The sequence below is a fragment of the Bradysia coprophila genome, unplaced genomic scaffold (genome assembly GCF_014529535.1).
Source record: "Bradysia coprophila strain Holo2 unplaced genomic scaffold, BU_Bcop_v1 contig_561, whole genome shotgun sequence".
Taxonomy (NCBI): Eukaryota; Metazoa; Arthropoda; class Insecta; order Diptera; family Sciaridae; genus Bradysia; species Bradysia coprophila.
The window spans coordinates 772,139-833,086 of NW_023503807.1; the positions used below are offsets into that span (position 1 = coordinate 772,139).

At 34.9% G+C, this 60,948-nt stretch overlaps 1 protein-coding gene across 2 annotated transcripts; it reads left to right on the forward strand.

The window, feature by feature from the left end:
* Positions 1 to 19,756: 19,756 nt before the first annotated feature.
* LOC119083173 (paired mesoderm homeobox protein 2B-like) lies at positions 19,757 to 59,936 on the forward strand. Of its 2 annotated transcripts, none has more exons than XM_037192834.1 (4): positions 19,757 to 20,601; positions 33,368 to 33,564; positions 57,102 to 57,342; positions 59,048 to 59,936. In XM_037192834.1, the coding sequence occupies exons 1-4, from the start codon at positions 20,271 to 20,273 to the stop codon at positions 59,287 to 59,289; spliced, it is 1,011 nt and encodes a 336-aa protein (XP_037048729.1). In that variant the 5' UTR covers positions 19,757 to 20,270; the 3' UTR covers positions 59,290 to 59,936. The 2 variants fall into 2 exon arrangements, with proteins under 2 accessions (XP_037048729.1, XP_037048728.1); XM_037192833.1 differs by having other exon boundaries at positions 19,758 to 20,610.
* Positions 59,937 to 60,948: the final 1,012 nt, after the last annotated feature.

Genomic DNA, 60,948 nt, shown 5'->3' on the forward strand with positions numbered 1-60,948 from the left:
AACCCTTAAAGGGTAAATGTGACGCAAATCCTTTCAGTACATTTTTTAACCATTTTCCTAACAATAGGTTCCTCAACATCTGTCACTTGTGACGCAAATTTCTTGTTGTTCCCTTTCAAAAAATTTTTGATTCAATTTTTTGTAGATAAGACTTTTACGTAAGGTGCACAATGTGTCACTCTCAGCGATATCCGTTATTTTATAAGTAAGTTAAAGGATTTGCGTCACATTTACCCTTTAAGGATTTTTGACTGATATCACCACTTTTGTAAGTATGTCATTTCGACAAAATCAAAAAACCTCATGGAAATTAAAAAAATCTAGAGAAATCAGTTGTCATCCCAAAATTTAGGAATCAACATTGGAACACCACCCTTATATCGCAAATAACCCAAATCCATCAAAAAATCCGATAGAAGTTAGGAAGTTCCAGAGGAATCATATGTCATCCTAAAATTGAAGAACCAACATAGTGAAAGTTTGATTCCAGGAATTTCCAACAAGAAACACTTCCCAAAACAACACTCACCTTTCACCACATGACCATCAATATCATGCACCAAAATATACAACACACACATACCTTTTATATGGCGTTTGTATGGAGACTTTGGGGAGCTCCAGCTCCCAAGATATGGGTTTTTTTCAACTTATGAAAATTTCATTCTCATTTTTGGGCCATTATCAGCCTATAACCAAAATTTCAGGAACATCTATAGAAACGTTTAGGAGTTGCTGGATCCACTTTTCCATAGGAACTAAGTAACTAACTAACGTAGGCGATTTGCATTATGAAGGGCATCTATTTCAAAAAAAAAACAACAGAAGATTCGATACTTTTAACGTAGCGAATTGGCAACGGACACATTAGAATATCTATGAGTAAGTGTAACATAGTAAGCGAATGAAGGAAAAATCATCTTGCCCAGCCGCGGATTTGAACACGGGACCTCTCGATTATTCCCTTGACTGAAAGTCAGGGTCTTATGAAAGAAAATACCCTTAAATGTCCGTAACGCTAAGTTCACTTTGATATTTTGAAAATGTTCTACATTGGCAAAAAACGTTAAATACAGAAAACGTCCGTACACTTGTGGACTCGATAACTCGAGTAATTCTTTACCGATTTGCAAAATTTTGGCTTTAATCGACGGAGAATGAAAATCATGAGGTTAAGTTCGTAGATGGGCAATATTGGGATAATGAGATGGGAGTAATTCTCAAGAGAATTTTATTCCTTGTTACCGCGATAACTTCCCTAATTCTTATCAGATTTTCAAATTTGTTGCGTTATTCGACGAAGATTGAAATTCTTGAGGTTGAGTTTGCAGATGGATAATGTTAGAACAACAAGATGGGAGAAATTCTGCACAGACGCTTTTCCTTGTGGACTCGATAGCTCGAGTAATTCTTTACCGATTTGCAAAATTTTGGTTTTAATCGACGGAGAATGAAAATCATGAGGTTAAGTTCGTAGATGGGCAATACTGGAGTAATTCTCAAGAGATTTTTCTACTTGTTACCGCGATAACTTCCATAATTCTTATCAGATTTTCAAAGATTTTGTCTTAATCGAAGAAGATTGAAAATCTTGAGGCTGAGTTTGCAGATGGATAATGTTCGAACAACGAGATGGGAGAAATTCTACACAGACGCTTTCTCTTGTTACCGCACGATGCACGATAACTTGAGTAATTTTTACCCGATTTTCAAATTTTTTGTTTTAATTGACAGAGAATGATATTGGAGTAGTGAGTTTGGAGTAATTGTAAACATAACTTGTTTACCACGACATTTTTGCAACGGATTTCCAGAAAAATTTCTTATTTGACGAGTAGTGAAATTCTGGATTTCTGGTCTAACAATTAAGAAGTACTTCCCAAAAGAGTTTTTGCTTGCTCGAGAAACCGATAGCTCGAGTAATTCTCAGAGGCTTCAAAAATCAATTTCGACCAGTAGCGTAATTCATGTGGTTAAACTCGAACATTGGAATTTAATTGGACTAGTAATCTGGGATATAAGACAATTTTTGCGTGAAATCCGTATTCTTAAAAGAATTTTTTTCGTTCCTAAAATGTTTGAACGAGTGTGAACTTTGTGGCCAGAGCGAAGCGAGGGCCGTAATTCACACGAGTTATATTTTTTCAAGAGGTAGGCAGGAAATACGCCAAATTATACTCAGACGCTTTTCCTTGTTATCGTGATAACTTAAGTAATTTTTACCCGATTTTAAGTTCGTAGATGGATAATATTGGAGTAGTGAGGTTGGAGTATAATTGTAAACACAACTTGTTACCGCGACATTTTTGCAACGGATTTCCAGAAAAAAAAATTATTCGACGAGTAAGTGAATCTGGATTTCTGGTCGAACAATCTAGAAGTCTAGAACAATCTTGCTTGCTTGATAACACGATAACTCGAGTAATTCTCAGAGGCTTCGAAAATCGCAGATTTGAAAATATTAAGTGTTTTCGACCAGTATCGTAATACATGTGGTTAAATTCGAACATTGGACTTCTTTGGACTGGTAATCTGCGATATACGACAATTTTTGCGTGAAATCGCGTTCTTAAAAGAAATTTTTCGTTCCTAAAGTGTTTGCACGAGTGTGAATTTTGCCAGAGCCGTAATTCACATGAGTTTTTTTTTTCAAGAGGTAAGCAAGAAATGCGCCACCTGTTCAGCGCTTTTAGTAGACTATATAGGAGACTCAACTTAGGAGTAAGACATCGCTCGCTGGACCTTCAACTCATAGCTCTTTTTGTTTCTTCAGGAAATTAAATAAATATGAGTAAAATGAAGCATGTGATGACTGCTGTTTTCTAAATAAAAGAGACATCACCTTTTCATGTGACTTTAGTTTTGTTATCTCAAAAACACCACCTCATTTAAAAATGGTTAGAAAACTAAGGCTGGAATTATAGAAAAAAAATAGCCAGTCAAGGGACCTGACCCACCCAAGAGGTGGGGCCTAGTCAGTCGAGAGCTCTAGCGCCAAAGCCACGGGTTCAGACAAAGTTATGTTGACTTCGAACACTTTTTTGTTGTTGAGCATGCCAGATTGAATGTGTGATGTGTGAATAGTCTATACATAGATATTACATTGGGCTTTGTGTATGGAAATTAAACAGAAGATTCGGTATTTTTAACGTTGTGAATCGGCAGCGGATACATTAGAATATCTATGAGAAAGCGAATGAAGGAAAATTCGAGATTTTGCTTATTTTCATACAAACATCAATATTTCGAAGTTCAATATCTCGGCCGATTTTGAAGCTGCAGTAACGTGTGAACTCATATGGATTCCTAGATTCCAGATATCCTAGTTCAGAGGCCATTGTAACCAAGGGGAAGAAGTCAAAAAGTTGCTCTAAATATGCTCCGCCGTCCTAGAAAAAATATTTTTTTTACCTTTTTTGGTTGTGGACTAGCGTCACTCATTCACTCAAGCTTACTAACGTGCGGGCATGATTGTACGTATCTGGCTGGTGTTCGTTATTTATGATGTTTATGTACACTGTGATGAGGGATTTTGGGAGCAACTGGATCATTTTTGTACGATGTATACGATGTGGTAGAAAAGGTATAAATGAAATACAACTGTTTACTGAAGTACTACATCAAAACATGTACGATTCTCTCTGTGTCTTTAAACTAAGTTGACATACAGTTTAGGTGATCAATGCATTTCGATTTGCTGGCATCGCCGAGAAACGATGTGTAAAAATGAATTTTTTCACAGAGGAACCGAGTTAGGCTTATTGATGAAACACAGCGCAAAGTAGGGTAACGACACTGGTTACGAGTTCCTTCGGGTTACGAGCCCTTAAAGAGAAAAACTAATGGTGCCACTCTGTGTATTGGGGAGAGACAAAACACGAGCTCGTAATCGAAACAAACAGCGTTTGCGAGAATCATAATAGTATTTTAACTAGCAAGAATTTTAAATTGGTATCTTGGCTCGAGGTGACGAAGACAAGAACCTTGTTTACGACACCGAGAATGAAGATTGATTATGACAAAGGAATTCAGGGAAAATGAAGCGAAAATATTCTGTAATGGTTCATTTTAACAGAGGGCAAACTGTCATGTATTGGTCAACTTTCGCATGGGGAAAGCAATAAAAAACTATTTCTCTACGTTTGGAACTATTTTGTAGATAAAACAGAAAATGCCAACTGGAGTTAAATATTTTGAAGTGCCTCCTCTTAACATAAATATTAACCTCACTGGCGCTGCGTTGTATTAATTTGAAATTTACGTGCATCGATTTAAATTTGACCTGACCTGTTTCAAATTTAACTTGACCTGACCTGACCTGACCTGTTTCAGCTTGACCTGAATTGACCTGATTCATTTTGCAAATTCTTTTTTGATTTTTGTTGTTTTCGACTTCTAAAATTTTTCGTCTCACGTTTTCACGCACGTTTTCCATAGGTTATAGTAAAAATTAGTAAAGATCAGGTCAAGATAAATTCAGGTCAGGTTTCCGATTTTTAGGTCAGATCAAAATCTATCAGTTCAGGTTCAGGTCAAATCAGGTTTCAGGTTGACCTGACCTGTTCCGAGACTTAAGTGCAATGCATCCTACATGTCGAAACAAAAAATTTCGCAGCAATACAATACGGTCTTGCGGCCAGAAAATGCGAAAACGGGGCCGCAGGTTCGAGTGAACACATCAAATATTTCGCACAAATATCTCCTATTTAAGAGTGATATCGCCAAGACTTCAGGTGATTGGGGAACAAGCGGTCTCCGATTTTAATGAGTGATAGCTCATTCGATTCGTCGTTTAATTCTAGCGAACACGTATCTGCCATTTTTTTGAAAAAAAATTTACTTTCTGCGAAAAAGATTCAAAAGTGAGGACATGTCAGAGGGTAACGAAAACAGTTTTTTGGCAATAACTCAAGAAACAATTATTTTAAATTATTGTAATGATGTACGAATGTCGGCCTTGGAAAGACCTACAGGTAGAGTATACGCACAGCTTGGTGCGAGTATATCCGCGAGAGTTATTACTAATAATATAGTGAATGTTCGGAGAGTCCGCCTTCTCTACAGCTTCTATGTTCCGCGGAACTGAGTATGGGGTGGTGTAGCTGGCCTCACCCACTATCGTCCCACATATAAATGAAACCAGAACTTTTGTGCTGCAAGCCTACCGAAGTCTTGTAAAAAAAGTTGGTGCCAAAATGCAGATTTTTTCCTTCTTTCTGTGGGCCCAACTGCTGGAACAGCGTCTGGAACGCTTCTACGGGAGTAATTTTATATCATCTACTATTCTGTTACCTTATACGCTTCGCTATGTCGCGAACATATATCGTTACAAAATATTCAGTGTTAGTAATATCAAGAGAAAAATTATTAAATTTTTCTCGGCGGATTTTACTCAAATAAAGTGTTAGCGTGTAGGGCATGATCTCAGGACTCCGGAACAATAATTAGTTTTTTATGTGGAACAATATTTGCTACGGGATGGGAGTTCGGAAAACCATTTGCTCTCAGTTGATCATATCGTTTTTCCAAACTTCCATCCCGTAGCAAATATTGGTCCGTTTGAAAAACTAATTACTGTTCCGGAGTCCTAAGATCATGCGCTATACGCTAACACTTTATTTGACTAAAATCCGCTTAGAAAAATTTAATAATTTTTCACTCGAATTACTAACACTGGATATGTTGTAACGATCTATGTTCGCGACATAGCGAAGCATATAAGGAAACAGAATGGTAGACTATATGAAATTATTCCCGTAGAAGCGTTCCAGACGCTGTTTCAGCAGTTGGGCGTACAGAAAGAAGGAAAAAATCTGCATTTTGGCACCAACTTTTTTTACAAGACTTCGGTAGGTTTGCAGCACAAAAGTACTGGGTTCATTTATATGTGGGACGATAGTGGGTGAGGCCAGCTACAACACCCCATACTCAGTTCCGCGGAACATCGAAGCTGCAGAGAAGGCGGACTCTCTGATCATTCACTATATTTTTAATAATAAATATCGCGGATCTACTCACACCAAGCCGTGCGTATACTCTCCCTGTAGGTCTTTCCAAGGCCGACATTCGTACAACATTACAATAATTTAAAATAATTTTTTCTTGAGTTATTGTCGAAAAACTGTTTTCGGTACCCTCTGACATGTGTTCACTTTTGAACACTTTTCACAGAAAGTAAATTTTTTTTTGAAAAAGTGAAAGATACGTGTTTCCTAGAATTAAAAGGCGAATCCAACGAGCTATCACTCATTAAAATCGGAGACCGCTTGTTCCCAAAGTTACAAAAATCACCTGAAGTTTTGGCGATATCACTCTTAAGTTCAATTTTAAACTTTTAAACAAAGTTTAACAAAGAATTAATGAAGAGGCTTTTAGTGCGCCATTGCATAAGAAGTAGACACGAATGTAGTTTCTACACCGTATTTTCTTATACACAATGACACCCTTACTTGCTACTTTCTTCGTAAACCGACTCGACCGTGCTTAATGTGTTTCTCCACATAAATGCTGAGATAAATTCATTTCAAAATGCCATTCAAAAAGAATGATTATGACGACCATTAAATTCACTTATTCTCTACCATAGTCATTGAGATTGTACATTTAACGATTATGTTGCGAAGTAATAGACCGGTATGTGCACTGCATGTACAAGCATATAATAAACAGACAAATTCGAAGAAAACTACTCTGTTTAAATGTACGGCAAATAAAAATTTATTTTTGTTGGAAAATTGAAAATTGGAAAATATATTTTTACGTTGCAAACAATAATTTAGTGCTGGTCCCACATTTGAGATTTCGGCTTTTATACGAATCGTATGGGCAATTGCTTATGACAATGCATAAAATCGCTTTTCAGCATCAGTTCCAACATCCATAAATTGTTCATTTACCGAAAATTGCATTGTGCATTCGAAAGTGCACACGTATTAGATAAATGGACAGGCTAGACATATTAAATGGCATGAAAATGTTGATGACTCCATTTTATATTTTTTGGTGAACAATTTATTAGATTAGATTAGATTAGATTAGATGGGAGGGTGTAAGCCCAGCACCTAAGCCTCAGATGGGCCTGTTGTGCTATTGTACAAGTCTCTTGATCATATGGACTGTGATTTTACATCATATCTCTCCCGACTTAGATTGTTCACAAATCGACCGTGTGTTAACGTCCCATACGTTGTGAATTCTCCAAGCCGTGGGTGGTATGCGAATACCACAACCATCACTAATTGACCTGTACATTTTCCCAAAGATGGCGCTATCAACATTGTCATGTTGTAGCTCTTTCTACTATTGACATTATGTCGATATGGTTTCTTTTATGGAGAAAGCGAATGTTGGGTTTTTTGATATTTCCGACTTTGTTACGGTTACGGCTATTAGTTTTAGGTAATAGCAAGTGTCTAATCACCATAGGCCATGAGTTGCCTCTTCGTATAAATCGCCATGCCACCATGTGACTGAACTCGTTCTGGCGTTGCAGGTTGTAGCGTTTGAATGATTCGTATTTCGTCATATCCCTTGACATCCATACAACGTATCAATCAATAGATCTGTTAAACCTCGCGGTCATTTTGGAGTACAAGATAGTTTCTGTATCTTGGGATTGTACCACAGCAAATTTGTAAAAATTTGCTATGTGGTTTTGGGGTGTCAAATGAGAACCCGAAGCGTTTGTACCTTACCTGCACTAAAATTGACTGCCAGATGCCATACGGCAATGTGTCATTTTCGTACATTAATCGAGCACGTAATTTAGCATTAGCTTCTGGTAGAGTCGATTGTTAATCCGTAAACCGACGCCACGAAGCACATGTTAAATAACAAAGGAAATAACACAATTGTTGATATCGCACAATGAGGCGAGAACGACTTTATTGATCAAAGAGAAAATGACCTACGAGAACAACACTTTGACTTCGTTAATAAAACCTTTAAAATAATTTCACCATTTAAACATTACAGCAAAATAAAAACACCAAAGCCGTAAAAGTTGGCACAGAAATTAGACAAAATCGAAAATGAATTCACACACAGCCACACAAAAGAAACACTTTTAGAGAGCAACGCATAAACACGTCCGTTCTCTGTGACTGCCGTTGTCCAACCCCCATGGTAAAAGCAAACTGAACGTCGTATATTATTTGATATTATTCAATATGTGAAACGGAGGGAAGCTGAACAAACGTTTACATCTACTACAACATGAAAATATTGAAGTCTTTTGTCTCAAATATGACAATACAAAATGAATCTATCGATGTACTATACCGTTGTCAGCAGATAGTTCAATAGTTCAATCAATTTACTAAAATTCAAAGTTGATGAAATACATAGAGTAATAGAGTATACAGCTCGGTAAAATAGTATGTGAGCTAACTGAGTCTAAGTTTTCAAACAATTTATTAGTTAACCGTTCGATTTAAAAGCTGTGAAATGGCAATTCTAACGAATATGGCGTGAATGTTTGTTTGTTTTTTCGTGTGTTCTTGGTGATATTGTAAATTACAAATTTGAGTTGATGGAAAAATATTTTGAGCATTTTATTATAAATCAAATTCAATGATTCTGTTGACGGGAAATGAAGAGTACTTTAACTCGTTCATAGTCGGAGGGCATCGTTTTTAATAAACTTTGTTTTAAGGCCCGTCATTGGGAAATGACAGGACAGTTTCCCGAAAATGTATGAAAAATTTTATCCCAAAAATTCACCGAAAAGATTCAAAGAAACTCACCCATGATGCTTTCCATTGTATTCGTGCATCGTCTTTTTATGTCCCCAAAGCATTTTTAAACACTAAAACACTTTTTACTCGATGCAAAAACAAAAAGTTTTTTTTTTGTTTTGTCGCGACAAAACACAGAAAATATTTCGACACAACTGTGACACTCCGCTATTATAAGGACTAGAATGAATGTTTGCTGTGTTCACTTCGGCGGTAAAATATTTTCATTCAAAAAAGTGTCCGACACTTCAACGATGGTAGACATTTATTAAAATTGTAACCTCTCCCACTTCTTTAGTAAGCTAACAAGACTTCTCTGAGTCTAATTATGCCACCTCTTCGAACAAAAATATCGACTAAGGTCGAATAATTCTCCGCTGAGCTTTAACAAACCTCCGCTGAGCTCTAATAATTCTCCGCTGAGCTTTGACAAACCTCTAATGAGTTCTAATAATTCTCCGCTAGGCTTCAGTAAGAGTCCGTCAGACCTTAGGATGTTTTAGTAAGGCAATGAAGCTAAGCGAACACTCATTAAGCATCAGCGGATACCTAATAATTGTTGCTATGATTTAATAAGACTCCACTTAGCTTTGGCAGATCTCCGCTGAGTGTCCGATTCGCTCCATTAAGCCTTCCTGCAACTTGCTTAGGCCTAACGGACACTTCCTGAAGCCTAGCGGAGAATTATTAGAGCTCAGCGGAGGTTTTTTAAAGCTCAGAGGAGGTTTGTTAAAGCTCAGCGGAGGTTTGTTAAAGCTCAGCGGAGGTCTGTTAAAGCTCAGCGGAGAATTATTCGACCTCAGCCGATATTTTTATTCAAAGAGGTGGCATAATTAGACTTCGCGAAGTCTTCTTAGCTTACTAAAGAGGGACGAACATTTATTTACGCAGTCTTACGAGAGGCTAAATTTTTAATAAATGCTCTCCCATCGTTGAGAGAATGTCCGCTGAGCTCTAGTAAAGCTTTAAAAAATGGTCGATGAACATTATTAAATGTATACGCTACCCTTTGTCAACTGTTTGATGATTGTTTTTAAACGTCCGACACTTTTTTGAATGAAAATATTTTACCGCCGAAGTGAACACAGCAAACATTGATTCTAGTACTTATAGTAGCGGAGTGTCACAGTTGTGTCTAAATATTTTCTGTGTTTTTGTCGCGACAAAACAAAAAAAAACTTTTTGTTTTTGCATCGAGTAAAATGTGTTTTAGTGTTCAAATATGCCTTGGCGACCTAAAGAGACTATGCCCGAATACAATGGAAAGCAGAAGAGGTGAGTTTCTTTGAATTTTTTCGGTGAATTTTTGTGATAGAATTTTCCATACATTTTCGGGAAACTATCCTGTCATTTCCCAATGACGGGCCTTAACATAAATGTAAATCTGAAGAACTAATAAACACTACGTCAAGTCAAGTAGTATCCAGGATCTTCCAATTTCAATAAATTTATTGTTTTTCCAGCTAGGAGGATAAATTGGAAAGCAGTCGTTCAATCGTCTTACAATTTTTGATTAAAAACATCTATTTTGGACGAAGAATATTCCTCCAAAAGATATGCATTGAGTCTATCTAACAGAGCAATTATAAAAATTACATTTGGAAAGTATATTTCGATGCACAACGCAAATATTTAATATCAATAAATCGTTCAATAAATTATGAAAATGTCGAATAAACAATTTCATTTCGCCATTTCCCCAGGACGTATCATATAATTGATTTATTTAATTTAATTTTTTTCCGGTTCAGAGCATGTGATTCGTCAAAATTATTTTTGCAAACAATTCGTATATTTTAATATTTATTTTATTTTATTGCACCAATTAACAAATTATTTTATTATATTGTTTGCTGGCCCATTTGTATGTAATATCGCAGTGAAATCGATACTCTATCCGAAAATTGCGATGGACCAGGAGATGATAGGTGGGAATCAGAAATATTGTATAAAACATAAATATTACACCAAAACACACACGGATGTTGAAATAATAAGTTTCAATTATTTAAAATTAAATTCGGTGAAATGGTTTTTCATGGTTTTTTCATAAAAATAATAAATTTAATCTTTTTGTTTAATTTTGAATTTTTGTTTACATTTGAAATTGGGCGAGCGTATAACTCAATGTGCAAACTTTAATAAATTATTTGTTTTGCACCCATGTGAGAATATCATCATTTTGTAATTGGAAATTTTATCAGCAATTCAAATAGTATTAGATTCAAGTAGTTGCATCCGATTCAATTGGTTTCGCATAGCACTTGGTTCGTAGTTCTCAACTTTTTATGCCTGATGTTTTATAGTACAAACTGTCTATTCTAAAGTTAGGCTACTTCTGGTCAGTTCGTGTGTATTAAATGAAACATACACAAGGTCCTCGTCCAGACCACACTGATCGTTTGGGTTAACTATTGGTCGTATACTGGTATTTATTAGACCCGTACGAAGTACTGGGGTCTTATGCGTTTACGCATACATCCGTAACACGTCGAATTGGACTCCCTGAGTAAGGGGAAACCTATTGTGGTTGTCTAGAGATGTCAAATCAGTGAAAAAAAAATTGTCCGTCTGTCCGTCTGTCCGTCTGCACGATAACTTGAGTAAAACGCATCCGATTTTGACAATTCTTTTTTTTCCGTTTGGTAATGTCAAAAGACAGGCTAAGTTCGAAGATGAGTGATTTTGGATCGACCCCTCCCGAGCTGTGGCCCAATAAGTGCTTTACGGTTTTTTGAAGATATCTCCGGACATTTAAACGTTAAACTTGTAAGTGATACGTCAAATAAAAGGTATTTACAATACCGATCGACAAAAAAAAAGTTTATGGAAATCGGATGACCGACTCGTGAGTTAGACCCCTTGGTGTGAAACAGGCACAGGGCGGCAAGCAGTTTTTGCTTGTAGTTCGGCCACATTTCAACATATTTCGTCTGTTTTAGCTTTATTAGATAGGTATTGACCGTACCAATCAGGGAAAAAAAAGTTTTTGAAATTTTGTTCTTCGGAGCGTGAGCTAGGTCTCTTGGAGTGAGCTCTTATCTGGCTACTCGGCCGTACAGTGAACGTAAAGTATTTTGTCAATATCTCGAGTAAATTTTGACCGAATTTCATGATTTTTTTTTTGTTTGAAAGGTATTAACGAATGTAAAGCGTCGGTAAAATTTCCGGTCTACTAACAAAATGGCTGCCGGTGGCCATATTGGATTTTAATAAAAGTGATATATCTTGGGAAAAATGATACTTAGAGTGTTTCTGTTAACATGGAAATAATTTGTTATGTGTGTGGGGTGTTTCAGGCATTCCATATATGGACATCTATATATACCTATATTCACCTATATTGAGCTATATACAGGCATATAGAGCTATATAATAGCATATTCCTCTGTGAAATGTTTATTTACAGTGAAATACAGGTAAATATAGCGGTATATAGCTGTTTAAATAGGAATTTATGAAAGTTGACTTCGTACGGGGTTGTCTATATTGCCTCCGGCAATTTATTTGTATATGCTAACAAGGCAAAGAAAGATAATGTAAGTGATTTTAAAGGGCGAATAGCTTTTCAGTAGAGAATGAAGTAAAAGAAATGAAGAGTTTCACAGTAAAGGCTTTTGATACGAATAGGTGTTTCGTACGGGTCGGCTTTAGCTATGTTTGGATTATAAATTTACCAGTACGTTAGCAGTTATTACCATATGCTTTGGTCAAGTCAGTGCTAAAATTTATGTCATTTTCAAAATCGCCCCCAAAAAAAATTAAATTAACTTTCAAAATCCACCAAATATACTTAGATTATACTTCTTTCAAACGGCTATTAAACGCAATTTCAAGTTCCTAATTCGATTTCCCTTACACCCCATTAAATCTGTACAGAAAATATACCAATTACCGGGTATAAAACGGTAACAATTATACAACAGTCAAGTTGTACCAAGTTTCACCGAATCCACTAAGTGTTATAATGTGATAAAAGTGAAGAGTTATCCCATTTAGCACATAATCCACTTTTCGAGCCTCAACAACTATATAATACATTTATATACACAGAGAACACAGCGCGTAAAATTATTTTTAATATTAGCATCTACACACATTTTGGGTGTTAAAATTTTGGTTGTTGTTACAAACAGCACGGCTAAAAGAAAAATCATTTCAGAAAATATGCGCAAGGGCAATTCAGTTTTCACTCAAGGCTAAGCATTTTTGCTGAGAATCTTTCCGAATGTGTGCGAGTTTTTGTTTTGATGAAAAATAACATAAACCACATGGCCGTAGTTATTTGAAAGTCATGCGACTAAGTATTCAATACGTTCAATGTGGATAAAATTCGGGATAAAATAAGTGTACAAAAGTTAGAGGCAATTGGAATTATTATATATATATTCAGAAATGAGAAAGTCGATGTATATATCACGTTGTTATGTGCCTATTTAATGACTCATAAAGGAAATGATTAATTTAATTATTGGTTTTTCAATTTTCCACACTCAATTTTGTAATAGAATTTTCGGAAACTTTGTCATTTCCTTTCGCAATTAGGTGTAACATAAAAATTATTCTTTCATACCTGATCCTTCTTCGCATTACGCTCAAGCTTGGATATATATATAATGTGTTACCAGTTAAATTGTTAAATTCAATTAGCTAAATTGAATTTAAGCAACTATGGTGTAAAGCATAATTTCTGACAACTAATCAATCATCCAGTAAAATGAATATTAATTTTCCTGAAAACATTTACTTCGAAATTTATTGTTTGTATGTGTCGTATAGAACATCTGAGCCATTTGAATAATTTAAAGTTTGAACGGAACAATATAGATAAAAGCCTTTTGGATACTGCAGCTCTTTTTTATTATCATTTTGTCTTTTCAAAAGGTGGGAAAATGTAGTTAATTTTGTCGCTACTTTTCTGCGAACATCGATTCGAGTTAAGCATTCCAAACTCACAATTGCTTTTGTTTTTCCACCAACAACCAGAAGTACTTTTTGATCCCTTATCGCCTGCGAAAACTTATATACTGCTAAGTGCGATTGATGATGAGAGTTTCATTGACACAAGTTTCTCATAGTAAACAAAACTGAAACGGCATTGCAATTCCCTGGAGGAATGGTTCTATTTTTCTTTAACCGAAAAACAACTATTTGAACCACCCCTTCGATGTACACATTTATTATATCCTTTTGAATCAGAAAATTGTTCTTTTTTCACTGTTCACCAGCAGATCCATTGTTTGCATTTTCACGATGAATATTGAACTTACCACTATGTGTTAGGGAGAATGCACGTGTGACGCAAAAACGCACCCTCTGCAGACGAGATAGGCGAATGTTTGTTTATTTGCTGAACAAGTGCAATGCGTTAATTCGGCATGTGGACATAAGTGTATGTCTCGTCGAGTGAAACCGTTTTATGTGCATCAGGTATATCGTGAATAGGCTACAAAATCAATTTCCGCATTCAAGGTAAATTTATTGGTTTAAATGCGTGTATGCAAGTGCGATGATTACGGTCGACGGTTTGAATTTAAAGTTAGGATGAGTTCCAACAATAGACACTTGATACCTTTACAATTAACTTATTGCGTTCAACGTTGTAAGATCAACACATTCTTGACTTCTTTACGGAATGATATGTTCTCTTGACATTCAGCAGTACATGATATTGCTTTGATCGTTGCTGGGGACAGTCTTAAAGTCTTTGTAATTTCGGTTGATTGGTATGTAATTGTAATTTATCTCGTTGGCGACTTTGTCCTTTTGCTAGTCCCCCACCAAACATAACAATTCATAAAACGCGTGAGATTTTTTTCTGACGAAACGACCCTATTATGATTTTCATTTAAACGGCAATGTAACATCGTGTGATAGTTTTGAAAATGATATTCAATATCAGAATTATTCACTTGTTCGCCTTTTTATTTCACTATACATCCAGAAATGTGTCCCATGGGATTAAACATTGTGCTAGGAGAACGTAATGTGCGACAGGTTTAATGCAGAAAATATGGTTTGTCAGTTGGGAGTCAATTAAATTGTTAAACTGGAAACTGTGGGAACGAACTTGTACGTTTGAATAGTGTCTACGTAATGTTCTATCTAATTGATTTTTCTTTTGTTAGACTGTACTGTCACAGAACCAAAAACCACGTCTATCGCAACTCCTTTTTACAAAATACGAATATTAATATTTTGGTTTTGAATCATAAAATTTTGTGTTTAGCAATGGAACTTTACAATATTTTTGGAGCCACACAACATCGAAGGGCCCCACATCTTATATTCTCTTAAAAAGCAAAAAATTTGGAGCATTTTAAACAAAAGATTTTCTTTATTTTACCGTTCGTTATTATAATTTGGAATTTGGACCAGAATCGGAAAAAATTGTAACGGTAATTCCATCAATTATATTGGTAAATCCATACAAAACAACATTCGAATGTTACCATCCTTTACAATTTTATAAAACCCCATCTCCAGACGTAGGGATGGGAGGCGTTCAAAATTATCGATAATATCAATCGAACGAAATTATCTATAATCGATTAATCGTATCGCTATCGATAATTTAATAATTATAGATAATTATCAAAATATCGAAATTCGATAATTATCAAAATGTCGATAATTTGATATTTATCCGAAAATTAATGATATTATATCAATATATCGGAATATATCGATAAATATCGGATTTTCGGACCGAAATATCGATATATCGAATTATCGATATCTTGATAATTATCAAAATATCAATAATTATCGATTATCGATATTTTTTTGATAATTTTCGATAAAAAAAGTCGATAATTATCGATTATCGATAATCGATAATTATCGATAATCATTATCATTATCGCCCATGCCTACTCCAGACGGAGAACTTTAAATGAATTTTCGTAAAAATTGTTGTTTGTGAAGATCAAATTGTCGAGTTTTGTGTCGTTTCTTCATTCTGCTCTCAATAAAAAAATCCTAATTGTTGTAGGTCCAGCATCACTTTAGCCTGAATAATTTTGACGACGAACGACTGCCTAAAATTATTTACACTCAACAAAAGTGACTTAGAAACTTTTTCACGTTTTAAACGCTCTTCCCCAAATCCAATACAAATTGAAACAAATACAGCAACGGCACCATATTTTACGTCTATCCTGTTACACGAGTCAATGTATGCGTGTCAGGTACAAAAAGTGTGAATGGCATAAAATCTCTAACAATATTTATATGCGGTATGCCGCGGCAGTGGATTTTGTGGGTTGGCAATGTGTGGTATCTGAGTAAAGGGAAAAACGGTAAACAATGTATCCAATGGCAGTACGAAATGGTGGTAATCAAAGTTTATGTACCACTCAAAATTTGAAACGTTTCAGAGAATAATATTCTTTCCTGGTGCCAATCCATTTTGTCAACTAACGTGCCATTTTGCAAAGCTTTTTCGTATTTAACCTTATCCGGTAAAACTTGTAACTTTAAATGAAAGTTTTTTTTCAGAAAGAAATCTGCAGGTGCTAGATTTATGACGAACGTCCTTTCTATACGTTAGCACGTTCCTAAGAAAGCAAAACTATTGCCCTACTTTAAGACAGTAATTATCATTATTGACTTCGAAAATAACAGCCAAAGATATTGTGATTACGAAAACATAATGTTGCCAAAAATTGCCCATTAACTTGTAGATGTAGAACCAAAATAAACAATTTTTTGTTTAAAACAAATTCCTCTAGACATTTCAATTCATAAGAAAACCAGTTTTTTTCCTCTCCTATGAGCGAATTTTTGTAGAATAAACCGCACATGGAAAACTGTTGATATTTACCTTAAATTTGGAATTTGTTACAGATAAATATGTGTTAGGAAAATTGAATTTAGTCGGAGAAGAGTTTAAACACGACATACGGGAATCTTCGAAACAACATCGTGCTTTCACTGTAATAGATTATGAGAAATGTTTGTTTGAACGATAGAGGAAAATATGAAGTGGAAAATTTGTATTCAAAATGAAATCACATATCGTAGCGGTATGTATACGTTTAACGATCACGTATCATCGAATAGGTAATTTAATCGAACATAATATGGTACATAGCGCAATGTTTTTCGTATATTTTGTTTGTTTATTGAAAAAAATGGGTTCCAAGAATTACACTCGCGGAATTTTGAAAACCAACACATTTTCTGTTTCGTGGTTTAGTGGTCTTTTCTGAATTTTACATGAGTTATTATATGGAGAGATCAGAAACTTAAGTAAAACACAGAAACAGAAAATGTGTCGGCTTTAAAAATTACGTGTGTGTATAATTAAACGGACGGAATACTCACTCTCAACTCTTGCGGGTCATTTAAACGTATGATTTAAATTTACCAATTAGTACAAATCTCTTACTTCGTTTGTTATAGAGCTTAACGGTATAGGTTTGATCTTATTATTGCCCATTTGCATTTCCGTTGTTGATAGGAAACCTTCGTAATTCGTAGGGAAGAATTGAATGGATGGAGAGGGTTACGTCAAAATTAGACTTGCACATATTAGTCGGGTCTCTTGTGTCAATCCGCTCGATCTACGTTTTTCGTCAGTTATCAAACATGATAGGAATGAAAAGTTGTGGATCAAATTTTCTTTTTTTCAAATCGACTTTTTAGCCCCGTACGAAGTACAAAGGGGCTTATAGGATTACGATTTATTTATTTATTTATCGTATGGCTTTAGACAACAAAAAATAAACTGATTTTACAGCAACAAGAGCAAACATGAAATAACTCAATTTTAGTTTTAGATTAACCGTAATCCAGAAATTAGTCAATTTTCTCCGCATTTCACAGTCCGGGATGTCCTCGCGGAGTTCAGCAACTGGATGCAGGTGAATATTTACCGTTCCAGGGTTGATCTAAATGCAATTCGATTACACGTGTAGCTCGATACGCCGAAAGTTCAGACTTCGTCTCGCAATCCGGGATGTCCGTAGGATTACGATGCCGTGTGTAATTGATGGAATTCGAAGCAGACGGTAAGAGCAAAGTGTTTGCCTATGTTCATAGATGACCAATCTGCAATAAAAATTTTGTCTGTCCGTCTGTCCGTCACGTCGATATCTTGAGTAAATCAAATCCGATTTAAACATTTTTTTTTTCCCTGAAAGATAGTCGAAATAGTGAGGCTAAGTTCGAAGATGGGCATATTCGGGTCGGCCCTTCGTGAGTTAGGGCCACCTAAGTGATTTAAGGTCTTTTGGTGATATTTATGGCAAAATAAACGATGGAAATGTAAATGACACGGCAAATGATAGGTATTGTCAATACCATTCCAGGAAAAAAAAGTTTTTTTAAATCGGGTGAGTGGACCGTGAGTTAGGGCCTTAGAAGTGAAATGCTACTAGGGCCCTATGTGTATTTTACATAGAACTCGAGTAAGTTTCATTCGTTTTTCGTAATTTTTGTTTGATTTGGAAGGTAATCGAAGGCCGAATAGAATGTTGTTGAAAAAAAATTAAATTTGGGTCCTTGGCCTAAGGCCGCTACTAGGGCCCTACGTGTATTTCACATATACCTCGAGTAAATTTCATCCGTTTTTCGTAACTTTTGTTTCATTTGGAAGGTAATCAAAGGCCGAATAGAATGTTGTTGAAAAAAAATTAAATTTGGGTCCTTGGCCTAAGGCCGCTACTAGGGCCCTATGTGTATTTCACATATAGCTCGAGCAAATTTTATCCGTTTTTCGTAATTTTTGTTTCATTTGGAAGGTAATCAAAGGCCGAATAGAATGTTGTTGAAAAAAAATTAAATTTGAGTCCCTGGACTAAGGCCACTACTAGGGCCCTATGTGTATTTTACATATAACTCGAGCAAATTTCATCCGTTTTTCGTAATTTTTGTTTCATTTGGAAGGTAATCAAAGGCCGAATAGAATGTTGTTGAAAAAAAAATAAATTTGGGTCCCTGGACTAAGGCCACTACTAGGGCCCTATGTGTATTTTACATATAACTCGAGCAAATTTCATCCGTTTTTCGTAATTTTTGTTTCATTTGGAAGGTAATCAAAGGCCGAATAGAATGTTGTTGTAAAAAAATTAAATTTGGGTCCTTGGACTAAGGCCACTACTAGGGCCCTATGTGTATTTTACATATAACTCGAGCAAATTTCATTCGTTTTTCGTAATTTTTGTTTCATTTGGAAGGTAATCAAAGGCCGAATAGAATGTAGTTGAAAAAAAATTTTAATTTGGGTCCTCGGACTGAGGCCGATACTAGGCCCTTCAAAAAAATAAAATTTTTAGGGCGATTTGAAATTTTTGTTTCATTTGAAAGGAACGTCGTACGGGGCTTCGTAATTGCATAATTCGGGGCTAAAAATCATGTTCAAAGAAATGAAGTAAAAGAGTTTTAAATCAATATATTGAAAATACTTGGATCAAATGAAGTAATAGATCCGAAAGTAAAAAAAGACCGTTTGTGAAAGAGGAATGTTTCAATAATGATACGATTTGCAGTTGCAGAGCTTTGACGGACGACCAAACATTATTTTATTGTTTGTATTACTTTTATAAAATCTTAATGTTTGTAGGATCACAGTACGTACTATACCTACTTTATGAAATGAACTGTGAAATATATGACCCAGTAAAATAAATTTAATTTTCTTTTAAGTAGATAATCTATTAAGATGTTTTCTTACGTCTCGCCGATCTAAAATCTCAAGTCATATAAATAAACATTTGTTACATTGTAGCTCAATATAACACACACCGATAGCGAATATGTTACACACAATAAAACTCAAGTTGTTCAAATATTCACCGTTGCAATTGCGACTAACGGATGTTATTTAAAACGATGACGTCACAACAGGACGAAAAAGGACAACGAACGTGGCACAACCATGTTTATTGGTTCGTCGTAGAGGGTTGTAACTCCGCCTGTTCTGTATCCCCTCTACGTTCACTACCACTTGTGTATACGATTTTCAATTGTCTTTTTTTTCTACGTTGGTTCCAACCTTACGACATTTTCGAAAAGGTTTTGAGTACTCGTTATTGAATTAAGCTTATCATTTGATTTTGGGGTAAGCAACCGGTCGGTATCTCTCATATTGAAACCAAAAACCATCGAGTTAGACAAGTGCTCATCCTTTTTTCTGTGGTGATTTTGTGTTGGATAAGTTGATTACATATGAAACTGAAAAAGATTCGCCTCGCGCCAATATCCATAGTGAGGATAGCCCCATAATTTAATATTTTTGTGAGATTTGATTCAATTACGAAACGTTTAAGAAGTTTAAGTGGTCTGTGAAAGTGTTGCGTTTGCACGCGACCGATTTTTTGTTCGGACAGAGGTTGTTTGTTGTTGTAATTTCGTATATATTTTTTTAACTCGGTATTTTCCTGCCGTACGTGTCCTATTTTGTTTAATTAAGTTACAAAGTGATTTTGAGATAGTTGTACTTGTACACTGTATGCAGACGAAATAATTTATTCGGACAAAAAGCTGTGTACTAATCCGAAGGAAGAGACAATTTGCAAAACGTATTACACAATGGATTATTCATATTTAAATCAAGCGGCAGCTAGCTTCGATTCAAGCTGCCTGCAAAGTAGCATGGATCCGACAGGATTAGGAAATATGCCATGCACTTACGGTGATTTAACGTCATGCAGTCAAATGTCCCAAGCGGCATATCGTTACACTGCAGCAGCTGCATCCATGGCCCGAACGTACAATCCTGTTGGCACTGGAGTTGGTCCAGGCGGATCCTCAATGAGTGGATTACATCATCCTGGTGGACCTGGTTCGCCGTGTTCCGTTATGGGTCCAAGAAGTCATCATCAAGATGTGCATCGGGCGTCAATGTTTTCATCATCAATGAGTATGCAACGTATGTTTTCCTAATATTTTAGTCTAGTAAATGAAAATTGCGTTTTTCGATACGTTATTGCTTTCGTAGAGGTCTGTGTATATTTGTCTCCTAAATCTAAGGAGCATTTACAATACCATTCTTGGCAAAATTTCGTTTTCACAATTTTATCAATTCGAATTTTACACAACTTTCAACTTGTGATATTTTGAAAACAGTTTTTCTATTGGTGTGTTCAAACCCTTAGCAATCAAGTGTCTATGTTTCGATCTCACGGTTAGACATTTAATGGGTATAAAGTGGTTATAATCCATTTCAAAATTAAATATAAATTCGTTTCATGTTCACCTAATGATGCACGATTTTATTACTGTTGCTTGTACTGTGTAAGAGGGTTAATATAAATACTAGCAACTAGACTCCATTAGTCGGACGGATCAGATCTTTCTCATCCTACACTTCTACGTGTGTAATTCATCCGAAGGCATTCCAAATTTCGATATTGGACGCCATTCACTTAATACGACGATAGAATGTGCCAAGTATTTTTCGAATAGAAGCAAATTGAAAGGGAAATGCTTCGGTATCAATTCATTAAATGAACGCAATTGTACAGAACAATGAAAATGAGTTGGTATGCAATCGAAGCCGGTGCCAAGATTTGAAATGTCTTTACATAAGTGCCAAGCTTAGCTATTTTTTACAGAGACAAGAGAACTAGCAACGAAAACCACGCCTAAATAGATTCAATATTTGTAATACCTAGATTCTAGAATGTCAGTTCTAAATTGTTCTAACTGTTTAAGGCTGTCAAATCGTCACAATTTTTAGTAGCAGGCTAACATATTACAGACCATATTTAAAAATAACTTCCGAGGCTGTATGTAACTGTTAAATTGTAACGCAGCAATAGAAAGCAGGCGTGAGCGACATATAACTCTAGAAATGCCAAGCCGTAAGAACGGTGAATTTATAACTTCCTTTTCTAGGTTAAATTTTCAGACAACTGTAGACAGCCTAGATAAACGCATATTGGTCTCTTTCTAGGGAATGCAACCAGTAAATGTTTTCATACAAAAAAAACAAGATTTTTCGTGATTGACCAGTTTCTTTTTGATGAAAAGATTTACCGGTTGCATACTACTCTCTCTAGTAGCCAAACTACATTTTATTAAGGGGGTAGAGATGTTTGTGAATATTTGCCTCGTTCACACTTTCTTATAGTCTGTTAGCTTTAAGCAGAGTTTCTCAAGCTTACTTTGTCCGCTAATTAGATTTTTTCAATGAGTTGAAATATGATTGAGAGAGAGAGAGAGAGGCAGAGTATTGGTAAATCTTATAATTTAAAATAGAACTTTTAAATATGTCACTAAGATCTATGAATCTTTATGTTAAAACAAATGAAGTACAAGATTTCGATTGGTTGATCAAATAAAGATTGTGCACTTAATTATCGACTATTGTCGAGTAATAATTGTTGATCCAAACTATTGCATCAAAGTCAATTTAACCATTTAAGATGTTCGGTTGAAATGTAATTGCACGAGATTATTAATAGATAAATTTGTCTTTTATACGGACAGGTTATCATCATACAAATTAATAGTTTATCACCGTCTATATCCAAACAGCATACGATTGGATAATACAACAACAATAACAACAAATTAAATAATAACCTGACATTGTAATTGCTTCAATTAGATTTGTCTAAATCCTGTTACCAATTTATGTCTGAATCCATAAACAATACGTTCTAGTACATTGCAATTATGAGCGCTTAGAGAAGCTAATGTGGTTTAGTTTGTGGGCCCGAAACGGTTCGGTATGCGGAAATTCATAATCTATTATGTAAGAGATGGTATGGTTTTCCACGTCATAACTCTGCAATTTCGATTGTGGTGGTTATGAATTTTGATGCTATATGGGTTGGTTGCCATAGAATGCAATTAGGTATATTTTAGAGAAGTACAGTTATATGGGAAGCAAGTGATTACAGTATTCAGTTCAGAGTTTATGCGAAAAATAAATGAATTGAGTTGTAGGTGATTTTGTATTGGTTTGTAATCTTCTAATTGGATTTCATGCATTGATTTGACTATATGGTTTATTAGATCTCCAAATTGTTGTGTTGCAATTTTCGAATAAGAAACATATAATAGATTTTGACGCCGACCATTGTAAGCTAACACATATGTGAAAAGCTGGGTAAGAAAATTTTAGATTAGAACTATTTACTAGGTTTGAGTCTATTTGGTGCGTGCTATTTTACAATAATTAAATCGGTTACTTCTGTATAGTTTAGATTATTTCTTAGTGTTCGTTACCAAGTACTTTACTTGGTTAGATCTTTAAATCGATTCATTTATTCACCATCCAATAAATAATTGTTATTTGGTCAATTAAATCAAACTTTAATACAGAGGGAACCGAGATATATTGTGGGATATAAGACTCAGTGGCAAAGCGATTCTTTATTATGTTAGAGGAAACAAATCAAAACCTTTCGTAGCCATTTTCCAAGGTTCTTCAAGAGATGTGCATAACGACTTGTGTTAAAACTTTGTCTCAGTAAAATTTCACTGGTCCTGCTTCAAAGCATAATTTATTCTTTTCTTATGTCCTTATAAGGGATTCTTTGAAAAACAGCCTACCGAAATCGGACGCATTTTCCAGTGGACTTTTTTATATGTGCCTAGAAAGGACTTCGACCCTAGAACCCAAAACCACTTTCAAAAAAATTCTTCGAAGTTTTTGTGACTGGTGAAAGGTGATCAAAAACCGAAAACTTGCACTTTTCTTACCAATATTTCTCCAGTTACACGAGCCGTACATGGTGGTGCGGGGTATCATTTGAAAGGTAATTTTATGTGCTTTTGGGCCAAATAGGGTCTTATGGGGTTTGGATGCATATGCGCTGAAATATGAGGAGTTGAAATGTTTAAGTGCCCATATTTCATCGCATATGCATCCGAACCCCATAAGACCCTATTTGGCCCAAAAGCACATAAAATTACCTTTCAAATGATACCCCACACCACCATGTACGGCTCGTGTAACTAGAGAAATATTGGTAAGAAAAGTGCAAGTTTTCTGTTGAAAACTTCAACTGCACATATTTCAGTGTGGATTAATTCTAAGACCCGATAAGACCCTATTCGGCTCAATAGTACATGTGATTACCTTTCTAATGACACCCCACAAGACCCTGTACGGCTCGTGTACCCGGAGAAATTTTGATAAAAAAAGTGCAAATTTTCGGCTTTCGATCACCTTTCACCAGCCATAAAAGCTTCGAAGAATTTTTTTGAGAGTGGTTTTGGCTTCTAGGGTCGAAGTCCTTTCTAGGTACCTATAAAAAGTTCCACTAGAAAACACGCCCGATTTCGGTAGGCTGTTTTTCAAAAGAATCCCTCTATATCCTTAAGGCGGAAAGCACACGAACAATTTGGAAGTGATGGGATCGACAATTATGTTGCGTTTTCCATTGTAACATTAAGACTAAGCCTAAGACTGAAAATATTTAAATATAATACTCGTCCACATAACCGTTATGCCAAAATCGATCCGATTTCAAATAAACATCCACATGTTCAGTTACGTTATCAATACCAAATTCACGATTTATGTATTCAACATTTTATCAAAGCAGAATGCACAAAAGCTGCACAAAAATGCATACATTTGAAAAGTATATCTAAGGGAAATAGGTATTTCTGTTGATACACAAGTTGTTTATGGAATCTTTATAGATATGGTAAACTGCACGTATATTTTTTAATAAAATATGCTGGAAATCTCAGGACATATACGAAGAAAACAGCATATGAAATATAAATTCTGAGCTTCCACATTCAACACAAGTGGAATTTTATTCGTTCTTTTTTTTGGTATTTTGAAAGAAATGGAAAGGATCAACAGGAACGTGCAGACAGACCGTTTTATAGAAATTTCTGTAAATTTTTTTTTTTGGCAAATGTTCATAGTCAACGTATACATTATCATACAGAAATGAAAATGTTTTGTAATAAAAAAAGAATCTATGAAAGAAATTAATGGCAATTTTTCGTAGAAACAATTTTTCTTTGTTTCAAATTCACAAAATATGTACAAAATTTAGCCGGTTTGAAAAATGAACAACCATAAACTAAAGTGAAGTAGTAAAAAAGGTCATAAAAATGTAAGACGACTATGTGTATTTTTGCATATTTTATATAATTTGTATGTAAAAGATGTTTATATATGATGGTGTATGGCTTTCTCGGGATGATTGTGACTGCTGCAAAAAGATTTTTCTTTTCTGGATATTGCTAGAGAAAAGCACACTCGTTATTTATGATCCAGAAAGAGTTTTTCCCATACAAATGGAACTAAGTAATTTGAACTGCAATAAAAGCGGAATGAAATACATTTATTTTCTTGTTCTTGTTCTTTTTATTTGATAAATAAAATATGGCAAATGATTAATTAGAAGAATTACCATTAGCAATCTGGCGCGAATTTCAAAAGTTATTAATAGAACAACAAAACAAGGTCACTTTACATCGTTAGACCCAAATTCAATAAATTTTTTTAAAATCATATTCTGTGTAGTAACATTAACCTTCTATGAAACTGCCAGACATGGTCGTTTGTTTAGAGAAATGTTAAAAGCATTGAAGTAAAAGATTTTGTATTAGATTTGTGAAATTTGACAAATTTGGTCATTTTATAGAATTTGCGAAAAAGTGGAATACAATTTGTTTTCTGAGTGTTCTGTGTAGCTTTTGGTCCACAAGAACTTCGTTAAACAAATGAAAACGTAGATTTTTTTTTAAATTTTGGCTAGTGACGAGCGCGTTTGCAACAAGAACGAAACATTTAATTAAAAAATCTAGATTTTCATTTGTTAAACAAAATTAGTAAGGTGAAGTAATTGTTTTGCTCGTGATTACAATAATTATTTAAATATTTTAATTATTTTATCCGTTCTATTCGTCCCACAAATGATTTTTAACAGATTGATGGAATAATCAGTAGTCTTGGGATATGTATGTTTATGGACCTCGGCCTCGTCTCGTTTTTTTTGTTGTTGTTGTCACCGGACGAGGACAGTAGATATTATAACTTCAAATAAAAAAGCTAAGTAACATCATTACCTTATGACACTATCTTCGGCTACAAAAGCACTTTAAAAATCAGTCAAAAACACTCAAAAGAGTAAAAGTGACGCAAGTCCCTGTGCATACTTCCAAAACAACTGATATCGCTGTAGGTGACGCATTCTGCGCTTGTACGCAAAAACTGTAACAGCAAAAATTTGACCAAAGAAATTCTAGAAACAAAATTTTACCAAAGTTTGCGTCACAAAGTGGCAGATGGTTCGGACGTATTAGGACATATTCTTGCCTATTTTAAAAAAATTCTTAAAGGTACTTTACAAGTACAACATATGCCACTTTGCCGCTATGCCACATTTGAAAAATTTGGAAAATTTGGAAAATTTGAAAAATTTAAAAAATTTGAAAAATTTGAAAAATTTGAAAAATTTGAAAAATTTGAAAAATTTTAAAAATTTTGAAAAATTTGAAAAAGTTGAAAAATTTAAAAAATTTAAAAAATTTGAAAAATTTTGAAAAATTTGAAAAAGTTGAAAAATTGTAAAAAATTTAAAAATACTAAATTTAGGAAAAAAAATTGAGGCGAGCAGAGCTTACCAAATACCAAAACCGAACAAATTTGTTCTACCATACCCATCCACACACACACACTTAAAGGTGTTCTTATATGGGACCTATATGGGAACTTCGAGGAGCCCTAGCTCCGAAACGAGGCCGGTTTCCCCCAATTTTTTTTCTGGAATGTCTTAGAATGACGACTAGAATCTACTCCCAAAATTTCAACAAAATCAAAATTTCAACAAAATCTAAAGAACACTTTAGAAGATAGGAAACACGGACGGACGGACGGACTAACAAAGTAACGTAGTATTTTTTCATTTCGTTTAAAGTATTGACCAAAATGTATGGAAATGGGGCTTCTTGGAAGATTTTTTGCGTGGCCAAATTTTAAGCTGCAAGAACGTGTGATAGCTCGTTGAACTCGTACGGACGCCACGTTTTAATGGTAATTTGGAGTCATTTGTCTTTGAATTGTAGAACTTCAATATATGCTGTATATATGGTTCTGCAGTCTACGACAAAAAATTTGTTTTGAAATTTTTTCTAGTAATAGGACTTGCGTCACGGGCGCTATGCTAACGCGCGCCCATGATTAACTGACTAAAGCAAACTTCTTTTATTTCCGCTTTTCGTTCAGCTAATGAATTCGTAAAAAATAATCGCACTCGGCGATGCATATATTTTAATTGTGTTCAAAGTCCATGAGAATTATCCTTACCCATAATTCAATAATTCACAGCAAGAAGTCTACCATAAATCAACTGCCTTAAATGCTCATGGATTTCTTTGTGAACATTTTTATTGAATCAATAAATTATCCACACCAAATACATTCTCATTTTTAGAACTTATTAATTTCAATGAATTGTGGAATAAGACACAGTCGTGCCCGTTTAACGAGAGTGTTATATTTCTCTACTCATTCGACTCATCCTCTTGATCCGCACCAAACTTCGCGTATATATCCATATATTGCTTTGCTATTTGCTAAGCTTTCCCTTTTCAAAAAACAAAAAAATAAAGAAGAAAATACAGTGGCATGAACTTTTACCATCAGCATGGATGATTCGCCGCGTACATTTTAGCGTGCATAAATACTTCTCTCTGTACATCTTTCAGATAAGACCTATACAAGAGCCGTCACATGCAATTAGAATGGCAATCTTTCAACGTTGAGAATGAAGCATGCGAGGGATTTCACTGGATGTGATACTACGTTGTTTACAAAACGTATACCAACATGTTAGATGAAACAAGTACAGTGAATTGGATTCTTTTATTTTTATGAAAAATCATTGTCAAAATATGTTAGATGGATACGTGAGTGGTGTGGTAGCGTCGTTCGTACTGTTGCATTAGCATAAAGTATGAATGTGGTTCGCTGTTAATGAGTCGTTACGTGTTAAGGTGAATATTTCTAAATTTCGCTCCTGTTCCTGAAGGTAGCAAACCACTGTCTCGCCAAGTCAGTACGGTACTTTAATTTGCGAACAGAAAAAACGATTTTCTGATTAAACTTTTCAATCGATGAACAACAAAAACATTGGATAACAGATGTCTAAGCTCGAAAGCAGATATTTTTCACCATTTTCTCAGCATTGAAGTTGTAATGTGTTAGTCTATTTCACGACGATGCGGGTGTAAAAGGGACGGTATAAATACCAAGATCGATAGAATCTCAAGTAAAGCTATCCTCTTCATTCTCCCCTTTTTCGAACTACCACACCAACAAGAAATGTTTTCTGTACATAAGGGGGAACATTAGCGTACGTCTTACACGACGAACTTTGTTGTTTATATACGTGGTACATACACGAAATATATTCGGTTCAGATTCCATTTGAAGCGATTACATAAATAGAAACAAGGCAAAATCGTTCATATTGCACAAAATGGATATGCTTTTTGGGCTAAGGAATGGCGTCGAGAATATCATCTGTTTGAAGGGCTATACCGACATTATCGTGGTGTTGAATTAAAAAGAACATCCGTTTGATATCCATGTGTATATGTTTGTTTTGAACGGTGAAGCACGTGCAAATCATATTTTATTTTTATGATTTAATATAAATTAAGCGATTTGATCCATTTATAGACAATCCAAACATCACGTTAATTACTTTTACTATCGCTTCGTGACAAATGAAGTCTCTCCATTTTATGGGATACTATTGTACGGATTCAAATAGCCTCATAATTGATTTTGACGTCTAATTCAGAACAATATGACTTAATTGTTTGTTTAATTAAAACGGTCCCGTGACGTGGGACATAGTAAAGCTTTTACGCTAACGAACTTTTACCAACTACATCAATCAAATTAATTTCTTTTATTGAGTAAGATCAACCGGTTGCGACGAAACTGTAGCGTTTTACAATGTCCTACGTAAGGAGAATAATCGAACACAGACATTACTTAAAATAAGAAGGCATTAACGATAAGACATTCGACCACTGTTTCGATCTGAGAGAGAATTAAATACGTTTTGCATTGTTATACAGTTCAAAAATACCATTTCTCATCAGACCATGGCCACAGTGGTACTCGATACAGTGCTCTATCGGACAATATACCGATTTGCACACGAAAGAGTCTAGCGAATCATAGTTGAAATGTAATTTCAACTCATCATCAAACTTCCTAATTCGTGGCCAGTCTGTGGTAAAAGAACCACTAACTGAAATTCAGCAAATTCACCCTTAAGGCCTGTCATTGGGAAATGACAGGACAGTTTCCCGAAAATGTATGCAAAAATTTATCACAAAAATTCACCGAAAAAATTCAAAGAAACTCACCTCTTATGCTTTCCATTGTATTCGGGCATAGTCTCTTTAGGTCGCCAAGGCATATTTGAACACTGAACACTTTTTACTCGATGCAAAAACAAAATTTTTTTTTGTTTTGTCGCGACAAAAACACAGAAAATATTTCGACACAACTGTGACACACCGCTACCTATAAGTACTAGAATGAATGTTTGCTGTGTTCACTTCGGTGATAAAATATTTTCATTCAAAAAAGTGTCGGACATATTATAAAAATCATGAAACAGTTGACAAATGGTAGCGTATACATTTAATAATGCTCATCGACCATTTTTTTAAAGCTTTACGAGAGCTCAGCGGACATTCTCTCAACGATGGGAGAGCATTTATTAAAAATTTAGCCTCTCGTAAGACTGCACTGAGCGTAAATGAATGTTCGTTTCTCTTTAGTAAGCTAAGAAGACTTCGCGAAGTCTAATTATTATTCTTTGAATAAAAATATCGGCTGAGGTCGAATAATTCTTCGCTGAGCTTTAACAAACCTCCGCTAAGCTCTAATAATTCTCCGCTAGGCTTCAGGAAGTGTCCGTTAGGCCTAAGGAAGTTGCAGGAAGGCTTATAGGAGCGAATCGGACACTCAGCGGAGATCTGCCAAAGCTAGATTAGATTAGATTAGATTAGATGGGAGGGTGTAAGCCCAGCACCTAAGCCTCAGATGGGCCTGTTGTGCTATTGTACAAGTCTCTTGATCATATGGACTGTGATTTTACATCATATCTCTCCCGACTTAGATTGTTCACAAATCGACCGTGTGTTAACGTCCCATACGTTGTGAATTCTCCAAGCCGTGGGTGGTATGCGAATACCACAACCATCACTAATTGACCTGTACATTTTCCCAAAGATGGCGCTATCAACATTGTCATGTTGTAGCTCTTTCTACTATTGACATTATGTCGATATGGTTTCTTTTATGGAGAAAGCGAATGTTGGGTTTTTTGATATTTCCGACTTTGTTACGGTTACGGCTATTAGTTTTAGGTAATAGCAAGTGTCTAATCACCATAGGCCATGAGTTGCCTCTTCGTATAAATCGCCATGCCACCATGTGACTGAACTCGTTCTGGCGTTGCAGGTTGTAGCGTTTGAATGATTCGTATTTCGTCATATCCCTTGACATCCATACAACGTATCAATCAATAGATCTGTTAAACCTCGCGGTCATTTTGGAGTACAAGATAGTTTCTGTATCTTGGGATTGTACCACAGCAAATTTGTAAAAATTTGCTATGTGGTTTTGGGGTGTCAAATGAGAACCCGAAGCGTTTGTACCTTACCTGCACTAAAATTGACTGCCAGATGCCATACGGCAATGTGTCATTTTCGTACATTAATCGAGCACGTAATTTAGCATTAGCTTCTGGTAGAGTCGATTGTTAATCCGTAAACCGACGCCACGAAGCACATGTTAAATAACAAAGGAAATAACACAATTGTTGATATCGCACAATGAGGCGAGAACGACTTTATTGATCAAAGAGAAAATGACCTACGAGAACAACACTTTGACTTCGTTAATAAAACCTTTAAAATAATTTCACCATTTAAACATTACAGCAAAATAAAAACACCAAAGCCGTAAAAGTTGGCACAGAAATTAGACAAAATCGAAAATGAATTCACACACAGCCACACAAAAGAAACACTTTTAGAGAGCAACGCATAAACACGTCCGTTCTCTGTGACTGCCGTTGTCCAGCCAAATCTGCCAAAGCTAAGTGGATTCTTATTAAATCATAGCAACAATTATTAGGTATCCGCTGATGCTTATTGAGTGTTCGCTTAGCTTCATTGCCTTACTACAACGTGCTAAGGTCTGACGGACTCTTACTGAAGCCTAGCGGAGAATTATTAGAACTCATTAGAGGTTTGTCAAAGCTCAGCGGAGAATTATTAGAGCTCAGCGGAGGTTTGTTAAAGCTCAGCGGAGAATTATTCGACCTCAGCCGATATTTTTGTTCGAAGAGGTGGCATAATTAGACTTAGCGAAGTCTTGTTAGCTTACTAAAGAAGTGGGAGAAGTTACAATTTTAATAAATGTCTACCATCGTTGAAGTGTCGGACACTTTTTTGAATGAAAATATTTTACCGCCGAAGTGAACACAGCAACAACATTCATTCTAGTCCTTATAATAGCGGAGTGTCACAGTTGTGTCGAAATATTTTCTGTGTTTTATCGCGACAAAACAAAAAAAAACTTTTTGTTTTTGCATCGAGTAAAAAGTGTTTTAGTGTTTAAATATGCCTTGGGGACATAAAGAGACGGTGCACGAATACAATGGAAAGCATCATGGGTGAGTTTCTTTGAATGTTTTCGGTGAATTTTTGTGATAAAATTTTCCATACATTTTCGGGAAACTGTCCTGTCATTTCCCAATGACGGGCCTTAACAAATACATCAGAGGATTTTCTTTCGGAAAATCGTTTGTCAACGACGTTTACCCATATCCGCCCACTCGATCGAAATTTTGGAAATATATGAGTAGGATTATTGGGCGTTCGGACAAAATAACCCCGGACGAAATAAATCCGGACATAATGTCCCCTGGACAAAATAACCCCGGACAAAATAACCCGGACAAAATAACTCCGGACAGAATAACTCCCAAATAAAAAAAACGATATAGTTACTCGAATATTTTCAATACACTCAATATATTCGAATATTCATGAGTACATGGTCGATATGTTCGAATATAGTCGAGTACATAGTGGATGTATTCGAATATATTCGAGTATCTTGTCGAATATATTTGATATATGCGAATATAGTCGATATATTCGAATATAATCGATCATGTTTGCTATATGCGAATATAGGCGATACATACATACTAGTATGTAGTCGATATATTCGAATATAGTCTAGTTCTTAGTCGATATATTCGAATATAGTGGAGTGGAGTACTTAGTTGACATATTCGAATATAGTCGTTTATATTTGATATATGCGAATATAGTCGGTATATTCGAATGTAATCGGGTATATAGTCGATATGTTCGATGATAGTCTAGTACGTAGTCGATATATTCGAATATAGTCTAGTTCTTAGTCGATATATTTGAATATAGTGGAGTGGAGTACTTAGTTGATATATTCGAACATAGTCGTTTATATTTGATATATGCGAATATAGTCGGTATATTCGAATGTAATCGGGTATATAGTCGATATGTTCGATGATAGTCTAGTATGTAGTCGATATATTCGAATATAGTCTAGTTCTTAGTCGATATATTTGAATATAGTGGAGTGGAGTACTTAGTTGATATATTCGAATATAGTCGTTTATATTTGATATATGCGAATATAGTCGGTATATTCGAATGAAATCGAGTATATAGTCGATATGTTCGATGATAGTCTAGTATGTAGTCGATATATTCGAGTATAGTCTAGTTCTTAGTCGACATATTCGACGATAGTCTAGTATATAGTCAACATATTCGAATATAGTCGAGTACATAGTTGTAGTCCATATATTCGATGATAGTAGACATATTCGAGTATAGAGTCAATATATTCAAATTAATAGTCGATATATTAGAATGTACTTGAGTATATAGTCGATATGTTCGAATATACTCAAGTATATAATTGATATAATTTAATAGATTTTATGCTGCGCCGCAGGCCGTGGAAAATAAAAAAAAAATAAAAAAGCGGGGTCGAGGGGCGGCAGCCCCCGCAGAGGGGGGTGAAGGGGGGAGTATCCCCCCTTCAATGTCGTCATCATTTAGTCCAGGGGTTATTTTGTCCTGACCTGATCGGGGTTATTTTGACCGGGGTTATTTTGTCCGGGTTATTTTGTCCGGAGTTATTTTGTCCGGGGTTAATAAGTCCTAGAGCCGGATTATTGATCGAATCTATTACTTCATTTGATCTAGCAACTTTCAACAAAGAGTGAGACGAATAATGATAAGAAGAAGAAGTCGGTAATAAGAAGATAATTTGACTACATACGAGTTATATAGGATCTCTAGGACTCTACAGTGTTTAGGATTTGAGGACTTAGGATTTAGAATTTCGACTTTATTTATTTAAATTTTTAGTTTTATAACATTGATGTGTTCCTGTGCTAGTAAGACTTTGCTAGAATTTGTTTCCTTAAGATACCTTAAACCCAGATGGGCCATGAGTTAACAGCAACATTGTATTTGTCAAAACGCATCCGCAGCAACTTAATCCACTTTTATTGCTAGATATTTGCAGCGCTTTTTCTCTATAAAAATAAATTATTTTTGCCATACTTTTTGCTCAAAAAATATTAACCTTTTTTTTGCATTTGCAGCCGGTCTTCCATACAAAGTGTATTCTGGTCACGATTCGGTACTAACAGAAAAACGGAAACAACGTCGTATTCGCACCACATTTACATCAGCACAACTAAAAGAACTTGAGCGAGCGTTTCAGGAAACCCATTATCCGGATATTTATACCAGAGAAGAAATTGCTATGAAAATTGATCTAACTGAAGCTCGTGTACAGGTACGATTTATTATCCAACAATTTGAACATACGTTTCGAGCTCATAAGCAATAATTTATGATCCAAAATGTTTTTTTCTTTCTCCGCTCTTTCGCTGTGTTTTAATAATCAAAAACGTTTGAAAATATGAAATTACACACGGTCGGAGTGTGTGGAAAATTTTCCATCACTTTCTATATATGAACGCTAGTGCTGGTTTCATGTATGTACATTCAACATGGTTATAAATAGAAAACTCAAATAACAGAAAATATTTTCTGATTCCTATGGTTTTGGGAAAAAGCAACATATTTCAATTAAAATGTTACATCATACACACACCTCATATATGAGAGCGTGTGCTAAAGCTGGACTTCGCGAGCTCGGCTTAAACCGCATAAAACACACACACACCGAAAACATATTGCATTTTCTCGACAAAATTCGCGGCAATATTTATTTTCATAAATCGAAAGTTTTATGATGGCAAAGTTGTTAAAATATTCGTTTGGTCGACACTGTGGAAAATTGTGTGGAGGAAAATTGATGCGGGTTTTTGGGATTATGTGTGTTTTTACACCAGAGCTATATATACGTGTGGAACGTGTGCATACTAATTACGTTTGTTGCAAGAATGTTGTTCAATGAATTTTAGTTTGGAGCTCTGATTATTTTCCAATTAAATTTTCGAATCAGCAATTTTAGTTTCGTATGCCATTCTGTAGAATATATATATATGTTTCTCCGGTCGAATGTTTGAAACGCCAATTTTGAGCTTGTCCTCCTTCTCCTTATTTAATTTTTAATTTTTGATTCTCCATGAGTTGAAAGTTATGTTTTTGTTTGATCTCTCCATTCTCCCCAGTAAAAAAAAAATTAAGTGAGACTTCTCAAAAGCCTAAATCGAACGAATTCAGACTTCTCAGTCCTCAGCTTCATACAAAATTTTCCTCACTGAGACAGTGAGAAGTCTGCATTCGATCGATTTGAGGGATTCTTCTGAAAAACAGAAGACCGAAATCGGACGCATTTTCTATTGGAATTTTTTTTATGTGCCCAATAAGGTATTCAACCCCAGAAGCCAAAACCACTTTCAAAAAAAATTCTTCGAAGCTTGTGTGGCTAGTGTGAGGTGATCAAAAACCGTAAACATGCACTTTTCTTACAAAAATTTCTCCAGTTAAACGAGCCGTACAGGGTCGTGTGGGGTGTCATTAGAAAGGTAATTACATGCACTTTCGGGGCAAACATGCACTATTCTCACAGAAATTGCTCGAGGCACACGAATCGTACAAGGTGTCATTTGAAAGGTAACTACGTGTACTTTCAGAGCTTAAGGAAGTTTGGTAGCATTTACTATGAATTATGAGAGAATGAAATGTTTAAGTGCTTATCGTAGATGCTACCAAACTTCCGTAAGCTCTACTTCTCCTGAAAGTGCATGCAATTACCTTTCAAATGACACCCCACACGACCACGAACGTTTCGTGTATCTCGAGAAATTTTTGTAAGAAAAGTGTAAGTTTTCAGTCTTTTTAGCCCCGTACGAAGTACGAAGGGGCTTATAGGATTACGATGCCGTGTGTAATTGATGGAATTCGAAGCAGACGGTAAGGGCAAAGTGTTTGCCTATGTTCATAGATAACGAATCCGCAATAAAAATTTTGTCCGTCCGTCCGTCCGTCTGTCACGTCGATATCTTGAGTAAATCAAATCCGATTTCAAAAATTTTTTTTTCCCTGAAAGATAGTCAAAATAGTGAGGCTAAGTTCGAAGATGGGCGATTTTGGGTCGACCCTTCCGGAGCTGGGGCCCAATAAGTGCCTAACTGTTTTTCGACGATATCTCCAGACATTTAAGCACTACACTTGTAAGTGATACGTCAAATGAAAGATATTTACAATACCGATCGACAAAAAAAAAGTTTATGAAAATTGGATGACCGACTCGTGAGTTAGACCCCTTGGTGTGAACTCCGTTTTTGCTTGTAAGTTGGCCAAATTTGAACGTATTTAGATGGAGTTTGCTTTATTAGATAGGTATTGACCGTACCAATCAGGGAAAAAAAAGTTTATGAAATTCGATTCACCGGAGCGTGAGCTAGGTCTCTTGGAGTGAGCTTATATGTGGCTACTCGGCCGTACAGTGAAGGTGGTGTTTTTTGTTAATATCTCGAGTAAACTTTGACCGAATTTCAAAATTTTTTTTTGTTTGAAAGGTACTAACGAATGTAAAGCAGCCGTACTACTTTCCACCTCCTAACAAAATGGCCGTCGGCCGCCATTTTGGATTTTTGTAAAATCAATATAAATCGGTGAAAATGATACCTACTTAATTTTAGGTCAATTCGAAATTTGTGTTACATTTGAAAGGAACGTCGTACGGGGCTTCGTAATTGCGCTATGCGCAATTTTTAAGACGTACACATTTCATAAGAATTTTACTTTACTGGCGTTTACGGGCGCAGTAGGCTTACGGTAAGAGTAGGGCGACGGACGAACTAGGGTCACGTACGCAATAGATGTACGGGTTTGTACGGGGCTCAGTCGCAGCAAACGCTCCGACTGTTCTGACGGCTCGTTTCGGTTGAAAACTTTAACTGTACATATCTCAGTGTGGATGAATTTTAAACCCAACAAGACCCTATTTGCCCCGGAAGTACATGCAATTACCTTTCTAATGACACCCCACACGACCCTGTACGGCTCCTGTAACTGGAGAAATTTTTGTAAGAAAAATGCATGTTTTCGGTTTTTGATCACCTCACACTAGTCACACAAACTTCGAAAAAAAATTTTGAAAGTGGTTTTGGCTTCTAGGGTCGAATGGGCACATATAAAAATTCCAATAGAAAATGCGTCCAATTTTGGTCTTCTGTTTTTCAGAAGAATCCCTCTTTAGGCTTTGTGAGAACTTTTTTTTACTCAGGTTCCAATGTAGGAGGAACCCTTCGTTGACCCATGGATAGGGAACAATCAAGACCAAATCCTAATATATGCAGTGTTGTTTGGGAATGCTTTGATCTAAATGAAATTGCAAAATTACGAGGAAGGTGGAGTAAAGTTACTGTTTCGTATCCAGTCCTTTGAATAATCACACTTATAGAATGTATATTATAGATAACATCAAGACCAAAATTTATGTTCTCACACAATTTTCTCCAATTTCTATGACTGTAGCTGGGTGAATTTCACAATTTCACATCTATTTTTCCACCAAATCAAATAATTATCAGATTATCACCCTTAATTCGCATCCGTTCCACTCTGACATTCGATACAGTTGTTTTCAGTGTCAATCCTCTCAAATAATAAAAACAAATCATTTATTGTCGATTCAACATTTAGTCGACCTCATCCGCATTTTGATCTCTTTTTTATCTTCCACTACATCATGCTGTTTGTTGAACAGTCACGTGGCAAACATGTAATGTGAAGTACTCGAGGAATTCAGAATATAAATTTCTGGGGAAAAAAAAAATTACAGTGACGTGCCGGTATAGATTTGGATGAATTGAGTGGCATACAATTTCTGTTTAGGGTTGGCAAATGATAGTATGGTTTCCACAGAACGAAAGTATTTCTATTCGTTTCACATAACTTATAAAATGAGGGCACAATAAATGCAACGCTCTGATGTATAGTGTTACACTTGCATTAAAAATTGATTCATTCCACAGAACGTTCACAGTTCTGAATTAATACCAACGTCTACCAACGAAAATACATTGCCGAAATGGGTCGCCAGACATATATTATACACTAGATTACGCTGGTTGTTGTTTCATCCACTGAAGTGGAAAACTTACAATTAGCGCCATGAATAAAATAAAATATAAATTTCATGGTGTCGTAAATATCTATTTTGTGCATTCTCTCCACTAAAATCCCAGTGCAATTGAATGTTAGTTTTGCTGTTCAAATTGGATAGCTGAAACCATATTTTAGTCATAGAGAATGGGTATTACATAATATGGTGTGCTTGCTGACCATTATAAAATGAAATCGGACAGAGTGAGTGGTACATACCAAAACGTGTGTATAAATCCAAATACGAAAATGGTGTGCGGTGTAATCACGTTAGACAAGTCTCAAGGGTTTCCAGGTATGACCATAATTTTTAGGTTGCTATGGATTTCGATTTTGCTGCTAAACTATTAATTCGACCATCCATCACTATCGTTCTCCTCAGCGTGCAAGCTTGGTGTTGCTTGCATAGATATATATCGGTATATACTAGCTTAGACCATTAAGGGTATTCGGTGTTTTTATGTGGGGTTTACAGCTTTATGTTTTATGATCCAAAACAAATACTTAAATTGAAACCCTTTCTTTCTTCCGTTTCTCAAAAATGGACAAATTATGCATGACGTATGTATCTGGGAATCTTAATCTCTCATTCGAATGCACACGTTTTTATTGTCGTGAGAAGTGTGTATCAGGTTTTCTATTTCTGTGAAAAATTCTTGGACTGTGAGTGGAAGTAAAGCTTATTAGGTTTAACAATTAAACTTAATATTGAGAACGGGTTTTTTTTTACTTGTAAAGGGACCATTCCTAAATTACGTAACGCGTTTTCAGTGATGTCGTCAATATGAAATCTTAAATAACTCGAGAAACGCGCTCTGTGACGTTAAAATTCTGCTTTTTCCTCATGCATTTAGGGGGAATGTTGGATGATTAAAACATTATTTTAACGTTACAGGTCACGTATTTCTCGAGTTATTTAAGATTTAATTTTTATGACAACACGGAAAAAGCCTTAACAATAAGTTAACATTGACATCGTATGTGGAATCCCACAAAAACCTCAAAGAGGAAAAGGTGACGCTAGTGTGGTAAAAATTAAAATTCCAAAACATTTGATATCGGTTTTGGTGACGCATTCTGCGCCTCAACGTAATCAATTTTTACCAAGAAAATTTTAACAAGAAAATATGTCAACTAGAAGTTTAGCGATGAGATTTTACAACGAAAGTTTTACAAAAAAAATGCGTCACAAAGTGGCAGATGATTATTGTCGTATGAGGGGTTTCCTCAGCATCTGCCACTTGTGACGCATTTTTTTTGTAAAACTTTCGTTGTAAAATCTCATCGGTAAACTTCTCGTTGACATATTTTCTTGTTAAAATTTTCTTGGTAAAAATTGATTACGTTGAGGCGCAGAATGCGTCACAAAAACCGATATCAAATGTTTTGGAAGTTTAATTTTTACTACACTAGCGTCACCTTTTCCTCTTTGAGGTTTTTGTGGGATATCAGTTGTTTTGGAAGTTTTGGGTAATACTTAGAGTTAAGCACTCTACAAGTGACAATTTATCCCAAGTCTACATACCGTACAATTACAGAGGATTTTTTTTGGTTCGGAACATTTTGAGACATTTTCGAATTTTAACAGTCATCGATGTTCCCAGTCAATTAAGTTGTTTCCACTTATGATATTTTGCGCCAAGTTATCAAACACTGGAAATCACTTAATGCACTGGGTGCGTCGATGGACATTAAAACTCTGATAAATGATCTAAAATTGTGTTTTCTTAAGTTGAACATGCAGTATCGCCTAAAATATTTCAAAAATATGAAATTTCAAGATAACCGCCGTATTCTTGAAATGTCGATAAAAGTTTACCGTCAACGAAACTGTACAAGTGACACTTTATCCCAGCTCTCTACATGCCGTATAGCCGGAAATATCTCAAAAATACGAAATTTCAAGATGGCCGCCATTTTCTGGAAATATCGAAAAAAGTCTTCCGTCAACGAAACTGTACAAACGATACTTTATCATAACTCTCTACATGCCGTACAGCAGGAAATATCTCAAAAATACGAAATTTCAAGATGGCCGCCATTTTCTTGAAATATCGAAAAAAAAGTTTTCCACCAACGAAACTGTACAAGCGATACTTTTCCCAACTCTCTATAGCCGAAAATATCTAAAAAATACGAAATTTCAAGAAGGTCGCTATTTTCTTGAAATGCCGGAAAAAGTTGTCCGTCAACGAAACTCTATGATTATCAATTTACTGCAACTGTGTATGTGCCATATAGGCCTAAATACAATAAATACAAAAAATGCAAAGAATTTCCAAGATGGCTGATTTCCACCATTTTGTTGGACATTCTAACCCTAAAACAAATTCCACATTGAAACCTGAAACCTGAAATTCCAAAATGATCCAAAAATTTTGCGAACAAACAAATTTTTCAAATTCATAATTTCGCGCACATTTTATATGAAGCACGGCAACACTGATCTACTACACAATCATTATAATAGCTGTCATATTTTTGTCATATGAATGAAATAATGGCTTTCATATAAGTGTGTTTTTTGGTTTTTTGCATGAAAATGTTTTAATTAAATTTACAGAAATTAAGTAAAAAACTTCAATAAAATTTATTGATTTGCCGATGAAAAAGTGTTAAGATTGAATTAATATAAGCTTTAGCAAAAGTGCGAGCGCAGTTTTCGCAAACAGATGTAGTGGTTCGATACGTATATCAAACCCACAAGAAACATTTCTATTAACTCGAATATGGAGAATGTGCTGAAAATGTGTGAAGATGCTTCATTTCAAGTGGTTTTCAAGTGGTGTTTTCTCCGGATGTGGACCACCGTTTTTAATGATCTATAGCTCGTTGAACTCGTATTGACGAGCACTTTCGTTTGAACATAATTTTTTTTGATTTGGTTCAGTATGGAAAAATTAAAATGTTCGCCTATATAGGTTCCTTAGTCTCCCGTTGGTTTTTTTCTTTTCTTAGGGAGTCGACTAGCGTCACGAACCTCCGCTATCGCTTCGGTTCATGATTACATGAATTGGAATGAAACTGTCGGGTCCAGAGGACTATTTTCAGGAATTTAATTCATGAAAATTCTTACAAAATTCCTTCAAATTATAAATATTCAGGTATTTAAAAAAAATTAAATTCCTAAAATTAAGATCTGGTTCTCATAGTTCGTTCACTGTACTTCTTTATTGACAAAGGAACTCTCGACCATAAATGCCTGAATTTAGTGTATTGCTTCGTTTGCATTCAAATGAAAATTAAAGTTTAAATAAGACATGTCGAAAGTTTGAATCATCGATATAATATACCGTAGATAATGAGACACGAAGAACGAAATTATATCGATGGTTTGAATGTCAACGTCGGTCAAAAGTGAGGCGCTAAATGATTTTATTTCGACTGACTTTACAATTTATTTATAATTTATAACAATTTGTCCATTTCGAGATTTAATGTTAGAAGGTCTCCGAAGAGCTACGTCTACTGTAAAATGTAGTCACTTTAGGACTGATCTTGGAAAAAATGCAAGAATTTATCTCAAAGATGGAATGTTGACGGTTGAGAAAAGAAATATCCACATTAATACGAATTTGTTTGCATTCAACGTTTTTATGATGAATTATAGATGCCGTGATTTTCTAGGAGTGACAGGTTGGTTTTGTTCTGCCACACAACGACACAACAATTTTCTTCTTACGTTGGTTTCACTATTTAACAACCAAAAAAATGAAAATGTTTTCCGAAGCTTGATTGTTGTTGGTTGTGAATGATGAGATGTCATTTCTATATTTTACTTTTTCATGATATTTATTTAGAGCGACTCTGTCGAGTTGAGTTGATAAATTAAAATTTCTGGTGATGTGACAGTTTTCTTCGTTGAAGTGGTTCTTGGGTTCTCCATTCAATGCCACTTTATTATTTCTAATTTTGAGAGCGAGACTGGCACCCAAGACATACCAATGAAAACGGTGGTTCTTAGTCGTGTTGCTAATTTTATAAGGATTGAGGAGAAATCAAGTCTCTTCTAGTAAATACACGGATGTGTAAAAATTTGTGTGAAGAGCCATTTAACTAAATAGCCTCAATACAAACAACACACACTCTACGGATAATAGCGGCAGAGTCGAAATTTTGCTTGATTTTTGCAAGTGGTTCCAGGTGGTTCCGGGTGGTTCCCGTGGTCCAATCGAAAAGTGATGTATGGAAGGTGCCCTTTATTTTTGATAATGAATAAGTCGTCCATACATCATTTTGTCCAAAAACTTCAAATTTAGTCGATATAATTTTGGGTCATTTTGACTCTGCCGCTATTATCCGTAGAGTGTGTGTTGTTCGTATTGAGGCTATTTACATTTAACTATTATGTAGACTCTGAACTTTGTTTTTTGTTAACTATCTTGGGAAATTCAATTATTATCTTGAATGTGACCTTCGGTCCAAAAAGATGTGCTTCCGACAATGTATCTATGTAGACGACGGAATTGATTTTTAGTCCATGTTACATTTACTACGTAAATTCTGTCGACCAGATTCTTCTACACATAAAAAATCAACCATTTTGCAGACACTGGTTGAGGAAGTCAAACATTGTTACAACTTGGAATTGGTCCATGAACGGATTCATTGAAGTACGATCTAATTTAGCTGTTGCGATGTTTGTCTTATCAAAACATCATACCTTTGCTTACTAACACATCCAGATATCAATACTCCATACTTTTTTTTGTTGATTTTTCTTTAATTTTCGTTAACCCTTAAGGAGACAATGTACAGCACAGGCGCAGTGCTTTTGTATCCGCCTTCTGTTTACACAAAACACACAAAACCGAAACATGGGGAATATAATACCAATATACAACCATCATCATTAAAACTAATACTTTGAGTGGTACTATATACATAAGCTGCACGATCTGAGAGCGTTTATGCCAGATTATTGGCACGAAAGGAACTTTTTATGAAAAGAAAGAAAATCTGTGTGAATTGAATGATGTTAATATATTTTATTGGAAGTAATACGATCATTATTAGTGTTATGGGTCCATGTTTCGCTGAAAAAAGGGTGAAAATTTAATTTGATGATAAAATTTTGATGTTTGCTTAAAGAGGTATATGACGAGCGCTTTGATTTATTTATATTTTTCGTAATTTACGTACGAAATAATGTTTATGATGTACTGTAGCGCGCTCACATTTGATGAAAGTGCAAAATTGCTACAGACCATACAATCATGTTCCTAACATGGACTTAAACTGTAATTTTGCGCAATAATGTGTTAACAGACTCGGCTTCGCCTCGGGCTGACAATTTTTACATCTATATAGGATCAGGCAAGGCCGATCCTAATAAAGCCTAATAAAACATCCGACTTTTCTCAACGTAAACGAATCAAATTTTATTTAAATCTTTCTTCATCTACGGTTCGCCTGAAACTGATTAACAATCATACTCTCTCATGTCAACAACTGTTCTAGTTAACAAAAGGATATCTGCAATCGACTAATTAATTGACCTGTGCCAACTACTCGGTTCCCACACAACCCTTTCTTAACAAAACATTTGTCCTCAATACATCACTTGGCACATAATATAGAAAAGTCCTATGAACTGTTCTAAAAAGAATCCCGCTATAGGAACAACGATTCGATGGTTATAAGAGTCAGTGTCGTCAAGAACGCAATATTCGATTGAGCTGTCCTCCAAAACCTCCGTAACTAATTTGAGATTGAAACGAAATTTTAAGATGAAAAAAGAACCCTGAACGTCAGAATACCAGAAACATCTCCAATGTTAGACTTTTATTAGTTGCTTGATTCTATCATTTGCATCGATTTACATTACAGCGATGGGGCTGAAACCGTTTCATTCAAAGTAGAAAACCGACAATGGTAATGGGAACAATATTCACTAAATTGACGCACCCAAAGGACTATTACCATAAAATGACATGCCTGATGAGACACATACACTTTGCACAGAATTGTACCATTCCCATCCCCGTTGGCACAAATGGTATAGCTTTTATTATATTCGTGTACATATATACCGTTGCATAGTAGAGTCTTTGCTTTTTTTTGGACATCACAACACTAAGCACAATAATATTATTATGGAGTATAATTCACCACATGTGGATGCGGTGTGATGTCGACCATTTCTATATATGGTGTACATTTTCTGTTGTTATAATCACAACCACTTTGATAATTAGTTTTTACTGGGAAATGAGCTTTTTCGTATTTGTACTCTCGAACAATGGTTTTGTTTCGGTGAACATTTCGTACAAAGTGCTATCCAGTCCAAAACTTCATATTATATGGCGTATTATATTAGCGGTCTGTTTCTTCCATCATCATTTGTAACATACGGCTACTACACTTAGATCACAGTCTGTGCATGTTTTCGTTATATAGCGGGCTACATTATATTATAGCCACAATATTTGTATTATTAATGTAGCAATTACACCAAGAAAGCCAGATCTGACCCATTGTGATTTATTTATTTTGTTTTGTCAGATTGATATTGATTTTCGGTAGGTCTGGGTACCAATATTGAAATTGGTCTTAATTTAATAGAATATGTGGAGCCACATTTGTGGAGTACAGGAAGGGAACCATTATTTTCATTGCATCGCGTCCTATCCCCGGATCCTCCAAGTATCATTTCTGTGCGTATGAATATAGTATTTTGATAATAACTAACAGCACCGCATTCACACAACCAATGTCGAATTTCATCCGATTTACTGCCTCCCTCGTACATATGAAAAATTTCCTCCTAGTTCCTAGTTTTTATCGAGTGCTAGGATATAGGCCGAAATTTGGTGCCATTTGGACCACTCGTTCCATAAATATGAGGAAATAAAGTTAGGTGTAGGAACGTGCAATATCTTGTTGGAAGGGTTTTGATGAGTTTGAGGAAATATGATGATATTTGACCATTCTTCTTGCGCTGCAGCGCTGCATAAAGCCCTACAAAAATGATAAGTTTGAGCTAAAATTCCTTTTTCTAAAAGTGGTCCAATTTCAACAAATGTGGGTTCTTTGGAAAGGATTTGGCGAACTAGGAAGTAGGATAAAATTTTAGGAAACTTAAGAAATGCGAAATGCTAAAAAGAACAAATACGTCGAAAATATCCTAAAATTTTCTTCTAAAGCTGTTCCGTTTCGTTTGAAATATCGGGCTAGGGAAAAATCTCCGAGTGTATTATCGTCGGGGACGATAATATCGTTTTGAAACGATAATATCGTCGCTGTGACGATATTATCGTTTTCTGTAACAATATTATCGTCCGAGCGACGATAATATCGTATTAGACGACAATAATATCGTTTTCCGGACAATAATATCGTTTTCCGGACAATAATATCGTTTTCTGTAACAATATTATCGTCCGTGCAACGATATTATCGTCCGAGCGACGATAATATCGTATTTGACGACGATGTTATCGTTTTCCGGACGATAATATCGTTTTCTGTAACAATGTTATCGTCCGTGCAACGATATTATCGCTAATGAAACGATATTATCGTCCGAGCGACGATAATATCGTATTAGACGACAATAATATCGTTTTCCGCACGATAATATCGTTTTCTGCAACAATATTATCGTCCCAGCAACGATATTATCGCCCATAAAACGATATTATCGCCGATTGAAACGATATTATTGTCTTTGATACGATATTATCGTATCAGACGACAATAATATCCTTTTCCGGAGGATAATATCGTTTTCTGAAACAATAATATCGTCAGGCCTCTCACACCTCCTTATTTCCTTGATTTTCCTTATTTTTATGAAAACCTCCTTATTCCTCCTTATTTTGATAAAATATCCTTTGTTTCCTTATTTTTCGCAAATTTTACTGACAGAAAATCAAAAATTAATTTAAAAAAAATTCGCTGCGCGGCAAATATTAATTTTAAAATTACTTTTATTATTTAACACAAAGAACTCTAATAGAAAAGTGAAGTGGTGGCGCATTGTCATTCCAATATGATTGATTTACTGGACTTACCATGTTTTTCTGTGATTTCCTTCTCTAGTACCACTTATAAGACAAAGGTTTTTAAAATGGAATGGAATGACTCATTTATGCGCCTTTCAATTCTAAAAAGCACTGTTTCACATTTTTTTTTAATTTCTTATTTTCGGACTTATAGAGGCCAAAGTAAATGGCATTCCCTCAAAAAGGGGTTGCAAAAATGTTTTTTTTTTTCGATATAATTGAAGCAAGAGACACAAGAGACACAAGAGACACAAATGTTGGTTAAGATCACTGGTTAGTACCGATTAACCTTAGGAACTTATATTCGAAAATAGGGTCGATCTTCAATCGAAATTGGAGGCTTGCAATAAAAGAATTCTGCGAAACTTACCCATAACAAAAAAAGTGGACAATCGCATCATATGGAAACAGTCATGGGGTTTTAGACTGTTTGTTCTATTGCAAGCTTAGTAGCATATAGTGCCTACTGAATTTTCCATTACAATAAGTGACTCAAGTAAGCTTTCAGCAGGATTTCTTAGATAAAAATCCGCTGAATGTATTCTGTAAAGATCCCATCATCCCCGTGAAACAGTTCGAACCTAAAGCCTCTGCTAATCAAATTGGTATGTTTGTGAGAGTTTGGTTGCTAAAGAGAGTATTGTTACAGTTCATGACAAATTCGTTAAAGTTGTAAAATAGCGAAAATTTTCAGTTGAAAAATTTGTATTTTTCTCCTTATTTTTCCTTAATTTCAATTAACAATTTCCTTATTTCTCCTTATTTTTGAGCTGAAACCTCCTTAATTCCTTAATAAGGAGTCCGGAATTAGAGTGAGAGGCCTGAATATCGTCCTAGCAACGATATTATCGTCCATGAAACGATATTATCGCCGCTGCAACGATAATACACTCGGAGATTTTTCCCGTCACCGAAATATCTCGTCAGGAAGCGCTAACGGAAGTGTATGAAAGTATCTGCAAATTTGTTCTGGGGTCTCATACAATTAAAATTACCTTCCACGCTCATCTCCACTGGTTTTTCTTCAGTACACTTCAAGTTGAAGCAATTATAATAAATTACAAAAATAATTAAAATGATGGTCCAGAAGGTGGTTTTCTTGGTTTTCCCGCAGCTTCCTCTGGCCTTATAAGGGAGTGACTTGGGACACTGGTATATAACAGACAGATATAATACCAAGAAGATTAGCTGCCTTATTGACGAACAACTAATTTATACCGAAACCTCGTTTCTTCGGATCATTAATTTTCGTCTCCACCAATTTTTTTTTATATCTCAACAAAAATCCATCAAGTCAACATTTTTTCTTTCGCTTCATTAAACAAATTATATGTTGCACCGATCGTGGTGCCAAAAATACACTTTGATAAATTCAACAATATTACATTGACGGTTATGTAGTTTACTGGTTTTGTATATTATAAGTGAAAATATTCTAAATATTTATTTATGAGATGAGATGTTGAATATTTTTGTAACAGCTACTCGAAATGATGATGAAACCACATCGCATTTGAACGGTTTGTTATTTTAATTTAATTAAAGATAACATTGTTATTGTTAAGGGGAATCAAATATTTTCAAGTATTCGGATTACGATGTGTTTTTGTGGATTTTTTTTTCTTCTTCTGGGTGTTTTGTCATTTTCGCTACATTAATATTAAGGCCCACATTTTAGAAACAGTCATCGGTTAACAATGGCAATGAGAACAAGCAAGTGAAATCTTTGTTAAAATTAGTGAAGTAATAGATTTTGTATCAAACGACAGTGTGTACATGTACATGTACATGTAAAAACTATGATGTTACAGGGAACATTGTCATTTTTTATCATTATATTTACAGTCATCATAATGAAATTTCAGTCAGTCAGCCAGTCAAATACACATCTACCTCCAGCTAATTCGTTTTTATTTACTGTCAACATATGTGTTAATAATTTACTCTCAACAAAAGGAATCCAGCCGAGAATGAATATATCTCTACTTCATTATTATATACCCTCCGTATAGTATTGACTGGATCGTGGTGTTGAATTTAATAGTTGTAACAATGAAAAACCAGAACGATGGCAACAACAAAAAAAGGAGTATAGAAAATTCACAAACAAGGGCTTAAAGTAGTCAAACACACATTCGATGATATAGGTACATGGTAGACTACCCGATCGTTTTTAGAAAGAAAAAAATGGCTTGTGTGCTCATGAAAAATCATTGACGACATACGACACCCTCTATAAATCTCTTAAATAAATAAATGAACAATGAACTTGCCAAATGTTTCAATTATTGAGTTATATTCGTAATGACGAACAGCATTATATCGATTGTTGTGTTTATTGCATTATTGGGCAACGGCGTGGAATACCCTGGTTTTCTTGGTGTTGTTGTTTTTTTAACACGCGAATACAATTGTGCGGTTTAGTGTCAGAATATTTACTATCGCAGACAGATCTTTCGCACCATTTTAAGGTTTATCTTAAGGCTTTCTATAAAATAGAGACTGCCAAAAAGATGTGAAAATCTAACCAGTGATGGGTTGCTCTGTCTCCTATTAATCCGCATTACTTACCACACATGCCCGGACTGGCCATACTGGGCGTTCGGGCGATTCCCGAAGGGCCTATTGCCTTAGTTGGGCGAAGTTCAGACAGGTTTTTTTTTTAAATATTAACCATTTATTGTTCAAACAAATGAAGCCCACATTAGGGAACACAGGCAAAATCTTTAATTTCCAATCAAAAATTTTCTACTGAGGCCGTTCTGTTAATTCTTTTTTCTATTTCCAATCAAAATTCTTCTACCGAGGCCTTTCTCTTAATCTTTGTTTTCCAATCGAAATTTTCCTACTGAGGCCTTTCTGTTAATTTTGATTGGAAATAGAAAAAAATCAACGGAAAGCTCTCTCCGGATCAAAATTTGTACTCTTTCAATTGCGAGCGAAGTGAGCGATTTTTTTAAATAAATTTTTCGTTAGTTATACATTTTTATATTCCACTCGAAAAATTTTCCCTTAGTTATTTCCCCAATCTTTTTTTCCTTTTAAAGTTTTGCACCGCTAAAGCGCTACGCCCTAGGCAAAAATGTCCCATTTGTCCGTGTGGCGTGGCGGAACTCTGTGATTCACTTACACTTTGTAAGTTACACAATATTAATCAGTCTTACGAATCGAGGGCCTAATTGGAAAAAGTCGCCCGAACGGAAGGACCTTTTGACTTTTTCCCAGAAGGGCTTACCTGTTGATTACGTGGAGACAAAGTTACTCGTGACATGTAAGATTTTTGACTCTTTGGTGAGTCTACATCCTCTAGTGGTACGAACGTTGGTGTCAGTTTTTACCAAATAAAGAACAGGTGAAATGGAAACTTTTGAAGAAAATAATTATTTTGTTTGGTTTTTGTATCGCTGATTGATTAAACACTGCATTCGGATCTGAAATCAATTTTTTCGCATGTCCTTACTCTCCGATTTAAAAAAAATATTTTATTTTCAACAAATAACTCAGTCAAGAGTATACACTTCTATCCACTTAGCGAAAGATTAAATTCGATGAAGACCTTCGGCAGAGTAGTCTCTTTCAACGAAATTACCCGGCCCAAAGCAGAACGAAGAAACTATTTATTCGCTCATCGACTTTCATTAACCTATTCTGGTAATCTGTTAAGTACACAATTTCCATTTCCATAAATAAATATCAAAAAGTGTGACAGATGCGCGCATAAAGTCATTCCTGTCACGCATAGTGATTCCGGAACTATAAACTTAAACGGTTCGTTATTTATCACTAAACATAACATCAACCCTCCGAATCTAAATGCACTCATTTTCCCATTGAATCTTCACATTTTTTTTTAATTCACTTGTCCCATCGTGCCGGTTCATATCTCTAATGTTATAAATACAAAACTATTTGATATTTCACACCCTAACCTCAGTCATGCAGACATTGTTCGTATACCCTGATATGGAAGCGCTCTCTCCACACATTTTCAACCGAGTAAAAAAAAAATCCCTACGAATTTGCTGAGTGTATTGGGCTGTGTTTGTATAAATATATAACAGTCAGTGCAGAAGATACATTATGAATAGTTAATCTATAAAAATGTGTAATATATTGCATGTGATTAATCGTGTAAATTGAATTAAATTGGTAGGAACTTTTTTATTCCGTCAGCTTATCCATCACACAATACAAATGGTGTTGTTTGGGGTTAAACATGAATCGTTTTGTTTTGGGATCATTACATGAGTTTGATGTTGGTTGTTTTTGTTTTTTTTTTTTTATTGCTTCTTCGTCGTCCTTTCCTCTTCTTTCATTCTTTGGTATTTGTTTCGATGTTTTATATGTTTTCATGTTGTACGGGCATTAGGAGAAAATTGAGACACGGGTATTAATGAGGTCGATATGATTTCTGACAATTGGCTGTGTTTTATTTTGATGGGTCATTTGTTCGTGCATTTTTTATGAGGATTTGATTTAATAAGAAAAAAGAAACTAGAAAAGAAGTCACTCTTCGGTGGAGCGGAGGGGAAAGCAGCCAGATAGTTGAATATATTGTCTCTATTTGCGTATTATAGAGGACATTTAAAAAAAAAAAGTTGTTAGTAGTCATGTCGGAATTACAATATACAGTGCCTATATTCGCGAAAATATTTTCTTAATTTTATCAAATTTTCACAAATTTCATAAATTTTCACAAATTTTCTTGAATTTTCACAGATTTTCGTGAATTTTCATGAAATTTCACGAATTTTCTTAAGTTTTCACAAATTTTCATGAATTTTCAAGAATTTTCATGAAATTTAGGAAAAACGAATAAACAAGAGAACTATTAGAAAATCGTCAAACACTCAGTTTAATTAACATTTAGTCGATGGGTCACTGAAAACCCTGTGTCAAAGTGAGGTCCGGAGCATGTTAAAGTGTTTTTCGGTTGAGTTTAGTATCCTGATGAAGAAAAGTTAGGGTTAAGGCTAAGATCCTGGGCAATAACTTTTGGCGGCGGCATCCGAAAATCCGTGTTTTTCAAGTGTAAAATACAGGATAAGCTGAAAAAATCGTCAAAGTCGAAATTTTTAGTTATTGAAAAAATGCTTAATTTTGGGCCATTATCTTCTCTTTTCAAGTGTTTTACATATATATATATATATATTAACTGGGATATGCGAATCTCTAAATTCTGAACACGAATGAAGAAATCAAAATGTTTTTGGAAAGTACAGGGTGGGTATTTTTCATGAAATCTTCGATTTCGCTGTTTTCTTTCCTGTTTTTTCAAATTTTTTTCGTAGACTTACTAATTATTAGATGGATATTTAGGAAATGCGGTCTTTCGAACCTTTTTTCTTATTCGTAGTTGTATGAATGCCAAATATTGTAAGATCCGTTCAAATGCTGACGAAAATAAATAACTTTTCTTATTCTAACTGAAAAGTGCCCAGCTCACCTACCAAAAGAGGTTCACGTTGGTTTAAAACGCACGAAAACCGCTTGTAAACCTATTGTTACATTGTTTAAATATGGTGCATACGTGCAATTTGATACGTCAAGATATTCATGCTCTTTGTTTTATACATATGACCAAATTATGTGATTAGGAGCGAATTGAAACAAAAAACGAAGAGAAACTAGTTCTGAGTTACATTTGTTTCTGTTTCGATAAAGTGCTACGATTTTCAGTTTTCAATATTACTATCCTATTACTTGCATCCATCATAGTAATTTATGCAACAAGTTGCGAAAAGTAGTTGTTTTTGTCACTAGATGTGATGTTATCAGACGAGCGTAGCAAGTTTGATAACAACATCGTGTGACAAAAACAACCACTTTCGCAACATGTTGCATACAACGTTTTATGTAATATTGTCGCAAAATCACTTTTTCATGTATTATTTCAAGGTATATTGATTTACTAGTGACAAAAAGTTATATGTAAGTCCTTTTTGTCACTAGTGATAAAAAGTAAATCAATATACCATTGAAATGATGCATGAAAAAGTGAACATTTTGCGACGGAATTGCATAAAAGTATTTTTAATCGGTTGATTTCAAATCTTGTACTTCAATTTTTTTAACATGCATTTTACTATATAAATACTGAAATCATACTACACAGAGCTTCGATAACAGATGAATATAATGAAAATAATGGGGAACTATAAATTGGACAAATTATTTTTAATTGTTGTTAAACATCATAATAAGCAAAAACTGCTCCAAAATGGCTGATCTATATTTTCAGCCAAAGATGTCAATACCCATGTAGTTCTTGTTACAGACAACCCTACATCATTTTTGATAGTCCATACGAAAATCGATTACCGTGGTCTTTGCGAGTTGCTTTTTTTACTTCTGTGACGAAAGAAAAACCTCCAAGTCGGTAGTACTGACTCAGTGGAATAATGCGTTGCGTCAAATTAGTTTAAAAAACGATTATTTAGCAAAAAAAAAACAAACGACAGCATTTACTAAATATCCACAAATAATTAGTAAAGTGCGTTTTTTAATTAGCGAATTCAAACGCCAAAACATCATAGACTGGGAAGCACTTAATTGACTGGGAACATGGATGACTTTTAAAACTCTGATAAATCGAAAATTGTGTTTTTTAAAGATGAACAAACTGTAAGTCTAATAAAAAAAAATTGAAAAAAAAACGAGAAAAGCAACGATATAGAAAATTTTATGAAAAAATAAGTCATTTTCTTTAATTTTCCCAAATTTCATAAATTTTCACAAATTTCATAAACTTTCACAAATTTTCGTGAATTTTCATAAATTTTCTCAAATTTTCACAATTTTCATGAATTTTTTCAAATTTTCACAATTTTCTTGAAATATTTTCGCGAATATAGGCACTGCAATATATAGTCCAAAAAACGATAATATCATTCAAAAAGCGATATTATCGTCTTTCGAACGATAATATCGTTCCTGACACGGTCAATGTGGAAATGGCGCGCCACACATCGACATATTAAAACCCATAGCTTATGATGAAATAGGCAGATAGTCCATTTAGGGAGTCGTGTACCCATATACTAGGGTGTAGCGGTTTTGACATTTAAAATTACAACTTTCGTAATGTCAGAACCTGGTAATACATTCTAACCTAAACAAAATTTTGATTCGAGGTAATCCTACTTTCGTCGCCAATATTCCATGTACCAAAATCACGAACTCAAAATATTTTTTAGACTTGATCTGTTTTGTAAAATAATCTGTGAATTCTGGAGATTGGATTACCATATGGATCGAACTTTTTATGTACATTGGGCCGACCGTAAAAAATCCATATATGTGACGAAGACCGAAAACAATGAAATTTTCAAAAATGGGTCTGGCGGCAGCACAAAATTAAAGTTTGAAATTTTTTTGTTCTTCCATAAAATGATAAAATGAGTGAACTTCCGGCTGAGCCTCAAAAAATTAAGACATTTTGTCAAAACCGCTACACCCTACTATATAACGAATGTACTACGTTGACCATGTGAGTCTTATAAAAGCGAGAGAGTCACTTTATTTTATAAATTAATTCCAATTCGCTCACCAAATGAAGTTTCCCATGATCCGTATTGTTCTTATAGTTTTTCCGATTCAATCGAACAAATGTACAGTTTTAATACAACTTTGTGGTGAATGAAATCAGAGCGCTATCATTTGAGCAAATAAAATCTTTGACCAAAAACTAATACAATCTGCAGTAACTTGATTCCATGAATAAACAAACTAACAAAAGTTTCAATTCTTGATTACAATCTCATCCTTATTAGTGAAGTTGTATCTACGTTTTCCGCAAAACATACCAAATTGCTTTATTTATGTGTTGTGTTATACACATGTATGATATGTGTGTACTACCATATACATAAATGCTGGTTGTATGACCGTATCCTCACCGAAAATAAAGTTTTAAGTAGCTACCACATTTAGACTTAAAGCATCATCAATATATTGTCCTCGTTACAATCCTTTCGGTTATTATTTATTTACCGAAAGTTTTATTTGAAACAAAATGGAAGGACAATCCAACTTAATTAAAAGATCAAATATGGCAGAACATAAGATTATTCTCTTACTGAATACTTTAACATTCCGTAAATCTGGTTAAAGTCGATTTGATATGTGGATGATGTTTATTTACATCATTAAAACTAAACCCTTCTGTTACTTGCGGTCAGTTGAATTCGCAAACATTGTCTGGAATTTTATTAACAACGCAAATTTTCCATCATGTTGTTTGTCGGTGGAAATTTGGGAGATTTCAAACCTTATACAAAGCTTATACATTATCAGCAGTATAATAACAAAAATGAGCCATGAACGATGGGTTTGTTGAAACCACTGAAGTAGTAGATTTTGCTCTGTTCGTCAAAAGAATTTCCAGGCGTTGAGACTTTTTTCCAAGGTTTGTTTGAGTTAGTCAAGTTAATATTTCAATCAGGATTTCGATGAAAAGCTTATATAGAACAGCTCGGTACCATTTTTACCATTCTGATGTGATAAAAGCCAACCACAATACCAGTGGTAATTCAACGCCTTTGTATATTTCAGAGTGGTCAAATTAGTCTCATAATTATCGCATAAAGCCAATGTTTTGTTTTCAAATATTTCTAAATAATAAACATCAAAGTGTAACCGTAACTAATCCAACAATTTGCCGAAAATATTTTTATTATTTATCCGAAACTGAGTACATTCATCATTTTCATGTTTGATGAAATCAACAAAAAGTCTGAAGATTTTGACGAAGAAAAATATTTTTTTTAAAGTCGATGAGTGATGCTCTAGAATGCGTTAATTTTAGCTAACTGGCATAGTGTCTGTTACTTTCGTTACTATGGCTTAAGTCTGTATATAATACATGTATACGAAGGAGGCACTCGCATAGTGTTTGAGCTAAGTTTTATTGGGACACAGTTTCAACAAAAAATTTATTTCATTTTGTTGTTATTAATCGTAAATTAAGAGAGTAAAGCTATTAATATTCAGACGTACGAACACACCTTTCGGTGTAAAAATACTCTTTTTTTATCGAGTTAGTAAAACGTCTAAAAATATCACCGATTTTTCGTCAAAAAAAAAAAGATTCAAGAACGTTCGGTAATGGTCGTTGTTATATTTGTGATTGGTATTTCAATAATTCAAATTTATTTTTTCATACTCATTTAAGTGGCTGTTTAAGCAGCTAATTCACTATTTGCAGAGGCGGTAGAATTAATTTCATTATTTGGCGGAATGACAGATATATGTACGATCAGTCTAATGGACGATGAAACAATTTCAATTAAAATAAGAAAACATTACCATCCCCATAGCAACGGGACTTTCAGATGTAATAATGTAATATGCTAATTGAGATGTAACATCCAGAAATAACTCGACATCATCGATATAATATACTGTAGATAATGAGACACGAAGAACGAAATTTCGGAACATACAAGTGCACAAAATACGAATCACAACACAAAACGAAGAGAAAAAGGAAATTGAAATATTTGTATGACATTATTTCGCGCGCTTTCTCAAAACGTAAGTCACGTTACACATACATCCATGTGATCTTTCCGCATAAAGTTGCTTTGTATTGACATTACTTATCTACCCTATATTATATCGATGCTCGACATAGAAAATTCAGGTGTAACATCTTCTCATTACATTGTCGACGTCAAATTTTATGGGTTTTCTTCAGTCAGATTTCCCATTCTAATCATGTCCGGAGCGTTAGCGGAGGACTTGACGCAGTCTAACTTCCAAAAAAAAAAACGAAGAAATTTTTTTGAGACGCGGCAACTACATATAGGCGAGAATTTAAGTTTCTTTCCTTTGGCCTGTATCACCACAAAACATATTCTATCTTATTCGCGCTTCAAATACGAGCAAAACGAGCTATCACTCGACTATGTAGCTTTAAAATTACCGGAGATACATCGTTTTGAAATTGGCACTTTTCATAGAAAATACACCAAATTGACTTTTCCCAAACAATCAAAATCTTTCAACTTATTCTGTATGTTTCTATCTGTCTATCTATCGACGGACGATCTCGGAAACTAGTCAGCCAATCTCCATGAAATTTTGCAGGAACCTCAGGGTGGGCATAAAAATGAAAATGTGATACGCCATTACCCCAGGAAAAACCAGAATTTTGTTTTATTGGCCTCGAAGTGGTTTCTGAGTGTGGTTTTCGAGGGTCGGGAACCCGTTTTCGGCTGTAGCTTACCTGTATTGAAACCTACAGAGGCGTGCGACCCATCAAATGAAAGGTATTTGTAACACGATTCGAACAAAAAAATAATTTAAAAAATCGGGGCAGATTCGTTTGAGCTAGAGTGACCAAATTTTGAGCTACTCGAGCATAGGATGAAAGGACTAATATTTTTGCGATTATGAGAGATAGAGAGTTACTTTCTTCGGCAAAGTCTCAGAGTTTTACGAGTAGAAAAGAAGAGCATTTGCGAAAAATGTCGAAAGTTGGAAATGGGTGGGTCAATTTGGGTTTTGGAGATATTTCTTGAATGGTGAATGGTGAATAGAGAATTACTTTCTTCGTCAAATTTTCGATTTTCGTCAAATTTTCGATTTTCGTTAAATTTTCGATTTTCGTTAAATTTCGTCAAATTTTCGAATTTCGACAAATTTTCAAATTTCGTCAAATTTTCGAATTTCGTCAAATTTTCGAATTTCGTCAAATTTTCGATTTTCGTCAAATTTTCGAATTTCGTCAAATTTTCGATTTTCGTCAAATTTTCGAATTTCGTCAAATTTTCGATTTTCGCCAAATTTTCAAATTTTGCCAAATTTCCGAATTTCTGTTATAAACTGTTATAAAAAGCAGTGTTCTAAAACTTCTAAAACGACTGATATCCCAACAAAAATCTCTTCGAGAAAAGTGTGACGCAGTCTTTGAAGTACAATTTCTAAAATGAATGATATCGCTAGAGTTGACGCTTTCAGCGTCGTTACGCAAAAATTAAATTTTACACCCAATTTTAGTTCAAACAAGCTGGCTTAGTTTTTCTCATCATCTGCCAAATAATTTTTACCAAAAAAAAATTGACTGGAAACAACCAAAATTTTGCCAAAAAAATCTGCGTCGAACAGAAAGGAACAGGCAAGAAAGTTTATCTGCCACATGCGACGCAGATAAATTGGTAAAATTTTGGTTGTTTCCAGTCAATTTTTTTTTTGGTAAAAATTATTTGGCAGATCGAAATTATAGTAGCACTGTTTAGCCAATAGTCTATATACAATTGAAATTGTTATTTTGAATAATAAATTGGGAACTTAGAACATCTTCTTGTTTTTGTTATATTTTTTATTGCAAACTCACTTCCTGCTTCTTAATTTGTGTCACACAAATCCTCGTCATTGTTCCTACTATGTTGATTAACTGTGAGGTTGATCAAATAAATTTGAAACGAATCAATTGCTCGTATGTCACTTGATGCAATTTGTTAATTGAATTCACTGACCTATATAATTAAGCAGCAAACAGCCGGTTCGAATTTAGCTAGAAGGTCATTAGCCAGTCATGAATCAGAGCATGTAAATAATCCGATTATCTTGCGATATATCAATGTGGTACACAAAAATTAGAGATCGTTTCAGTGATTTCGTCAGAGCCATAGCTTAGTATTTTGTCGAGGGAAGGAATGTTGTGCAGCAAAATAAATACAAACAATTTCACTCGATTTTGAACGCTTAATTTGAAAAAATAAATTTTTACTGATTTTAGGTGTGGTTTCAAAATAGACGAGCGAAATTCCGTAAACAAGAACGATTAGCCCAGCAGAAGGTCTCCAATAACAATGCGTCAGACTCTCAAATCAAATCCGAAGGAAAAAATAATAATACAGGGAACACAACGCCGAAGGATATCAAACCTGGTCCTGGATCACCCATATCAACGGTATCGACAACACCGAACTCAAGTGCTTCCTCACATCATTCGAATGGAGATATTAAACCATTAAATGGTAAGTAACATTTAATTTCATTTTGGCCAGCACTGGTCTACAGAAGAACTAGGTCTGAATCTCGGAAAACTGACTGTTGATTGAATTGATCTCATGGGCCCAAAGCAGAAACAAAAATTTAATTTCTTCAAAAAAAAAGTGCAGTTTAAGGGAGATGTAGAGCTCTAACTTTCCGTAATTGAATTATGCTTTTATGTCTGTTCTCCAATTTATGTGGCATTCTTTCGTTGTGCTATACCCTTCACATTATAAGAAAATTCACTTGAACCATCCAACATTTATACAATATTCAAAACGAAAAGAAGAAAACAAAACGCCCTTTGTGACAATAAGGCGCGACATTGCAAATAGTTGACAGTAATTTAGACAAATGAATGGTAATGTTAAAGACTAATTTTCAAATTAAACTTTTCTACTTTAATATTAAACGTTGATTTAATTCTCTCATGTCATGTTGCCGTTTTCTTATCGAATTGTATTATAGTCAATGATGCAGCCTAATACTCTTCGGGATATATTTGATTTTTGGTGTGTCACTTGTCAAAGGTAACATAAAAATTGGTTAAAGCTTCGTAGACGTAAATTTAACAACCGTTTGGATACGAGTATGAAGCGTGACCAGACCACTTAGCGTTTTGCCGTTTCATAAAGTTTCAATGAATGACTAACGTGCTCCTAACAATATATGTACTAGATTGAAAATGAAAATATTCGCCACAACAACACCGAATGCCAAATATTTCTGTTATGGCAACCCTTCATTTCATTCATAAAATCAGATGAACTGTCAATTTCACATCCGCAAAGTTGAAAACTTTCGATTCCAGTATCTTTCCAGTGACTTTTCAATACAGAAATTCAGCACAACAAGAATCTGATGTAAACATTCTCGATGTAACGCAAATTTTGTGGAGGGTCAGTTCCTCGTTTTGACAAACGTCAAGGCTAGTGTGCGGGGTAGAGTCAGGGTTACATTGATAAATTTATCATCGCCGAACTTAAATTGGTTTAACACGTAGGGGATAACGCTCGAGCAGGCACTTTAGGCACGTTGCGGGGTCGAGGAATACCTCCAAATAAATTTCTAAAAATCAAAAGTCAAATTTTTGATTTTTAGAATTTTTTTTGAAGGTATTCCTCGGCTCCCTTAGCACTTTCCGGTGTGCCTAAAGTTGACAAGTCACAATAACCGGCAACGTGTTAATGTTCTCCGACCGACGAGTAAAGTCTCAATAGGGTGCTAAAAATGCGGATGGAAGTTTTGAACGACCCCTGAATGTAGCTATACACAAAAATACGTTGTTGCGCTACCTGGAAATTTGCAATTCTTTCACATTATTTTATAAATCTTATCGTTCAGCCATAATTTCTCATACAAATACAAATCCAGAATACCGTTATTGATCGCCAAACGAGGAGGAACAGGAGCAGAAAAAAAAAGCCAACAAACAAACGAGAAGCAAAAAAGAATGTGAAAAACGAGAAAACTATTTTGTCAATTTGATTGAGTGCCATATGGGGGAGAAATAAAACCAATATGCGGTTGTTCAAATATTAATATTTCATAGGCACTCTGCCGCTCCATCTGTGTATGTCATAGAAAGTTAAATAAATCATTTATCACATCAAGTCTTATTTTACTCACACGGTCGGAATAAATGTGTGTTCAGAGTTTAATTCATTTTTTTTGTCTTCTTTTTTTCAGGAAAATTATCAGACGATTTAAGCTCGAATAACAACAAGTGGACAGGCTCATGTAATTCATTACTGCAAGGAAAGCAATCAAGTCTATCCAGTGGATTGTCAAATCATCATCATCATCATGCTGCTTTATCGGCGGCCGCACTATCATCACCATTTTCATCGCTATTAAGTGCTGGCGGTGGTGCTGGCTATCTACTAGATCCGTTACTAAGTAAGCCAACCGCATCAAATCATTTGTTTTAAATCGACAAATAAACTCTGTTGGATTTGTATTTCGAAATACGTGAAACACCTTTTACAACAGCCGGGGATTGTGTTTGTGTGCACAAAAACAGAAGAAACGAAAGATAGAAAAGATTGAAAGGAAAAGAAATAATTTTAATATTTCGTAACAAAACTTAAATATTTATGATGATAAAAACGTCCATGTAAATTATTATGATTTCAACTTAATTTATTTCTGAAAATATAATTTCATTTTAGTCATTCGATATATAGGTAGCAAACACGAAGAAAGTTTCTATTTTTTTCTGACCAGCATTATTTATTGCATCCGATTAAAATAGAACAGAAAATGAAATCTGACCAATGGGAAATGCGTTTTCTGTTTGTTTTTTTTTTAAGTAAAATTCGAAAAGTCCGCACAGTTTCATTGTGACTCTGCACACCCAAAATGTCCCATTTTCATATATATTGTGAGTTGTCTTATCATTCCACAGGAACCATGACTTATGCTCATTTCTAACAGATTCACAAAAGCGTTTCGTGCGACGCTTTCTTTTCAAACAGTTAGTTTGGTCGAAATGCCTAGTCATTATACACTCAGACCACATCAGGCATGAGCGCCGCCGAAAATAAGCCGCCGCCGGCCATTTTTGAGCAAGCCGCGCCGCAGCCGAGCCGGTGTCAAAAACACGGCTCAAGCCGGCTTGAAACGGCTGGAAAATGAAATAAAGATTTCGAAAGGTGAATGGGTGAAATAATTTTGAAAACCGAGATTCCTGTTGATCCTAAGCAGCTCAAGTACTTTTTGAATTTTTTTTTCAAAATTAAGAAAATTTTGAAAATTTTCTTGAATTTTCATGAATTTTCCAGAATGGTATATTACGTCCTCGCTTCTAAGTTTGTTGTTTTGGCAAGTATGACCTTTGCGGAACGAGCCGAAGGCGCACAATCAGTTAATTCACAAATTTGAGAAAACTTTATCGATCTTTGCGAATTTTCTCGATTTTTTTTTCTTTTCAATTTTTACTTGATTTTCGTGAGCTTTCGATTTCTTCTCGAAAACCATTTTCTTAATGAGTTAAATGAGTGTACTGGAGCATGATTTTCCATTTAGTTCAAGTTTTGAGGCAATAAAACTTGACGTGTTAGTGAACCTTAGACTTAGAGACTTGCTTGTAACAAGACCAGTTCCACTTGCACTTTGAACAACCTAATCTACCTACATTTTCGCTTTCCGTACAATTTCATTTTCATGCTTACTAGTTCATTTTCCATGAATTTATCTAAACGTTTTTATTTTGAAAAAAAAGTTAAAAGGAACCTCCAGCCGAGCCGTTTTAAGCCGGCTCAAGCCGACTTTTTCGCCGCCGCCGAGAATTTTTTTTCGGCTAGCCGCCGCCGAGGTTTCTCCGTCGGCGCTCATGCCTGGACCACATGTCATAGATTTTATGGGACTTGTGGTATGAAAATAATGATGAAAAATATCGTGGAAATAGGACTTTTTACTTGAACAGACTCCGGATTTTTCGCATCTTTTTAATCAAATTAGAAACGTATTTCCATACAAACTACAATAATTATTCAAGAATGTTAACGCGAAAGTAAAAAGATTAGAGTTTTTGTGTTCAATTCCGAAATCTACATTCCAATTTTTTCCCCTTTTATTTATAAGCTCAA

Coding starts and splice junctions, on each gene's coding strand:
- LOC119083173 (XM_037192833.1), top strand. CDS start 20,271: ATGGATTATTCATATTTAAATCAAGCGGCAGCTAGCTTCGATTCAAGC. Junction 33,565..57,101: donor TAACTGAAGCTCGTGTACAG/GTACGATTTATT, acceptor TACTGATTTTAG/GTGTGGTTTCAAAATAGACG. Junction 57,343..59,047: donor AGATATTAAACCATTAAATG/GTAAGTAACATT, acceptor TCTTTTTTTCAG/GAAAATTATCAGACGATTTA.